Source organism: Somniosus microcephalus, chromosome 8, assembly GCF_052327205.1.
Source record: "Somniosus microcephalus isolate GS21.2 chromosome 8, FLI_Smic_1.0, whole genome shotgun sequence".
In the NCBI taxonomy this organism is placed as follows: Eukaryota; Metazoa; Chordata; class Chondrichthyes; order Squaliformes; family Somniosidae; genus Somniosus; species Somniosus microcephalus.
In genome coordinates this window covers 223,871,599-223,943,687 of record NC_140994.1, presented here as the reverse complement: position 1 = coordinate 223,943,687, position 72,089 = coordinate 223,871,599, and positions in this window count along the sequence as shown.

Sequence of the window (72,089 nt, the reverse complement as noted above, 5' to 3'; positions counted from 1 at the left end):
ACTGGTAAAGGCCTTTGTGAGTGTTTATCGTGAGGTATTTCCTAGATACTTCCACCTCCATTTGTAGATACGCTTGAGCCAAGTCAATCTTTGTAAAACATTTCCCTCCAGATAGTGAGGCGAAAATATCTTCTATCCGCGGAAGCGGATACTGTACTGTGTGCAGGACTGGGTTCACAGTCACCTTGAAGTCCCCACAGATGCGAACCCTCCTTGGCTCCCCAGGCATGCTGCTCAATGCTTTCTTCATTACAGGAACGATGGGTGTGGCCCACTCGCTCCAGTCCACCTTAGACAGCACCCCCGAACGCTCCAGACTCTCCAGTTCAGCTTCCACAGCTGGGCGTATCGCGTATGGCACCGGTCTGGCCTTGAAAAATTTTGGGGTTGCATTATCCTCAATCTTTATGGTTGCCTTTACTTCTTTTAGAGTTCCAAGTCCTTGTTGGAACACCTCTTCCGCGTCAGATAGAATTTGTGACAGATGTCCAGGCGCGACGTCATCATCTTTTTTGTCAGTCACAGTTAGTGCCAGAATGGAATGCCAATCCAATTGTAGTCTTTGGATCCATTCACGTCCCAATAATGGTGGTCCTCCATCTCGTAGTATATACATGTATAGTTTCTGTGTTTCCTTTCCGTTATATTCAACTGGCACCCTTATTTTTCCTCTGGGGTAGAACTTTTGCCCCGTGTATGTCTTCAATACAATGGACGTGTCCTTTAAGGGTATGTGTGAGAATAGCCGCTCATAGTCTCGTCGATTCATGACAGTTAGGGCTGATCCTGTGTCCAATTCCATCTTCACTGGGGACCCTGCTATCATGAGGGTGACCCAAATGATTCGGTGATCTTCTTTTGCGATCACGTTGTGTAACTTTAAACAACTTAGTCACCTGCTCCCGGAGTCCTTATCACTCTCCTGATCTTCGGAACTACTATCTGTCAGTTTCTTTACTTTCCTGTACTGTTCCTTAGTAGTTCTTGTCATGTTGGTCTTCTTTCCCGACCTGCAGACTCTTGCTATATGTCCCATCTTCCCGCATTGCCTGCATATTTTGTCTTTAAACCAGCAGTCCTTCTGCTCATGGGTTATTCTGCCGCAGCGATAGCACTTTTCGGCTCCATACGCCATTTCGTTAGCGCTGTATTTTTGTGGTTTCTGTTGTATTTGCGCAGCTCCCCGTGCTGCTGCTTCGTAGGATACTGCCACGCTGAAAGCCTGTTCTAGCGTCAGGTCCTTTTTTGAAAGTAGTCGTTTCTGGGTTCCTTCACTCTGGAGCCCGCAGACAAACTTATCCCGTAAGGTGTCTGCCAGTCCTGCTCCGAACTGGCAGTGCTTCAATAATTTGCGTAGTTCCGTAAGATAGTCAGCATTGCTCTCATCTTTGTGCTGGTTTCTTTTATGGAACTTGAATCTTTCTGCTATCAGCAGTGGTGTAGGGCTTAGGTGTTCCTGTAAGATATGAACAATCTCCTCAAAACTTTTCTCCATTGGTTTAGCTGGGGTAATTAAATTCTGCAATAGTCCGTACGTATTCGCACCCATCAGATTTAATAATACCGACGCCCTCTTTCCATCGGCCACCTCATTTGCCTTGCAGTACACTTCGATTCTTTCTACATACGTGGTCCAGTCTTCTACCTCGTTGTCGAAAGCAGTGATACTGCCACTTTTCGGCATCTTGGGCAATTTAAAATGGCGCCTCCCGCGCTTTTGCTTCTTCCCCAATGGAATAAAATGGCGCCTCCCGCGCTTTTGCTTCTTCCCCAACGGGATAAAATGGTGCCTCCCGTGCTTTTGCTTCTTCCTCTTACTGCCACGCTGCTCCTAGCGTTCTACGGGGTAATGGCGGTGACCCGCAGCGTTGTCGCGTCTCGCTTTCCTTCCCCCCCGTTTAGTTGCTCTCCGCTGTCCTGTTCTCGAGCACCGAACGCGCCCTGTGTGCTCCACCCTCTCTCTCTTGTTTTCTTTTCCCGGCGACGCTGCGCGGCCCGATTTGTAGAGCCGCTCGATCGAGCTTGAGCCCGCCACAGTCCGGAAGGGTCAGCGCACTACCTGCTACCAGCACGATTCGCTGGAACCACAGTATCTCCCGCAATTCTCCAAACACCGATGGATTCTTTGGGCGATTGCCCTCGGTCGACGCCCGTTGCTCAGACTATGACCTTCCAGGACCTTCCTTTCAGGTGAGGTCCCCGTGAGATGATGCCACACTGCAGGTGAGTTCGAACTTACTCGTCGCCACTGTAAAGTCCGCACCTCAATAATACACGGACTTCAGGAGAACAGTTAACAGGTACTTTACTGAACAAGAGGCAGCTTGAAACTGAAAGTACAGAAGCCTGCTAGGGCCTTTTATACAGAGGTGGTCACTGCCGGTACTGCAGTCTAAGACCAGTTATTCCCTTAAAGGTACATACACAACAGATTTTAACTTTGGGTGGATGGGAGAGGAAAGAAAGAAGGGATCACTGGACGGCCACCAATAAAAAAGTAAATGAATTTTGTTTCTGTGGCGTGCTCCTCCTTGCTCTACAAAAATATTGTGGGCTTCTGTCAGCTCAGGCCCATCCCCTCCAGTTTGCCTCCCCCCAGCCCTAGAATTTACCTGTAGGCCAGATCGGCATCAGAGCTGGACAAATATCCCAAGGCCATGACTGACGAAATGCCTTATTGGCTTCCGTAGCTTGCCACTTTTATGCAGATGAGGCCCAAGGCCTAATTTCGAGAGGGCCTTGGGCGGACGCCTTCAGGTGTGCATTTGCATGGTGACACCCATTTCGTGCCAATTTCTGGCACTACTCGAATTTCTCAGCCGGATTCACAATACGGTCCATTTCAGCGCACATTACTACTGACCTGCATTTTCCTCTCCACGGTGATAATGAGCTGCAAGCTTTTGGGTGAAATATTTGGCACGCACATATCAGCTAATTAAACTTTCGAAGGCCAGAATCAAGGGACTAATTATGACCATGGGCCTAATTTTACTGAGTCGTCTAACATATGTATCGTGTTACATCAATACATTGCAAGAATGCAGGTCTGAACTTTTGTCAGTTTTTAATTATTTTGAGATATTAAGGAATTGTCTCCCTAAGGTGCCATTACTTCTCATCTTGCTGGATCTAATTCTTTAACAGCCGTGTCACTAATTAGAGTAGATGGGCAGCAAATGTTGCTAAAATATTATTACTGTCTCTTTTACTTTTCCTCTTTTAGTTTTGGAAATATTTCTATTTTGCTTCCAATTTATCACAGATTATCACATATATTTGCCATATAATCTATTCTGTGACTCCACCTTCTTTTGCTTCTGGCTTTGTCAATCCACAACAATTAGGCCTAGAAATTCGATAAAGCCCAAAAATGGGCAGTGCCACTGCGCGCCCGTAAAAAAAGCGCAGGCAGCACCATTATTTTGGTGCTGCCTGCTGATTTAAATGATTAGAGCACAGAACCTACCGTGCAACACGCTGTTTCAGGCAGTGCGCTAAGCAGGAGGCCGAAGGTCGGGACTAAACTATCTGTGCTGCGTGATCAGGAAATCGAGAGTGCATGAAACTGAAGTGGAATGTTTCTGGTTACGCTTCTCATGTTTTATAGGTTGACAGAGAATTGAAAACACACGTAGGTTGGCAAGATAAATTAAAGCCTAAAAATACACTAAGCTGTCAGATTTTAAACGATGCAACCTGCAGTTTAGCTGAAATCTATGTTTAATTCAACTGCTGACACTCTCAAATATTTAGCCGGCTAGTTTGCCAAGCACAATCATTAATCAAAAAAGTCCTTATTAACTGATTAAGTGACTGCAATTTGGGTGGAATCATTCTCACAGTTTGAGGTTCCAAGTACTTGAATTTATGAAAAATCATGTTACATGTGTCATACAATTCCTGATTACACCATCTAGTGCAAACAATGTCAAAATTATTTGAAACAGCGGTCAGTTAACAACAACAACAACTTGTATTTATATAGCGCCTTTAATGTAATAAAATGTCCCATGGCACTTTACAAGAGTGTTATAAAAAAAAACAAAGTTTGACACCAAGTCATATAAGGAGACGTTAGGGCAGATGACCAAAAGCTTGGTCGAAGAGGTAGGTTTTAAGAATGCAAACCTGTCACAGAGACTGGGTTCAGTGGGGCTACACATATTCTGCATAGTTATTGAAGAGTGAGAGATCTATACATCTTCTCTGCTTTCTCCAGGGTCAGATATGCGCTGGCAGCAGCTGCATGCACAGGCGTGCTTTGGAGAGGTCATTAAAAGGAACAGCGACTTCTAAAAATTACTCAGCGTGCTTCAATTCAGTGTTGCAGGCCAATTGATGACATGATCTTGATCATTAAAATATTTGAGGCGAGTGCAGACAACGGCAATGCTGCCGATCTGCCCAATTTGGCGGCCATCACATTCTGCACTGGAAGTGGGCGGAAGCGAGGCGACTGTCATTTTTTCTTAATGGCCGGCACTAAAAGTTCCAATTTCTAGACCTTAGACTTTAAACTAAGGCCCTTTCTGTCTCTTCCAGTGCTTCAGTTGGACACTGAAAAACTCCTGGCACTTTTGAAAGGACAGAGAATTCCCCTGGTGTTCTGGTCAATATTCCTCCCTCAACCAATACCACTAAAACCCAAATTAGCTGGTCATTTACTTCATTACCCTTTTGGAATGTTGCTGACACAGAATGGCTGCTACCTCACAACAGTCACTGCACTTGGAAAAGTAATTTGGGTTGGAAAGTAATTCAAGATATTTTGATGTGAGAAGCTGCTGTATAAATGCAAGCATATTCATATTATTTGTCCTCACTTAGTGTTTCTTTTTTCTTCCTTCTTCAGCTTTTTAGAGGCTGTTGCTCCAGACAGTAAGGGCTAGATTTTCAGTTGCTTGCGCCAGCAGTTAGCGCCTTAAGAGAAGTGATTTTCGGGCGCTATGTGTGTAGCGCCCGGGCGCAGCGCAGTTTGCGCCCCGCCCCAAATTAAGTTGCCCGTTAGCGCCGGCGCAAAGTTTAGCGGCCGCCCGGATGCGCGCGCAGAAAATGACGTCGCATCCTCGTGCAACGCCCTTTGGCCGCCCCGAATCCAAACTTCAGTCGGACCGCCCCATTGTGCGGCTGGCGTCCAGAGCGTTTGTAAAATGGAACGCAACACACCCTGGGGAGCGCAAATTAAAGGGCACTCCTCCTGCACTATAAAAGGCAGTCTGCATGTGTTGTGTGGACGGATCCAGTGTGTTGTTGTGCACGGTGTATTTATGTTTCCGGCCACCACCACCACCACCACCACCACCACCACCTCCTCCTCCTCCTCCTCCTCCTCCTCCTCCTCCTCCTCCTCCTCCTCTTTTCCCCCCCAGACTCTGCCTTTGAAAAACAACACATGCACCCTTCCCCTTTAAGAGCTCACTGGCACCAGAGTGTCTGCCGTGCGCTGCGCCCAAGCTCGGGTGTTGCGCTCTGCACCGCCGGCTTAGCGCCTAAAGATAGTAGTGGAACGCCTCTTTTAGCGCTCCACCAACCTCTTAGGGCGAAGCCACTGAATTTCTGGCAACAGGGCGCTACTTTGGGGCGGGCGCTAACTTCGGGCGGGCGCTAAGGTTAGCGCCCCAAAACTGTCTATACTGAAAATCTAGCCCTAAGTTTCTAATGACTCTTCTGCCTGCTGTCTTCAAATGAATGAATCATCTTGTACGAATCAATTCCTTTCATTTCCTGACCTTTCCATTGTCCTTCTGTAGTATGTGGTTAGGTTTACAATCACTTGTTGCATTTTGCAATCTCCACAAAATGATCTTCTTAATCAGAGGCTTTAAACCTTATTCTCAGTCTAGGACATTAATTAAAGGACTTCCTGACATTACAGTCCAATGTAGCTTGGCCAAAATTGGGTGGAAATTTAATTGTTGGGTAGTTTCGATTTGCAGATATAGTCAAATAGAACTTGGAAAACACAAGGATGCATTTATGCACTCCACCCCCGTTCTTTTCCCCACTTGATTGAAAACCCATTCTATTCCTGTACGGATGCTTATAGCATGATATGCTTGGAACATGCTGCCTATCAACCCTAGTTAAACTGTTTACAGCAGAGCTAATACATGGACACTTCCTGTGTCAAAATCTGCATTGCGAAAATTGATGGCTTTAACTGAATTGGAAGGCAATAATTTAATCAAAGGGTTACATGTCTTCATAATACACAGTATGTTAAGCACTGAAACTTGTAAAATTGGTTCACTCCCTGTAATTCTTTACTTTATATTGCTTTAGCTCCTCCACTGATTTGCCATTCTGCCCATTTCTTCACTGCTGCATCACTGGCTGATGTCTCCAAAAGGCTCTGGACCTTGTGGAATAGTAAGCTCTGATGAACTGGAGAAGCTGGGATTGTTCTCCTTAGAGCAGAGAAGGTTAAGGGAGATTTAACAGAGGCGTTCAAAATTACGAGGGGTTTTGATAGAGTAGATAGGGAGAAACTGTTTCCACTGGAAGGAGGATTAGTAACTAGAGGACACAGATTTAAAATAATTGGCAAAAAAGCCAGAGGGGCGATGAAGAGAATTCTTTTAACGTAGTGAGTTGTTATGATCTAAAATGCACTGACTGAAAAGGTAATGGAAGCAGATTCAGTAGTAACTTTCAAAAGGGAATTGGATATATACTTGAAAAGGAAAAATTTGCAGGGCTCTGGGGAAAGAGCAGGGGAGTGGGACTAATTGGATCACTCTTCAATGAGCTGGCACAGACACGATGGGCCGAATGATCTCCTTTTGTGCTGTATGATTCTATTCTATGATTCTATAACTACAAAGGAATTCACCATCCTCCATATATTATGACATTAAGAACAAAGAGACATTAGAATATACTGGAAGAAAGGATTTGTCCCATCAGGCTCATTCTTTCAAAAGACTTTTTTTTCTATGTGACTTTTCTACTCTCCTGATAGAAATAAATATTTACAACAATAACTTCCAAGGAGAGAAAAAAATCTAAGATATTAATCTAACGTGCAATAAATATTATTCAACTCTAACTGATTGTATTCCACAGGCATAATTCCTACAGTTTCAACATAATTAGAATCATGGTGCTCAATACTGGTGCTGAGCTCAGTTCAGTACATGCTTTGTAATTCAAAACACAGAATGATCAAAATACATCAGAGCAAATAATTACAAGAATGCTGATATTAAAATAAAGAATAGCCCATTGTAACCCATTTGATAGGATCCATTGGTGTAAATTTCATATCATAAATCACACAGGCTCTGTTTCTTTATTGTTGACTATTTAGCTTCTAACTATAAAATCAACAATCAATTCAAAGTGAAATGAGCCAGCAAGCATGAGGACAATATCCTCCACAAGAAGTAGAGCAAATAGATCAGTTCAGTTACTGCGGAGATGGCTGTTCTTGAAACCAGACCCCGAGACAGGGGAGGAACTCCTGTTCCTCTTAACCCCAAAGGGAAGTTTTAGACTTCCCTCCCCTCCCCTCCGCTTTCAGCATTCCGTAGGGACCGCTCCCTCCGAGACACCCTAGTCCACTCCTCTATCACCCCCAGCACCCCTTCCCCTTCGCCTGGCACCTTCCCGTGCAAGCGCAGGAGATGTAACACCTGCCGCTATACCTCCCCCCTTCCCACTGTCCAGGGCCCCAAACACCCCTTCCAGGTGAAACAGCGATTTACTTGTACTTCTTGCAATCTAGTATACTGTATTCGCTGCTCACGATGCGGTCTCCTCTACATTTGGGAGACCAAACGCAGATTAGGTGACCCCTTTGTGGAACACCTCCGTTCAGTCCGTAAAGGTGACCCCGAGCTTCCGGTCACCTGTCATTTTAATTCACCACTCCATTCCCACTCGGACCTCACTGTCCTTGGCCTCTTGCATTGTTCCACGGAAGCTCAACGTAAACTCGAGGAACAGCACCTCATTTTCCGATTAGGCACTTTCCAGCCTTCCGGACTCAATATCGAGTTCAACAATTTCAGATCATAACCTCGGCCCCTATTACATTTTTACTTATATTTTTTATCCACCCCTTTGTTTTGTTTTTTCCTTCCCCCCCCTTTCCTTTTTTTTCTCTCTCCCACATGGCAACTGTCTCTCATTCTGCCAGAACATTTCACACCTAATCTGAGCCGTCTTTTGTCTCCACTAGTCCTATCACCATCTCGTCTCATTTTGAATACCTCTTAATGTCTCTTCATACCTTTTGTTCTCTCCCAGCCCTGCCTTTCGATCTATTTCATTTCCTTTCCAGTTTTAAAAAAGGGTTAGACCCGAAACGTCGACTCTAATTTCTCTCCACCGATGTTGCCTGGCCTGCTGAGTTTTTTCAGCATTTTCTGTTGTTATTTTGAAGTTTTAGACTTACCTGACTGTGTCTCTTCTGTCTTCAGGCCTGCTTCTGCTTCAGCAGGAAAGCCACCGTGGCTTCCCGGTTCAGGCCCCGGTTAAAATTGTATCGGGGTCCTATTGACATTCTAGAACTCTGATTTGCATAAATATGTGAGGCTCATCTGCCGACAAAACCCTACAGGTTAAAATCAGAAATAGTCGGGATCTGACGAGTAAGTAAGCTATTCATTTTTAAATACCTACCAGCCCGGTTTCTGTTGGGGAAGTAGGGTTAAAATCGACTCCATAATCTTCAGTGTCCAAGAAGATATCAAACAATCCATTAGTCAATCAAATTATTATACAGGACGATGTCCTCACCAATAAGTCACAGGATAGGTTGCACTAAAATTACTTTTGCAATAACTTAGAAGGTTTGCTGAGAGGCTGTTTCCTCTGGCTGGAGAGTCTAGAACCAGCGGTCATAGTCTCAGGATAAGGGGTCGGCCATTTAGGATTGAGATGAGGATAAATGTCTTCGCTCAAAGGGTTGTGGATCTTTGGAATTCTCTACCCCAGAGGGCTGTGGAAGCTCAGTCGATGTGTTTATTCAAGATTGAGATCGATAGATTTTTGTGCACTAAGGGAATCAAGGGCTATGGCGATAGGGCTGCATTATAAAAGAAATACCAGTGCTCTTGTTATCGACTCGCATGATGTAATCTCTTCTAGATGTAAACTGAAAATAATAAAATTTCACTTACTATTTTTCACTTGGGCCAATAGTATTAACTGTACACCCAGCCCAGAGGGGTTTCTGGGTGATAATGAAATTATGATTGGCAGTGGCAACTGTAGAAGAATTGTTAAAATTAAAGCCACTACATTAATTAGTTCGGTGTACAGTACAAATTACTTGATAACTGGTTACAGGGGAAGATTCTGAAACTGTTTCTTAACTATACTATACCTTGAAGGTAAATGTTGATATATAAACACAAGTGACCTTTCACTTTTGTCAAAGTGTATACTGGGACTAGGGACAGGGTCACTGGGTAAGGCTTGGAAGCTAAGCAGAGCCAGGCCTGGTTAGTATCCTAGAGGGGTGACTATTAGGGAAGGTCACAGACAGAAGCCCCAAGGAGGGGCGGTTGGTGAGATAGGTCACAGAAGGAGCCCTGGGAGGGGCGGCTGGTGAGCAGGCCCGGGCGTTGGGTTGAAGATTGTCAGACAGGAGGAATGATGGAATGGCGGCGCGCACAGACGCAGCGGCTTTGCTTCTCCCAGGACGGTGCTTTTAATGTTATTTGTACTGGACTCATGGGAGCTTGCAAGATCACATTTCGTTGTTCATGTACTTGTGCATTGTACAATGACAATAAAGTTGAATTATTATTATTATTAGATTTTGTCATAAATAGTGTTATGTTGCCTTTGCAAAATATTTGTTCATTGGTGCTTCTTCAACAGACTTTGTCAGACATGTCATCTGTGAAAGCAAATGTTGAAAAATAAGGCAATGAGTTCAGATAGATATTCTGCAATTTTGCCTTTCAGTATCAAAACAAAATATGGGGAGAACTTCCATCAGGACATGACATTATTTGGGTTGAGTCCACAATAGGACAACATATACATTGCTTATGGGAAGTCATGGTTTAATGGAACCAGTAATTATTTTCTCATTGTCTGCTTTTTCTTATATTCATAATGTTATAATATATCATAAGGAACACAAAATTCCTTTTAAAATTACAATCACAAAGAACTCAATATTGATACTGGTTCTTTGCCATGTTGAAATTCTGTGAGAGCCACCATTTTGAACAATAAGGCAAAGTAATAGTGATGACAGTGAAGGAGCAGCGCAAGATTACAAACTGGATAAGACAAACAACTTTTTCTTCTTTCATATTTTATGTCCTTATAATGCAATGGAAACAAATTACAGTAAATAAAATTAAATCAGTATGTACGTTACTTATATTGTAAAAGTTAATAGATGGCCAGGAATAAGTTAATAACAATTTATGAGTCTCTCATTGATTTTAGATTCACATGAAGACATAAAATATTAACAAAGGTACAAGTAGTGCCCAGAAAAAGCCAAGAAATTCGATAATGCCAAAAAACGGGCGCGGGCACCATGATGCGACATATGCCCGCACCCATTCAAAAAGCACAGGCAGCACATTAACTTCATACTGCTTGCTAATTATCATGATTGTAGCCTAGCACTGAATGCGCTGCTAACAAGCTGTGTGCTCAGCAGGGGCCAAAGTTAGCATTGCTCGAGTGAGGCTAGCTTTACTTAAAGCTTTACTTAAAGCTAGCCTGCTCTGCCTAAAGGCAGTCTGCACCTCTTAAAGGTGAGCTGCCTTCTGCACGTAGAAAATGGTAAAAGTGCTCCAGCACTAACACAAATGGCTCAACAGCCAAGGAAAGGGCACCCAGGGTCTCGGACACAGCACTCGAGCTTTGTGCAGGGGGGTCAACACTGGAAGAGTGGTCCTCTACCCGCAGGGAGCCAGGAGGCCCTCCAGAAAGAAGGATGTGGGGCCAGATCACCAAGGCGGTCACTGCCAGCAGTGTTGCCCCCAGGACCTGGCCCAAATGCCCAAAGAAGTTTCAAAGAAGTTTCATGACCTCAGACGAGTAGTCAAGTCAGTAAATGCATATTTAAAAGTCATCTCCTACCTCATACACTGCTCAATGCAGGACTCCCCTCACCCCACCCCCATCAATCACCTACCAACAATCTCTACCAAACACGAGGCACACCTCACATTCCTAACTTCACCTCACCCCCTTGGAGGAGGCGGTGCTGGCCATTCTTGGCAGGGGCATGGCTGAGCCCTTGGCCAGCGGCGGGACTGAAAGAATACAAGCTGCCAGTATCCTCATACGTTATTCTCCTTCTCACATTCACTTCCCCCTCAACCCACAATATCTTCTGATTTACAAGCTGCATATGGTGTAAGCATGCACCTCTTGCTTTACCTCCCCTCACCACAACGCTACCCTTGTTCCTTCCTCATTTCAGGCACCCAAGAAATCCAGCCTGCCCAACCAATGGTTGACCAAGAAGAGGGAGAGAAGAGTGAAGAGTGAAGAAGAAGAAGAAGAAGAAGAAACACGTCACTGGATTACATACAGCCAGCCATCAGCTCTTCGAGGTTGTTCTGCAAGGCCATCTTCAGTCTCACCTATTGAAAGTCCACAGTATCCACCAGCCATGCTGCAGCCACTGGGTTGGCACTGTGTAACAGCACTAGAATAGGCAAAGGTGATGTAAGAAAACTACTAAGCACTTGGTTTGAGTATAAAACAAGGCTTTAATCAACTGTTTCACAACCATGTGTTTCTAATTACATCACTAGTTCCTGGTTATAAAAATGTCCTGAGCAAGCTGGGCCCACGTCCGAGTATTTATACTTTCCTTGGATGGCGCCACCAGCTGGCCACCCAGTGTTATCTCATGAGTCATTTCTACATGAATGGTAAGATTCATGACAAAAGGTATATGCAAGACACTCACTAAGGGAATGCACAAGGATGGTTAGTTGATTTTCTGATGTAATATTGGATGTATATATGGATAAAGTTGGATTGGAAAGTTTGCTTTGTGGTGGCTTTTATTTCATCATTGGGGCCAAGAGGACGCTGTGATGGTCAGTAACAGAGGGAAGGTAAGGTGTGGGACAAATGTTGAAAGGGGAATTGGGGTTGTGTGCATTGGTACCGTAGGTGGATGATTCGATCCTGGATATCCCGGCAAGAAAGGGGCTTTCTGGGTTGCCTCCTTCCTTCCGCTTCCTCCTCTTCTGCTTTTTCCTCTTCTGCTTTCTCCTCTGCTGCTTCTGTTTCTTCCTCTTCCTCCTCCCTCTGTGAACAGCTTGTTTTCTTTGCTGCCTCTGCTCCATCTCCATGTCATGCTGCAGCCCAATGAGGACTGCAACAAGAGCCCCCAGGACTGGGAGAAAATTGTGTTTTCAGAGTCCTTTTAAAAGCCAAAGCCTTGCAAACATCTAGCAGCACTCCTTGCACTCCATGCACACTAATAACTTTTTAATATATATTACACCAAGCCACTACTCCAATAAAATGTAAAGAAACCAGTACAAAAGCAAAAATCTAAACTTAACTGAAAGTTGTGTGTGTCCCTTTAAGAAACACTGGCAGTGGGTCCGTTGTACTGCTGCACACACGTTCAGCCATGCGTGCTTTGAAGAGGGCGTTAGTAAGAGTAGCGTCATCCATAATCCCAGATCGTACGTCAATTCAGCGTTGCACACCAATTGACGTCACAATCTGGATCATTTAAATATTTGAAGCAAGCGCAGGCAATGGCAGCATTGCTGACCTGCACAAAATGGCGGCTGCCATGTTTCGTGTTGGAACGGGCGGAAGCGAAGCGGCCACCATTTTTTTTCCAAACCGGCCTTAATGGCCGGCGTAAACAGCTCCAATTTCCCAGCCAACAACTCAGCACTAGAAATTGGATTGTGCCCGAATTGAGACGGGATCCAGGTACAGCGCACACGCAGCAGTGCCACAGCAAATTGTTACACCAGTCTCATTTGCATGTTGCCATCGAACTGCGAGTGCCAGTCGTGGCCCCAGAAGCAACTTGCTGGTCATGGGGGTAGGAGAGTAAATCAGTTCCATTGCCCATGGAATGATGACTCTACGGGCAATGATGAGCCCTCAACAATGACTTCAGACTCCATGATGTCTCATGACATCAGATCAAACAAGATCAGGGAAAACGCCTGCTGATTGCCAGCTACCAACTGACAAATCAATACGCCTGTACGTTGAACATCACTTTAAGGAAGCTGCATACTTTTCAACTTCAATGGTCAGCACCAAGACTGCTTGGTACCACTATTGACCAAGCTTGCCAATTCCGGAAGGACTTAACTGCCAGACTGGGCCTGGGTCAACTGGTGAGGGAACCAACACAGAGGAACCTACTTGACCTTGTCCTCACCAACCTAGATTTCTTGGTCCAACCATCTCCTGTTGCTTCATTCATCATAAGGTCAAGAGTGGGGCTGTTCATTAATGATTCCACAATATTCATCTCCATTCACAACTCTTCCAATAATGAAGCAGCCCATATCAGCCTATAGCAGGATCTGGATAATATCCAGGTTTGGGCAAATGAGGGATACGTAACATTCGAGCCAGGTAATGACCATCTCAAACAACAGAAAACAAAACCATCTTTCCCTGACAATGGCTCTACCATCACCAGGTCCTCCATCATTAATATCTTAGCAGTCACCATTAACCAGAAGCTTAACTGGACCAACCATATCAACACGGTGTCTACAAGAGTAGGGCAAAGGCTGGGTACTTTGCAACAAGTAGCTCACCTCTTGACCCATCAAAACCTCTCCACCATCTATGTGGCTCGAGGTGGGAGTGTTATGGAATACTCATCAGTCACCTGGATAGGTGCAGCCAAACAACACTCAAGAAAGTTGCTACCATCCAGGACAGAGCAGTTCACTTGACCAAAGCCCCTGCCACTGGACTCAGTATCCATGCGCTCCATCGCTAGCACACTGTAGCTGCAGTATGTACGATCTACAGGATGCACTGCAGCAACTCATGAAGGTTACTTCAACAGCACCTCCCTCCCTTGCAATTGCTACCATGAACAAGGACAAGAGTACCAATGTCACACAAACACCATCATCTCCAAATTCCCCTTCAACTCACAAACCATCCTGATTTCAAAATATATTTTCTTTCTTTCATCATTGCTGGATACAAATTGTGGAATTCCCTACCTAAAACCTGTAGTGTATGTACCTTTAAGAGGAACTATGTTTTTGAAGCCCCTGTATACTGTAGTACCAGTAGTGACCACTTGGGTATATAAGCCTGTGTAGCGTCTTGTATAGTTAGTTCAACTCCAGACTTTGTTCAGTAAACACTTATTAAATCAACTCCTGTATTCCGTGTCTCCATTAACACACGGATCTAACAGTGGCGACGAGTTAGAAACGAACTTACCTGCAATTCGGCAGCACCTCAAGGGGGCCGATTCCTCAGACGGAGGTCGAAGCCAGAAGAAAGAAAATAAATAAATAAATAAATAAATAACTCGAAGAAACTCGAAAACGAGGGCCAGGCTTGGTCTCCAGTCTGTGGTTTCCCCAGCTAAACGGGCTGGTGGCAGGTAGTGCACTGATCCTTCCTGGGCTGCGGCTGGCTAGAGCTCGATCGGGTGGCTCTGCAACGGGGCCGGGCAGCAAGTCGGGAAGCAGAAGCAAAGAGAGAGAGAGAGGGTGGAGCACTCAGGGCGCGTCCGGTGCTGCAAAGCAGGTCGGTGTTTGGACCGAGCAGAGGGAGGGGAAAGTCCCAGAGGGTCCGCTCCACGACGGGAACAGTTCTCCAAGTAACGGAGAAACTATTGAAGCGATATATAAAAAAAAAAATAGAAATACCGCGAAAAACTGCAGGTCGCAACGGGAACCGCGGAGAACAGCGTTGGCAGCAGCGGCAGCGGTGGGAAAGCGCGGGAGGCGCCATCTCAACTCGGCGGGGAAGAAAGAAAAGCACGGGAGGCGCCATTTTGATCCATCGGGGACGGAGGAAAAGCGCGGGAAGCGCCATTTTAGATTTTCAAGATGCCGAAGACTGGCAACATTACTGCTTTCGATAGTGATATAAAAGATTGGACCACATATGTGGAAAGAGTGGAGGTATATTGCAAGGCGAATGAAGTAGCAGATGACAAAAAGGCATCGGTACTTCTAAATCTGATGGGTGCAAGGACATACGGGCTGTTACGAAACTTGATCACTCCAGCCAAACCGATGGACAAGAATTTTAAGGAGATTGTTGATACCTTACAAGAGCACTTAAACCCAACACCGCTGCTGATAGCAGAACGATTCAAATTCTTCAGGAGGAATCAGCATAAGAATGAAAGTAACGCTGATTACCTCACCGAATTACGAAAGCTGTCAAAGCACTGCCAATTCGGGGCAGGACTGGCAGATTCTCTTCGAGACAAATTCGTCTGCGGTCTCCTAAGTGAAGGAACACAGAAAAGGCTACTTTCTGAGAAAGATTTGACACTGGACAAGGCTTTCAGTGTGGCTGTATCATACGAAGCAGCAGCAAGAGGAGCTGCAGAGATACAGCAAAAGCCACAGGACTTCGGCACCCATGAAATGACACGGGGTTTCGAGAGATGTTATCGCTGCGGCAGATCCACCCATGACCAGAAGGACTGCTGGTTCAAGGACAAAGCATGCAGGCAATGCGGAAAGATGGGACACATTACACGTGTATGCAGATCTGGAAAGAAATCCGCTGACAGTAAAAAGGTCAATAAGGAAAAGTACAGAAAGGTGCAAATGATGACGGACATTAGCTCCGAAGACCAGAAGAGCGATAGCGACTCCGGAAACAAGAGACTAAGCTGTCTCAAATTACATAATGTAATTGCCAAAGAAGATTACTAGACCATTTGGGTTACCCTCACGATAGCGGGGTCCCCAGTCAAAATGGAGCTAGATGCAGGATCAGCTCTGACCGTCATGAGTCGACGGGATTACGAGCGGCTATTTCCGCATATACCTTTGAAAGACACATCCATTATCTTGAAGACATATACGGGGCAGAAAGTATACCCCAGAGGGAAAATAAGGGTGCCTGTTGTATACAACGGCAAGGAAATACAGAAGTTGTATTTATACATTCTGCAAGATGGTGGTCCACCGTTGTTGGGACGTGAATGGATCAGAAAGATACGTTTAGAATGGCACTCCATTCAGGCACTGACGGTGACCAGTAAGAAAAAAAACGATGATGACATCATACCTGGATGATTAAAAGAAATCTTGGCTAACGCCAAAGAAGTGTTTCAACAGGAACTAGGAACCCTGAAAGGCGTAACCGCCTCAATAAAAGTGGAAGATGCGGCAATTCCCAAGTTTTTTAAGGCAAGGCCGGTACCATACGCAATTCGTCCAGCCGTCGAGGCAGAGCTGGAGAATTTGGAAAAAGCAGGCGTGTTATCCAAGGTAGATTGGAGCGAGTGAGCAACACCCATCGTCCCGGTCATGAAGAAAACATTGAATAATGATAAATCTGAAGAACAGAGAAAAGTTCGCATCTGTGGGGACTTCAAGGTGACTGTAAACCCGGTTCTTCACATGGTACAGTATCCTCTTCCGAGGATAGAAGATATTTTCGCCTCACTATCCGGAGGGAAACGTTTCACCAAAATTGACTTAGCACAGGCATATCTACAGATGGAGGTTGAGGAGGCCTCTAAAAAGTATCTCACGATAAACACACACAAAGGCCTGTACCAGTACAATCGACTGGTTTTCGGAGTGGCATCAGCTCCGGCTATCTGGCAAAGAGCTATGGAGCAAGTCCTGCAAGGGATTCCGGGGACTCAATGCTACCTAGACGACATCCTTGTAACAGGAGAAAACGACAACGAGCACCTTGCCAACTTGGAGCAGGTGCTCACGAGGCTGAGAGAACGGGGCCTACGAGCAAATCGCCCCAAGTGCGAATTTTTCCAGAAACAAATATCATATTGTGGCCATGTCATTAACGAAGAAGGGTTGCATAAGTCACCTGAAAAAATTGAAGCGGTCGTAAAGGCCCCAGCGCCTGAAAATGTCTCACAATTAAGGTCGTTCCTGGGATTAGTAAATTACTATCATAAATTTTTACCAAACTTGTCGACGGTTCTGCACCCGCTTAACGCACTGCTACAAACGGGAGTAATTTGGAAATGGAGCGAAGACTGTAAACGTGCCTTCCATAAATGCAAATGCTTGATCACGTCCAGGGAAGCGTTGGCTCATTACAACCCATCACTGCCAATCAGACTGGTGTGCGATGCATCCCCTTACAGCGTGGGAGCGGTATTATCGCATAGATTCCCTGATGGCTCGGAGCGGCCGATAGCTTTTGCGTCACGCTCATTGAACTCAGCTGAGCGTAACTATGCCCAGGTCGACAGGGAGGCACTCAGCCTGGTGTGGGGGGTGAAGAAATTCAACCATTACCTACACGGGCAAAAATTTACTTTGTTGACTGACCATCAACCCCTCGTCTCCATATTCAACCCTAAAAAGGGTGTTCCCATTAAGACAGCGCAAAGGCTACAGAGGTGGTCCCTTTTCCTAGGGGCACACCAATATGACATAGAATACAAAGGAACAAAACAGCATGGGAATGCTGACGGGTTATCGCACCTACCATTGCCAACAGTGGAAGGGGCGCCTACAGTGGACCCAGTGGAGATGTTCCACTCGACCATAGTGGAATGTCTACCGGTGACAAATTCTACCATTGAAAAGGAAACGTGAAATGACCCAACTCTCTCACGAGTCTACGATTTAACGGTGAAGGGATGGCCAGCACATGGCGAACCACTGTTGCCAGCATTCTCGCAAAGAAGAGAACAGCTGTCAGTGTGCCGAGGAACCTTGATGTGTGGATCCAGAGTGGTGATTCCACCCAAACTCAAGGATAGAGTGCTAAAGGAGCTTCACGAGGGGCATCTGGGTGGAGTGAAAATGAAGAACTTAGCCAGAGCGTTTGTGTGGTGGCCAGGTATCGATGGAGACATCGAAGAAATGACCAAGAGCTGTCTAGGATGCCAGAAGGTCCAAAACGCCCCACCACAAGCCCCTCTACATCCATGGGAGTGGCCCTCATCTCCATGGCAAAGGGTACATATCGACTTTGCTGGTCCATTTATGGACTCAATGTTCTTAATCGCGGTGGATGCACACTCCAAGTGGCCGGAGGTAATAAAGATGTCCTCCACCACCATGGAAAAAACCATCACATTATTAAGGACCATATTCGCCAGAAATGGGCTGCCTGAACAGATCTGTTCTGATAATGGACCGCAATTTGTATCCGAAGAATTCAGGAAGTTCTTAAAAAACAATGGGGTTAAGCACTACATGTCCGCCCCATACCATCCCGCCACCAATGGATTGGCTGAAAGGTTTGTCCAGACCTTCAAGAAGGCCATAAAGGCCATGGGCAATGAAGACATAAATCTACAACATAAGGTAGATAACTTCTTGTTTGCGTACAGGAATGCAACACATGTGGTTACAAACCAAACCCCCGCCATGATGTTTTTCAATAGAAGACTAAGATGCCGGCTGGATTTGGTCAAGCCAAACATCAGAAGGGACGTAGAGAACCGACAATTTCAAAGCATGAATGAAAGGCCAACTAGAACCTTGCAGATAGGTCAACCAGTTTTGGCCCGGGACTACCGTACCGAGACATGGCAGCCTGGAACTATTTGCACATGACTAGAACCGCTGATGTATACCGTGGACATTGGAGAAAGCATAATAAGGTGCCATGCTGACCAGATCATAGAGTCATCCGAAAAAGGACAACCTACACCACAACTCTATATGCCTAGTGATGAAGCAGAGATACCCATAGTATCTACCTCCGATCCGGTGATACTGGAACCAGATGAACCCGACACTGGCATTGAAGCCGAATCGACCTTGCCAAAAGAACCTACTACACCACCGAAACCTACTACACCACCGAGGCGTTATCCGGACTGAGTCAGGAAGCCTCCAGAGAGACTGAATTTGTAATTGATTAACTTCAGCGAATGTGTATATTATTGTTCTTGTAAAAATGTTATTTAATGATTACTTAAAATGTTATGTACTATTTATCTAAAAGGGGAGGAATTGTAGTGTATGTACCTTTAAGAGGAACTATGTTTTTGAAGCCCCTGTATACTGTGGTACCAGTAGTGACCACTCGGGTATATAAGCCTGTGTAGCGTCTTGTGTAGTTAGTTCACCTCCAGACTTTGTTCAGTAAACACTTGTTAAATCAACTCCTGCATTCCGTGTCTCCATTAACACACGGATCTAACAAAACCATTGTGGAGTACCATCATCACAAGGATTGCTGCAGTTCCAGGAGAAAACCCATCAGTACCTTCTAATACAACTAGGGATGGACAATAAATGTAGCCTTGCCAGCGTTGCTCATAACCTGAGAACAATTTTTTTTAAAAGGTCTAAAATTGATTTGGGCAAAAATGTAGTTTGCAGCTTTAAAGTGTAACTGTGGCACTTATTATGAGTCATCTTGAATTTATTCCTGATGCATCTGTTTTCCTTGCTGCATTGGTGGTTGCACACTGAATTCCTTATTTTCATTATATGGACAGAAAATTGGGCTTGACATGCCCCCCCGCACCCCCCAATTTTCCTCTATGTACTCCACCAAAGAAATCTTTTACATCCTAATTTTTTTTTAGTGGAGTTGGTTGAGAGAAGAATGTTGGCCAGGTTACTGGGAGATCTCCTCTGATCTTCAAATGGCATAAGAACATAAGAAAGAAATAGGAGCAGGAATAGGCCACTTGGCCCCTCAAGCCTACTCTGCCATTCAGTAAGATCATGGCTGATCTTGGGTTCAAAGCCACTTCCCTGCCTGCTCCCCATAACCCTTCACTCCCTTATCTTGCAAAAATGTGTCTATCTCCACCTTAAATATATTTAATGACCCAGCCTCCACAGCTCTCTGGGGCGAAGAATTCAGCAGATTTACGACCTTCTGAGAAGAAATTCCTCCTCATCGCAGTTCTAAAAGGGCGACCGTTTACTCTAAAACTGTGCCCCCGCGTTCTAGATTTCCCTACGAGGGGAAACATCCTCTCTGCATCTACCTTGTCGAGCCCCCTCAGTATCTTATATGTTTCAATAAGATCACCTCTCATTCCTCTAAACTCCAATGAGTATAGGCCCAGTCTGCTCAACCTTTCCTCATAAGTCAACCCCCTCATCGCTGCAATTAACCTAGTGAAACGTCTCTGAACTGCCTCCAATGCAAGTATATCTTTCCTTAAATAAGGAGACCAAAACTGTACGCAGTACTCAAGGTGTGGTCTCACCAATACCCTGTACAGTTGTAGCAGGAATGCCCTGCTTTTATATTCCAACCCCTTTGAAATAAAGGCCAACATTCCATTTGCCTTTTTGATTACTTGCTGTTCCTGCATGCTACCTTTTTGTGTTTCATGCGCAAGGACCTCCCAGGTCCCTCTGAACTGTAGCATTTTGTAGTCTCTCAACATTTTAATAATAATTTGCTTTATTATTTTTCCTGCCAAAGTGTATAACCTCGCACTTTCCCACATTATACTCCATCTGCCAAATGGTTGCCGACTCACTTAGCCTGTCTATATCCCTTTGCAGGTTTTTTGAATCCTCTGCACAACTTGCTTTCCCACCCATCTTTGTATCACCCGCAAACTTGGCTACATTACACTCGGTCCCTTCATCCAAGTCATTAATATAGATTGTAAATAGTTGAGGCCCCAGCACCAATCCCTGTGGCACCCCACTAATTACCATTTGCCAACCGGAAAATGACCCATTTATCCTGACTGTGCTTTCTGTTAGTTAGCCAATTCTCTATCCATGCTAATATATTACCCCCAATTCCATGAGCTCTTATCTTATGCAGTACCCTTTAATGTGGCACCTTATCGAATGCCTTCTGGAAATCCAAATACACCACATCCACTGGTTCACCTTTGTCCACCCTGCTTCTTACCTCCTCAAAGAACTCCAGCAAGTTTGTTAAACATGATTTCTCTTTCATAAAACCATGCTGACTCTACTTGACTGCATTATGATTTTCCAAATGCCCTGCTACTGCTTCCTTAATGAAGGACTCCAGCATTTTCCCAATGACAGATGTTAGGCTAACTGATCTATAGTTTCCTGCTTTCTGTCTCCCTCTTTTCTTAAATAGGGGTGTTACATTTGCGGTTTTCCAATCCGCTGGGTCCTCGCCAGAATCCAGGGAATTTTGGTATATTGCAACCAATGCATCCACTATCTCTGCAGCCACTTATTTTAAGACCCTGGGATGCAGGCCATCTGGTCAAGGGGACTTGTCATCTTTTAGTCCTATTATTTTACCAAGTACTATTTCCTTAGTGATAGTGATTGTCTTTAGTTCCCCCCTCCCTGTGGCCCCTTGATTATCCATTGTTGGGATGTTGTTAGTGTCTTCTACCGTGAAGACAGATACAAAATATTTGTTCAGAGTCTCTGCCATTTCCCCGTTCCCCATTATTAATTCCCCAGTCTCATCCTCTAAGGGGCCAACATTTACTTCAGCTAACCTCTTCCTTTTTATATGCCTGTAGAAGCTCTTACACTATCTGTTTTAATGTTTCTTGCCAGTTTACTCTCATAATTCATCTTCTCACTCTTTAATATTTTTTTAGTCATCCTTGGCTGGTTTTTAAAAATTTCCCAATCCTCTGGTCTCCCACCAATCTTGGCAACATTGTATGTCTTCGTTTTCAATTTGATACCATCCTTTACTTCCTTAGTTAGCCATGGATGGTGCTCCCTTCTCTTAAAATCTTTCTTTCTCACTGGAATATATTTTTGTTGAGAGTTATGAAATATCTGCTTAAATGTCCGCCGTTGCATTTCAACTGTCTTACCCTTTAATTTATTTTTCCAGTCCACTTTAGCCAGTTCTGCCCTCATGCCACTGTACTTGCCTTTGTTTAAGATCAGGACACTAGTTTGAAATACAACTTTCTCACCCTCCAACTGAATTTGAAATTCAACCATGCCATGATCACTCTTTCCTAGAGGATCCTTTACTATGAGATCATTTATTAATTCTGTCTCATTACATAGTACCAGATCCAAGATAGCCTGCTCCCTGGTTGGTTCCATTACATACTGTTCCAGGAAACCATCCCAGAAGCACTCTATGAACTCCTCCTCAAGGCTACCATGGCCAATTTGATTTGTCCAATCAATATGGAGGTTAAAATCACCCATGATTATTACCATACCTTCTTTACAGGCCTCCATTATTTGTTGATTTATACTCTGTCCAACAGTATTGTTACTGTTCGGGGGCCTGTAAACTACACCCACCAGAGACTTTTTCCCTTTATTATTTTTTATCTCCACCCAAACGGATTCTACATCTTGATCTTCTGAGCCGATATCACTTCTCACCACTGCACTGATCCCATCCTTTACCAACAAAGCCATCCCACCTCCCTTTCCTTTCTGTCTATCCTTCAAAATTGTCAAGTACCCTGGAATATTCAGTTCCCAGCCCCGATCACCTTGCAACCACGTTTCTGTAATAGCGATCATGGGATCTTTGACATCCATCTGAGGAATCATGTAGGGTCTGGGTTTAATGGCTCATCCAAAAGATGGCACTTCTGGCAATGGATTATTCCCTCAGTACTACACTGAAGTGTCAGCCTAGATTATGTAGATGGCTGTAGGGAGGTTTCAACGAACAAACCTCTGACTTGAAGGTGAGAGTGCTATCAAAAGAACCAAGCTGATCCAACTGAGTCACGCTGACACTCCATTGTTGTACTGTATTTTTACAGATGCTGTCCCTCAAATGAAATGTTAAAGATATCGTCCTATTTTGGTAGTTCAGGCAGATGTTAAATATCCCTTGGGCACTATTCAAAGAGCAGGGAGTTCTTCCACCTTCCGGGATTTATATGTCATAATTTATCTTGACTGAACTTTGCCATTTTGAATTTACCCCATACACAAAGATCCTCATCCATAGATTCACTAACTGCTAGGGTACTGTATTCTCTGCAATCACCTTTGTGGGTACTTCTGCAGATGGTTCAGCCAATTTTACCATGATAGTCATAAAAGTAGAAACGGCTGAAGTTAATCACAATCCAATACTGTATTAAGTCTATGTCACTTCACTGCCCGTATTAGTAAAATGACGCACCGTCCCCCAACCCCACCACCCCCCCCACCCTCCCCCCGCTCCCCTACCACCACCTCACTCCCTGGGGAGTTGCAACTAAAGAAACTGCTAATCCACATAAAACTGCATCAGCACATTTTGGCATTGGAATACTTCTTAAGTACAAGCTGGTGTATGAAATGCAATTACTTAATGTACAACTTTGTTATCATGTACCATTAACAACACTGCAGAATCGGTGAGCTGTGTATGGCATCACATATATCTTAATTTGTTCAATATTTAGAATTTCTCAGATGCTGAAGTATCAGCCAAATTTAAAATGGTTAAATTATGATTTGGTTTAGAATTTTGATACCCTGCCATCTCCTTCACCTGTCCCTCTTTTCTTTGTCTTTCACCATCACACACTACAAACAGTTGAAGCAAATGAATTACCCGTGGCTCAAAAAACAGGTTTAGGGTTTGCTTTGTAATTATGGTTCATATGTGGCATAATGGATCCCTGGGAGTGAGTTACAGGCTGTGATCTAAATAGTTGGTTTAGAAATAGAAAAATAAGGACATTAAGTGAGAAAGGTTCATTTTAATTTGCCTTTTTCAGAATTAAATCTGATCATATTTTATTAACTCTCCACCCCAAATGCATATCTATACTTAGTTGAATTGTTCCAATTTTGAATACTGTAGTGGAGTCAGTATTTACTGCACAAGGTGCAAAAGTTCAAAAAGTCCACGTACACAGCAAAGGGACAATTTTCCTAATTCACGCCCATGGGGGGAGAAATTGGGCATTGTAGTGCCCACATAATTCTACGGTAGTCCGCTGTGCCGGTTGTATTTGAACCATCATGTCAAGTCAAAGGCTGGCTACTGGGCAACAAGGGTCATCTGCTCATGGCATGACTCATGACTCTGGTCCGGAATGCATATCTATATGCACGCGTGCACAGCAGGCTTAAAATGAGAGCCATGCTGCCACAAGGAGCACACCATCGGCATCCTCAAGCATTGCTTCCACTGCCTGGATCGCTCTGGAGGAGACCCGCAGTACTTAGCTGAGTGGGTCTCAAGATTTGTGGTGGTATGCTGCAAGCTGCACAACTTGCCAGTATGAGGGAACAGCCCTTGCCACCATCTACCAGGTGAGAAGCTGAGGAGCAGGAGCATGAGCAGCCGGTGAAGGAAGAGGAGGAGGAAGTGAAGAAGGAGAGAGAGGAGCAACAGGAAGAGGAGGAACAGGAAGAGGAAGAGAAGCTGCAACATAGGCAGCCCCTTTCTGCCCAGGCTCTACGTGATCAAATAACTCATGACTGATACCAGTAACCTCAACCACACCTCCCCATTCACCAACAGTCCCACACTCCTTGACTTTCCTCTGTCACTGACCATCACACCGTCCTCTTTCCCATTATGCAAAAATAAAAGCCAACACAAAATACACATTCCAATCCAAATTTATAAATTAAATCATGACATAATGCATACAAAAGTAAACGAATCACCCTTGTGCATTCCCTTAGTGCCCCTTCCATGTGCCTTTGCTTCCCCTAGTGCTCCTACGAGGTGCTTCCCCAGTGGCTACAACATGGCTAGTGGAAGGTTGCTGATGTTTAGTTGAGAAGACTGCAGATGCCCTTGGAGGGCAAACTCAAGCAGCTCTGGGCCTAGAGGGCCTGGTTTCAGACTACACCATCTCAGCCTGGACCTCAGCAGTCTGGGCTGACCGGCAGCAACAAGGGCACTGGCGGAGTGGTAGGGGTGGGAGTATGAATGCTAACATCCTGAGAGAGGACAGCAGGTTCGTGCTCCATGGAGCCATTGCCACTTCCTCATGGCAGCACCTCAGCAATCCTAGTAATCAGCTGGAGAACAGATTGCTGTACTGCTGTGACACCCTGGAAGCCCATTTGAACACTGGTATCCAGAGACATCATGGCAGCATTCTGAGCTTGTATAGCACCAAGCTAAGATTGCATGACAGCAGTCTGAGCTTCCACTGCAGCACCCAGACATTTGGCGGAAGTTGTTTGTGCTGCAATGGAAGCTGAGACATCAACCATCAGATGCTACATCACGGAGCATTCCACAGGTGTGCTGATGGAGGTGACCACCCATTCCATGTTGGAAAGGATGGGCTACATGTTCTGCGCAAAGCCCTGTGCCAAGTTGGTGCTGGACTCCTCAATGCTCCTTGGCATTGTATGCAGGCTTTCAGCAGGGTTTCCAGTGCACCAAGCATTTGGGTGTTTAAACCTATGGAGTGACTGCTGCCAACGACCAGAAGCTGCGCAGAAGCATACTGCACATTAATCTGGAAGCCCCTGTAGTGTATGTACCTTTAAGAGGGAGAACTACTTTTTACAGCTCCTGTAACCTGCAGTACCAGCAGTGACCACACCTGTATATAAGCCTGTACAGTCAGTTGCAGTTTGAACTTCATCCAGTAAACACCTGTTGATCAACCCCTGCAGTCTTTGTCTGATTATTGAAAGGACACAACATTAAGATACCCGGATCTAACATTGGCGACAAGAAGATTCAAACCTACCTGCAAATCTGCATAAGGATGTCGAGTCCAGAAGCACGGGCATTGCGGGGGAGACTGTCGAGAGCCAGGCTTGGCCTTCCAGCCACGGTGGTCCAGTGAAACAGGCTGGTAACAGGTACTGCGCAGACCCTTCCTGGACAGCGGCGGCTAGAGCCAACCGAGCGGCACAGAAAGGGCCGAGCAGCGTCGACGGGGGAGAGAGAGAGGGCAGAGCGCATGGGGCGCAGACGGTGTTCAAGGGCCGAGCAGCATCAACGAGAGAGAGCAGAGCGCAGCCGGTGTTCGGGACCGAGCGGCGTCAACGGGGGAGAGAGGCGAGAGAGAGCAGAGCGCAGCCGGTGTTCAGGGGCCAAGCAGCGTCAACGGGGGAGAGAGGCACGCAGGAAAACGCGAGGCGCTGCCATTGCCATGAGTACCGCAGAGAACGGCATTGGCAGCAGCGCAGGAGCAGTGCGCGAGGCCCACAGGGTGTCGCCATTTGCCAGGAGGACCGCCGAGAGCGGCGTTGGCAGCAGCGCGGGAGACGCCATTTTAAGCCGCTGCGGGGAAGAAAGGAAAGCGCGGGAGACGCCATTTTAAGCCCGTCTAACCACACCTAAAAATGCCGAAGAGTGGCAGTATCACAGCGTTCGACAATGAAGTCGAAGATTGGACGACATATGTCGAACGCATAGAAGTATACTGCAAGGCGAATGAAGTGCCAGATGACAAGAAAGCGCTGGTATTGTTGAATTCAATGGGTGCAAAAACGTATGGCTTACAACGAAACCTAGTAAACACAGAGAAGCCAGTAGAAAAGGGTTTTGAAAACATAGTGTCAATCCTACAGGACCACTTAAACCCCACAACGCTGCTGATAGCAGAAAGATTTAAGTTTCACAAAAGGAACCAGCATAAAGATGAAAGTAATGCAGAGTATTTAACGGAACTGTGCAAGCTATCGAAACACTGCCAATTTGGAACGGGACTAGCAGATACTTTAAGGGATAAGTTTGTGTGTGGGCTTCAAAGTGAAGGAACCCAGAAATGGCTTCTATCAGAAAAGGATCTTACGCTGGACAAGGCTTTCAGCATGGCAGTATCACATGAAGCAGCCGCACGGGGCGTTGCAGAGATAAACATAGCTGATAAACATAGAGATAGGAACAGGAGTAGGCCATTCGGCCCTTCGAGCCTGCTCCGCCATTCAATGAGATCATGGCTGATCTTCGTCTGAGATCATAGCTGATCTTACCAGTTCAGTACCCCGTCCCCGCCTTTTCCCCGTAACCCTTAATCCCCTTAGCCTTCAGAAATATATCCAATTCTCTCTTGAAAATATTTATTGAATTAGCCTTCACAGCCCTCTGTGGCAGGGAATTCCACAGGCTCACCACTCTTTGAGTGAAGAAATTTTTCCTCATCTCTGTTTTAAATGATTTGCCCGCTATTTTTAGACTGTGGCCCCTGGTTCTGTGCTCCCCGGCCATTGGAAACATTCTCTCTGAATTCAGCCTGTCCAGGCCTGCCATAATTTTATATGTTTCGATGAGATCCCCTCTCAATCTTCTAAACTCCAGTGAGTACAAGCCCAAACTATTTAATCTCTCTTCGTAGGTCATTCCCGCCATTCCAGGTATCAGCCTGGTGAATCGCCGTTGCACTCTTTCCATGGCAAGAACATCCTTCCGCAGATGGGGCGACCAAAACTGTACACAATACTCCAGATGCGGTCTCACCAGCACCTTGTACAGCTGTAGTAAGGTATCCCTATTCCTATACTCGAACCCCCTTGATATGAAGGCCAACATACCATTTGCCTTCTTAATCGCCTGTTGCACCTGCATGCTCTCCTTCAGTGACTGGTGCACAAGAACACCCAGGTCCCTCTGCACTTCCCCATCTCCCAATCTATTGCCATTTAGATAATAATCTACCCTCCTGTTTTTACCCCCAAAGTGGATAACCTCGCATTTATCCACATTATAGTGCATCTGCCACGTATCCGCCCATTCCCCCAACCTGTCCAAATCGCACTGTAGCCTCCTGACATCCTCATCAGAGCCCACCCCTCCTCCTAGTTTAGTGTCGTCAGCGAATTTGGAAATATTGCATCCAATTCCCTGATCCAGATCATTTATATATATTGTGAACAGCTGGGGTCCCAGGACAGATCCTTGCGGCACCCCGCTGGTCACTGCCTGCCACTCCGAAAACGAGCCGTTTATTCCAACTCTCTGTTTTCTATCCGCCAGCCAGTTCTCTATCCACGTTAATACTTTGCCCCCAATCCCATGAGCCTTAATTTTGCATGATAATCTTTTGTGTGGAACCTTATCGAAGGCTTTCTGGAAGTCAAGGTACACCACATCCACTGGCTCTCCCCCATCTATTTTACCAGTTACTTCCTCAAAAAATTCCAGCAGATTAGTCAAACACGATTTACCCTTTGTAAATCCATGTTGACTCTGTCCGATCCTTTCCCCATTTGTCAAGTGCTCCGCTATTTTATCCTTAATAATGGACTCTAGCATTTTGCCCACAACCGATGTAAGGCTTACTGGTCTATAATTCCCTGCTTTCTCTCTACCCCCCTTTTTAAATATTGGGGTAACATTAGCTACCCTCCAATCCACGGGTACTGTTCCCGAGTCAATGGAGTTCCGGAAGATGATCCTTAGAGCATCTGCTATCTCCAGGGCCACCTCCTTAAGTACCCTAGGATGTAGTTTATCAGGCCCCGGGGATTTGTCGGCCTTCAGTCCCCTCAACTTACCCAACACCATATCCCTAGAGATACTAATTTCTGTCAGCTCCTCCCTCTCATTAGTCCCTATGTTTGCCGATATTCCTGGGAGGTTATTTGTGTCCTCCTTTGTGAATACAGAACCAAAGTATGAGTTTAATTGGTCTGCCATTTCCTTATTCTCCATTATATATTCTCCCGAATCGGACTGCAAGGGACCGACTTGGGATTTTACCAGTCTTTTCCTCCTGATATACTGATAAAAGCTTTTGCAGTCTGTCTTTATGTTTGCTGCAAGTTTACTTTCGTATTCTATTTTCCCCTTCCTGATTAATCCCTTTGTCCTCTTTTGCTGTATCCTGTACTGCCCCCAATCTTCCGGTCTGGTGCTTTTTTTTGCCAGTTGATATGCCCTTTTTTTTGATTTTATGCTGTCCCTAATTTCCCTCGTTATCCACGGTTGAGTCACCTTTTTAGGTTTATTTTTATGCCAAACCGGTATAAACATGTTCTGGAATTCTTCCATTCTATCTTTGAATGCTTGCCATTGTCTATCCACTGTCAATCCCCCCAGAAACACCACCCAATCAATCTTACCCAATTCCCGTCTCATACCCTCGTAATTCCCTTTATTTAAGTTCTGGACCTTAGTCTCTGATTCAATTTCCTCACTCTCCATCTCGACTGAGAGCTCGATCATATTATGATCGCTCTGACCCAAGGGGCCTCGTACAAGAAGATTGCTGATAAGTCCCTTCTCATTGCACAATACCCAGTCTAAAATGGCCTGATCTCGAGTCGGCTCCTCGACATATTGGTCCAGATAACCGTCCCGAAAACATTCCAGGAATTCCTCCTCCTCAGAATTTTTACTAATTTGGTTAGTCCAATCAATATGTAAATTAAAGTCACCCATGATGACAGCTGTGCTCTTATCGCACGCTTCTCTAATTTCCCTTTTTATGCCTTCCCTCACCTCCATATTACTATTTGGAGGCCTATATATCACACCCACTAACGTTTTCCTCCCCTTGCTATTTCTCATTTCTACCCATACAGATTCCGTTTCATCCGAGTTAATATCCTTCCTTTCCATTGCATTAATCCCCTCCTTTACCAGCAATGCTACCCCACCTCCCCTACCTTTTTGCCGATCCTTCCTAAATATTGTATATCCCTGGATGTTAAGTTCCCAGCCTTGCCCACCCTGCAGCCACGTTTCTGTAATCCCAATCAAATCATACTTGTTTACCTCTATTTCCACAACTAATTCATCCACCTTGTTCCTAATGCTTCTAGCATTAAGATACAAAGCCTTCAGGCTTGCTTTTTTCACACTCTCATTGTGAATTAGTTTGGCCCTTTGTGTTTCTCTCCTTTGCTTATTGCTTCTCACCTTTCTACCATCTATTTCTGACTTCATATGACTTCCCTCTTTTCCACTACCTAGGTTCCCATCCCCCTGCCAAATTAGTTTAAATCCTCCCGAACCGCCCTAGAAAATATTACCCCGAGGACATCGGCTCCCTCACAGTTCAGGTGTAGACCGTCCCCTTGGTACAGGTCACTCCTCCCCAAGAACTGGTTCCAATGCCTCAAGAATTTAAATCCCTCTCCCTTGCACCACTGCTCAAGCCACGTATTTAGCTTATCTTTCTTACTCTCTCTAAACTTATTAGCTCGTGGCACTGGTAGCAATCCAGAGATTACTACCTTTGAGGTCCTACTTTTCAATTTAGCTCCTAACTCCCTAAATTCAGCTTGTAGGACCTCCTCCCTCTTTTTACCTACATCGTTGGTACCTACATGTACCACGACAACTGGCTGATCCCCCTCCCCCTTCAGAATGCTCTGCACCCGCTCCGAGACATCCTTGACCCTTGCACCAGGGAGGCAACATACCATCTTGGAGTCTCGGTCTCGGCCACAGAAACTCCTATCTATCCCCCTTACAATTGAATCCCCTATCACTATAGCCCTATCCCTCTTTTTCCCACCCTTCTGTGCAGCAGAGCCAGTCATGGTGCCCTGAACCTGGCTGCTGGTGCCTTCCCCTGATAAGTCATCTCCCCCAACAGTACCCAAAACGGTAAACCTGTTTTGGAGGGAGATGACCGCAGGTGACTCCTGCACTACCTTCCTGCCTTTACCCTGCCTGTTGGTCACCCATTTACTGTCTGAGCTAGCCTTTACCTGCGGTGTGACCAACTCACTGAATGTGCTATCCACAACATCCTCAGCATCGCGTATGCTCCAGAGTGAGTCCATTCGCAGCTCCAGCGCCGCCATGCGGTCCGCTAGGAGCTGCAGCTGGACACACTTCCTGCACACATAGTTGTCAGGGACACTGTCCCTGATTTCCCACATGGCACAGGAGGAGCATGACACAGGTCTGAGCTGCCCTTCCATGACTTAACCCTTACAATACCCTTTTATTTACTACGATTTAGCTTAATTATTGAATTCTACTTAGAATAAGTTTGTGAAAGTACTCACCAACCAGTCACCTACCTGTTTTCTGGTGTTGTATTTTCACTGCCGCCTCCTGTCCTGGAACCTTTTCCACCTAGGTTAGGCTCCTGAAATAAAATAAATTGAACCTACCTTTTCAACTTCCCCTAACCCCTAAAAGGTTAGAGGAGGTGGAAGGGTGGGAGACACTACACTGTAGTGTTTCGGGTTTAGCAACAGCTCCACCTATATAAGAGTTACTGGCCTCCTGCTCGCCCGACTGCACCAGCTCGCAACTGCCGCCGATTTGAATCTGCCGCCGCTTTTAACTGCCGCCGGTCACTGCCCCTTCACAGGTCCGATGCTCTGATCGGGCCTCACCTCGCAACTGCCGCCAATTTGAAACTGCCGCCGCTTTTAACTGCCGCCGGTCACTGCCCCTTCACAGGTCCAATGCTCTGATCGGGCCTCACCTCGCAACTGCCGCCGATTTGAAACTGCCGCCGCTTTTAACTGCCGCCGGTCACTGCCCCTTCACAGGTCCGATGCTCTGATCGGGCCTCACCTCGCAACTGCCGCCGATTTGAAACTGCCGCCGCTTTTAACTGCCGCCGGTCACTGCCCCTTCACAGGTCCGATGCTCTGATCGGGCCTCACCTCGCAACTGCCGCCGATTTGAAACTGCCGCCACTTTTAACTGCCGCCGGTCACTGCCCCTTCACAGGTCCGATGCTCTGATCGGGCCTTACCTCGCAACTGCCGCCGCTTTTAACTGCCGCCGGTCACTGCCCCTTCACAGGTCCGATGCTCTGATCGGGCCTCACCTCGCAACTGCCGCCGATTTGAAACTGCCGCCGCTTTTAACTGCCGCCGGTCACTGCCCCTTCACAGGTCCGATGCTCTGATCGGGCCTCACCTCGCAACTGCCGCCGATTTGAAACTGCCGCCGCTTTTAACTGCCGCCGGTCACTGCCCCTTCACAGGTCCGATGCTCTGATCGGGCCTCACCTCGCAACTGCCGCCGATTTGAAACTGCCGCCGCTTTTAACTGCCGCCGGTCACTGCCCCTTCACAGGTCCGATGCTCTGATCGGGCCTCACCTCGCAACTGCCGCCGATTTGAAACTGCCGCCGCTTTTAACTGCCGCCGGTCACTGCCCCTTCACAGGTCCGATGCTCTGATCGGGCCTCACCTTGCAACGGAGACCGCAAGAATATGGCACAAATGAAATGTCATACGGAACAGTGAAGTGCTATCGCTGCGGCAGAACAACATACGACCATAATGATTGCTGGTTCAAGGACAAAGTGTGCAGACAGTGTGGAAAAGTAGGACACATAGCAAGAGTCTGCAGATCGGGAAAGAAAACCAGCAGCAAGAAATCTCCACAGGAGAAGTACAAGAAGGTACATAAGGTGACGGAGAGTAGTCCAGATGAACAGAAGAGTGATACAGACTCCGGAAGCAAAGAGCTGGGTTGTCTGAAACTACATAATGTGATCAAAACGGAGGATCACCAAACTATCTAGGTCACGCTCAAGATAACAGGAGTCCAAGTGAAAATGGAATTGGACACAGGATCAGCCCTAACAGTCATAAACCGAAGGGACTACAAGCGGCTATTCTCACATATACCCTTGAGAGATACAAAGATTGTCTTGAAGACGTACACGGGGCAAAAAGTCTACCCCAAAGGAAAAATAAGGGTGAACGTTATATATAACGGCAAGGAAACACCAAAAATGGACCTATATGTATTGCCAGATGGAGGACCACCATTACTAGGATGTGAATGGATCCGGAAGATACAGCTAGATTGGCATTCCATACAAGCACTGACTGTAGATGCCAAAAAGGATGACGACGTCACACCTGGACGACTGTCAAAAATGCTAACTGACGCACAAGAAGTGCTCCAGCAGGGACTCGGAACACTAAAAGGCATAACAGCGACGATCAAAATAGAGGAAAATGCAAGCCCAAAGTTTTTTAAGGCCAGACCGGTATCTTATGCGATCCGCCCAGCCGTCGAAGCAGAGCTGGAAGGTTTGGAACGTTCAGGAGTACTGTCCAAAGTGGACTGGAGTGAGTGGGCTACACCCATCGTTCCTGTAATGAAGAGGTCATTGAGTAATACGCCTGGGGAACCAAAGAAGGTTCGCATCTGTGGGGACTTTAAGGTGACAGTGAACGCAGTCCTTCACACTGTACAATATCCGCTTCCGCGGATTGAAGATATTTTCGCCTCGCTATCTGGAGGGAAACGCTTCACTAATATTGATCTGGCCCAGGCGTACCGGCAAATGGAGGTAGAAGAAGCTTCGAAACAGTACCTCACGATTAACATTCATGAAGGTCTCTACCAATACAATCGGCTGGTGTTCGGGGTAGCATCAGCTCCGGCTATTTGGCAAAGGGCAATGGATCAAGTCCTGCAAGGGATTCCAGGGACCCAGTGTTATTTGGATGACATCCTGGTCACGGGCAAAAATGACAGTGATCACCTCGCCAACCTGGAGCAGGTGCTCACTAGATTGAAGGAATATGGGCTCCGAGCTAATTGCCACAAATGCGAGTTTTTCCAGGAGCAGATCTCGTATTGTGGCCACGTTATTGATAAAGAGGGGTTACATAAGTCCCCTGAAAAGATTGAGGCAGTAGTCAAGGCTCCAGCACCGGAAAATGTGTCACAACTGAGGTCGTTCCTCGGGCTGGTGAACTACTACCATAAGTTCTTGCCCAATTTATCTTCCATACTACACCCACTGAACACTCTACTGCAAACGGGGGTACCATGGAAGTGGAGTGACAAATGTAAACGAGCTTTCCAGAAGAGTAAAGCATTGATCACATCGAAAGAGGTGTTGGCTCATTTCAACCCAGCACTACCAATTCGGTTGGCGTGTGATGCATCACCCTATGGCATTGGAGCGCTGCTGTCGCACAAATTCCCGGACGGCTCGGAGAGGCCAGTAGCCTTTGCGTCTCGGTCACTAATCTCAGCCGAGCGTAACTATGCCCAGATTGACAGGGAGGCCCTCAGCCTAGTGTGGGGAGTGAAAAAGTTCAATCACTATCTGCACGGGCAGAAGTTCACCTTGCTGACTGACCACCAACCACTTGCCTCCATCTTTAATCCAAAGAAGGGTGTTCCGGTGATGACTGCGCAACGGCTACAATGATGGTCCCTTTTTCTAGGGGCGCACCAATATGATATCGAGTATAAGGGCACGAAACAGCATGGAAACACTGATGGGCTATCACGCTTGCCACTGCCTACTGCGGAGGAAGCACCAGCAGTGGATCCTGTCGAAATGTTTCATTCGACTAAAATTGAATGCTTGCCAGTAACTAACACTGGTATAGAGAAGGAGACCCGAAATGACCCGACACTGTCTCGGGTATATGATTTGACGGTGAAGGGATGGCCAGCACATGGCGACTCACTGTTGCCAGCATTCTCATCCAGAAGAGAACAGCTGTCAGTATGCCAGGGGACCTTGATGTGTGGATCCCGAGTGGTAATTCCACCCAAGTTAAGGGAGAGAGTGCTCAATGAGCTTCACGAAGGTCATCTGGGAGGGGTGAAAATGAAAAGCCTTGCTAGGGCTTATGTGTGGTGGCCGGGGATCGATCAGCAAATCGAGGACCTGACAAAGAGCTGGTGAGGGTGCCAGAAGGTCCAAAATGCACCACCACATGCCCCTCTACACCCATGGGAGTGGCCCTCCTCTCCATGGCAATGGGTGCATATTGACTTTGCTGGTCCCTTCATGGACTCAATGTTTTTAATAGCCGTGGATGCGCACTCGAAATGGCCTGAGGTGATCAAAATGTCCTCCACCACCACGGAGAAAACTATTGCAGTCCTACGGACCATTTTTGCCAGGAACGGCTTGCCAGAGCAGATTTGCTCTGATAACGGACCACAGTTTGTGTCCGAAGAGTTTCGAAGATTTATGAAAGGGAATGGGGTAAGGCATTAAACATCCGCCCCGTATCATCCAGCCACAAATGGATTGGCTGAGAGGTTCGTACAAACCTTTAAAAAAGCAGTAAAGGCCATGTGCGATGACGACATTCCACTGCAGCATAAGGTGGGCAATTTCCTGTTAGCCTACAGAAATGCGACACATGCAGTCACCAACCAGGCCCCGGCCATGATGTTCTTTAACCGAAGGTTGAGATCTCGTCTGGATTTGCTCAGACCAAATGTACGAAGAGATGTTGAGAATAAACAATTCCAGCACATCAATGAGAAGCCGACAAGGAGCTTCAATGTAGGGCAACCAGTCTTAGCCCGCGACTACCGAACAGAGAAATAGTAACCAGGAACGATATGCACACGGCAGGGGCCACTAATGTACACAGTGGATGTTGGGGAGAACATTGTGAGATGCCATGCTGACCAGATCCTAGAGTCACAGGAACGAGTCAACCCCATGTCTCGGCCATACGTACCTGGTGAGGAACCCGACGTACAGGTCGCATCTACCTCAGAAACAATAGCATTGGAAGCTGATGAATCAACTGACGACAGGGTGTTAGAATCGCCTCCGCATCAAGAGCGAGACACTCGGGAAAGGCGTTATCCAGAAAGAATCAGGAAGCCTCCCCTAAGACTGAATTTATAAATAGACTATTTCCAGTTAATGTTGCATGTTAAAAGTTTTAATTGTAATTAGTTTGATATTTAATTGTTAAATGAGTGTTATGGTACTGTTAATCTAAAAGGGGAGGAATTGTAGTGTATGTACCTTTAAGAGGGAGAACTACTTTTTACAGCTCCTGTATCCTGCAGTACCGGCAGTGACCACACCTGTATAAAAGCCCTGAGTGGCGCTCTGTACAGTCAGTTGCAGTTTGAACTTCATCCAGTAAAGACCTGTTGATCATTCCCTGCAGTCTTTGTCTGATTATTGAAAGGACACAACATTAAGATACCCGGATCTAACAGAAGTGTGTCAGTGAGTGTTCTGCAATATGTTTGTGTGATGTGGCTGTCTTGACCGAATAGCTGCCAGTGTGTGCAAGTTGTGAGATGTGGGTGTGAGGCTTGCAACAGTGCTAACTGTGTGAGAGTGAGCTGAAGCATATGAATGGTAGGGTTGAGTCCTGTTTGATAGAGATTGTTGGTAGGTCGGTAATGGAGGTGCAATGAATTGAGCAGTGGATGAGGCCGGTGGTGCAGTTGGTAGGATATGGCATTTGAAGATAAACTCACTGACCTTGACAACTCATGTCAGATCGTTAAACTTCTTTGTGCACTGCATCCAGGTTCTTGCAGCTATAATCCTGGCATTGACCGCCACCACTATCTCTTCCCACTGCCTCCTGAGTATGTGTCTGGAGGGCTTCCTGCCCTCCTGAGGATACAGGACATCTCTCCTCCATTCCACCTCTTGCACCAAGACCTCCAGTACAGTGTCAGAAAACGTCGGTGCTCTCTACTATGGTCAGCCATTGTTGAATCTTCCACAGCACACTTTTGAAAATATTCTCACCACCTCCAGCAGCCACAATGCACCTCTCCTTTAAGAGGTGCAGGTTAGCTTTTAGTGCTAGGCACTCGCGATATCGGACCCCCTGCTGATGCGTGCAACCAATGACCAGCGCGGCAAGCGCTGGCTGCATGCATTTAAAACAGCAGGCAGCATGAATTTGACATTCCGCCTGTATCACAATGAACGGGCGCGGATAATCGCGCATCGCGATCCCTGCGCCCGTTTTTGGGGGTTATCCAATTTAACCCCCATGGCCTGTTAGGTGCACATTGCTCCCCACAATTTTCCTGATCAGAATAGCAGCCCTTACATTATTTTTTGTGCTGAATATAGCTCAAGACTTCCTCAGCTTATGATAATGAGCTTTTAGAAACTTGCATCATATTGCCCTTATTTTCTATCTCAATGGGAACAGTTTTAGCTTCCTTTAGGTTTTCGTAACTCAATAATCTAAAATTTTGAATTATCCTTCCTACTTCTCTTTGAACCATTCCACTGCCGCCGCTCCTTAGTATGTGGCATAATGTTCCATATGTGAGCTAACTATTATAATTATTAAAGTGGCATTCACACATTCCTGTACATATCTACTATGACTCTAATATGATACACCCCAACATTTTATTTACCTTTACAACTACTGCTCCACATCACAGCTATGTTTTCATCAGAAGTTCCACATTCTCTGTTTCTTTTTCCTGCCTCTCTCTCTTCCTTTAAGACCTTCCTTAAAATCTATCTCTTTGACCAAGCTTTTGGTCATCCATTGTTGTCTGATTATGCCTTTGTGATGTGCCTTGGGACTTACTTCTACAATAAAGGTGTTATATAAATGCAAGTTGTTGATTGCGTGGGTAGGTGGGCAGGGGTGGTGGCCATGATATATATAAGTTGCACCATGATGGAATGGGACAGCTGTTTTTTTCCTGTCCTTTGTTTTTGTATGATTCCAAACAATTTGATATCATCTGCAAACCTGTACAGCTATCAATGTAGTCCAAGACATTGATGTGATGATCACACAAGAGAATTAACTAATGTGACATTATTACTGCAGATTCAGGGAGAAATAATCTGTAATTTAATATGGGGAAGCTCAACTTTATACTCAATTAAGGCACTTCCTTCTCTCTATGGCTATTATGTGCTAAATTCTGCCTTCAAAATGTCATATGTCTTGATGAAGCCTCCTGTCTATTTAAAGAACAAACAAAATCAGCTTTTCTTTGGACTGTGTTTGTTTCCTCCTCGCACATGCAATTATAGGTGATTGGAACCCTGCAGCACTCTATTTTGATCTTTGAGCAGATGTGTCTCAACCACAAGTCTGTAATTTACAAATCGGTGAGAGTGAGGAAAGTAATTCTTCTTGCTGAGGAGGAAGGGGTAGGAGGTTTATCTTATTAAGGTTTGAGCTGCTTGACTGAACATTAGTTGTCTCTCAAAATATATGGCACAGGATTGTAACAGAGTTGAGAAATATGCCAGAGAGAGAAATGTGTTAAAACACACATCCAACAGATCTGCCATTAAAGATTCACTTACTCCTGAATGCACCAGACCTAACTTTTTCTGTCGTGTTTAGTGGGTAACTAGTGGGTTACATTATTGTACCAGAAAACGGTACTGTAAGTGTATAGCACAGTACTGAATAAAAACCAACAGTTCACATAAACCTGGTTTTGTATAACTAATGTATGTCTCAATCCCTAGTGTTATAGTTTGGACTTTCCACCAGCACTTTTCTTTTGCATTCACAGCAAAAGTATGATTTCCATAAACAGACATAGGGCTAGATTTTCAGTATAGACAGTTTTGGGGCGCTAACCTTAGCGCCTGCCCGAAGTTAGCGCCCGCCCCACAGTAGCGCCCCGTTGCCGGAAATTCAGTGGCTTCGCCCTAAGAGATTGGTGGAGCGCTAAAAGAGGCGTTCCACTCCTATCTTTAGGCGCTAAGCCGGCGGTCCAGAGGGATAGCGCCCAGGCGGGGCGCAGCGCGGGTGCGGTCATTTTTGGACTGACAGCAGACCCCGTGGCGCCGACCAGCTCTTAAAGGGGGAAGGGACGAATTGGTCTGCTGCCACGCCCTGCACACTGCAGCCTTGCAAAGAGGCCTCAACACTGCTGCTCAGCCCCAGGGAGTCATGGCAACGCCAGAGAAGGCCCGTCAGCGTGCCCTGCGCTTCTCAGAGGGTGATCTGGACATAATGGTCACAGCTCTGGAGGTGAGGCGCAAGATCTTGTTCCCAGAGAGTGGGAGGAATCCAACCCACCACGACTACACCAAAGCCTGGAAGCAGATCGCCCAGAGGGTGACGTTCACCGGCGGTGCCCCAGGACCCACAAACAATGTCGTAAAAAATACAACGATCTGACCAGGATTGTGAAGGTGAGTAGCCTTTCCAGTCTCCTCCTCATTCTTGCATGTACACCTGACATGATGGGCAAAGGGAGCTGAAAGTCCTATTGGCCAGCCCTCAGCCAGCAGCATTGGGACAGTCATGAGCATCACATGGCCATTCGGCACTCTACACTTTGTCCAAGCTATTCCACCATGGGAGGCAGTGCACACTACATCAGGGCTTCACTCTGTCCACGCTATTCCACCATGGGAGGCAGTGCACACTACATCAGGGCTTCACTCTGTCCACGCTATTCCACCATGGGAGGCAGTGCACACTACATCAGGGCTTCACTCTGTCCACGCTATTCCACCATGGGAGGCAGTGCACACTACATCAGGGCTTCACTCTGTCCACGCTATTCCACCATGGGAGGCAGTGCACACTACATCAGGGCTTCACTCTGTCCAAGCTATTCCACCATGGGAGGCAGTGCACACTACATCAGGGCTTCACTCTGTCCACGCTATTCCACCATGGGAGGCAGTGCACACTACATCAGGGCTTCACTCTGTCCACGCTATTCCACCATGGGAGGCAGTGCACACTACATCAGGGCTTCACTCTGTCCAAGCTATTCCACCATGGGAGGCAGTGCACACTACATCAGGGCTTCACTCTGTCCACGCTATTCCACCATGGGAGGCAGTGCACACTACATCAGGGCTTCACTCTGTCCAAGCTATTCCACCATGGGAGGCAGTGCACACTACATCAGGGCTTCACTCTGTCCACGCTATTCCACCATGGGAGGCAGTGCACACTACATCAGGGCTTCACTCTGTCCAAGCTATTCCACCATGGGAGGCAGTGCACACTACATCAGGGCTTCACTGCGCACTTACAGCCCGTCCTTTCTCTTGCAGGCTAAAGTAGCGTTTAATCGCCAGGCGCGTGCCAGGGGTGGCCGCGCCAAGCTGCAGAAGCTCACTCAGCTGGAAGAGCGCGTGTGTGTGCTCATGGGAGCCCGTGTGATTGTCCCCACAGCGTGCGGAGTATCTGACCCTCCACTGCCCGGCAATGGTAAGGACCTCGCCTTTTGGCCCTCTCGCGTCGCACTGGCCCATCCGAGCTACCTCCTTTGCCACTGTCCCACCAATGCGCTGAATGCCACCAGTCCTAACTCCCTCGCTGACGCCGTCTCCTCACTCTGAAGCTACTCTTGTGCATTCCTGCTTTCATCTGGTGACGACCAGGACCCTGAAGCTGCCAGTGACAGCACCTCCGACCAGGAGGAGGAGGAGGAGCAAGCCGGACCTTCGGGGGAACAGTCACGTCCCGCAGGAGAGGAGGAAATGCTTGACACCTCCTCACTGGACGAGTGCCTGGAGGAACTGTCGCAGGGCAATGCAGCTTCTGGGACCAGTGGCGTCCAGCCACCCAGGAGCCGTGCGCGTGGCCCACGGCCTTCCCCCCAAAGGGGGGAAGGATCAGAGGGGAGTGCTGCTGATCGGCACACTCACCGCCACCAACGCGGCAAGGGTCCCCTAGTTCGGCCCCCTCCTCCCCAGTGGGAGAGTCGCGACTCCAGTCCGGACACCTTCACCTCGGAGGAGGTGCGGAAGCTGGATAAGATGGCCGAGGATTCGGACCGGCGCCACACGGAGCTCATGAGCGTGGTGGGGCGCATGCCTGAGGCCATCGAGTCGCTGGCGACCAGTGTGCGCGAGTTCGGGGCAGCAACTGCCGCGAGTGGCCGCATGCTGACTGATGCCGTCAAGACCCTGGCGGCTGTGATGCGCGCGCACACCAGGACCACAGGGGCACTCACCGCTGCCACACGCGCTGTCTCAGGCAGGCATCGCCAGGGCAGCCGCCGCGCTGGACCATCCCAGCAAGCCGCCCCTCGGCTGATTGTTGCGGATCCTGCAGTGCGGGCCCGGCCGAGTGCCACCGCGCCACAGCACCAGCCAGCGCATCCCAGACGCCAGCTGGCCCACATTGCGCCATCCGTCGCCGCCATTCCCCCACTGGGGCGTCAAGGGCAAGCGGCTGCAGCTGATGGTGGCCAGGCTCAGGTGTGCCACTCAGCAGACGGCCCCTCGAGGCCCAAACGCCGTGTAGGCCGCCCCCCAGTGGCATCTGGCGGAAGGGCATCTGAGCCTCAGGCACCTTCCCCCAGCCTCGCAGCAGCCACTGGGCAGAGCTTGCGAAGGAGCAGCAGGCCGGGCAGGGGAGGCAAAAGGCTGGGCAAGGTCTCGCCCTCGCGGGCCACTCAGTGGAGGGTGTGGGCAGCTTTCCTTTTATATGGCGGTGGCCATCTTTATTTTGCCCATGGTTGTGTTGTTGGAGGGCTTATTTTTTGCGTTAGGCCGACGTTGAGGCCCGGTTTGAAGAAAGGTGGAGTGACTCCTCCCCAGTTTGTGGGAGTGAGTCGTTTGTTGGGCTTTTTGTGGGGCCCGTTTATTGTTTTTGGGGATTCATGTGGGAAGGGCTTTTCATTTTTGTGTAATAAAAAATTATCTTTATTCATGCAGTCTCCATGGTTGTTCTTCTTAGTGTTTGTTGGCTTCGCCGGCTGAGGGCTTGCGGAGCGGCTGCATTCATCTTCCCTCATGGCCCCTGGCCATTCCCTGACAGGGGGCTTAGAAGTACCGTGTAATAAGGTGGCGTCGTGCGGCCCTTGGCCCTGGTCGCTCCCTCCTGGGAACGTACTCCTGCTCCTCCTCCTCCTCCTCCTCATGCTCCTCCTGCTCCTCCTCCTGAGGTGCTGGTCCAACGTCAGGTGGCAGTGCCTGAGTCCTGCGGATAGCCAGGTTGTGTAGCATGCAGCAAACCACCACAAATTGGGAGACCCGGTCCGGCGAATACTGGAGAGCTCCTCCGGAGTGATCAAGGCAGCGGAACCGCTGCTTGAGGACCCCAATAGTTAGCTCGATGATGTTGCGGGTGGTTTGATGGCTCTCGTTGTAGGCCTCTTCAGCAGCGGTCCTGGGCGCGCGGAGCGGGGTCATGAGCCAGGTGCACAAAGGATAGCCTTTGTCCCCGAGTAGCCATCCTCTTGGGGGAGGCTGTGCCTGGAACATGTCATGCACAGTACTCTGCCGCAGGATAAAGGCATCGTGGCTGCTGCCTGGGAAGCTGGCATTGACTGCCATGATGCGCTGCTTGTGGTCACAGACCAGCTGCACATTCAGAGAATGGTAGCCCTTCCTGTTGCGATACTGCTCGCAATGCTCCAGAGGGGCCCGCAAAGCCACATGCGTACAGTCAATGGCGCCCTGCACCAAGGGGAATTCCCCGAGTCTGGAAAATCCCAATGCGCGCTGATGCTGGCTCTCCAGGGCCATGGGGAAGGAGATGAATTGGCTTCTCCTTCTGAACAGTGCTTCGGTCACCTGGCGGATGCAGCGATGCGCGCCGTACTGGGAGATGTTTGCTATGTCCCCAGCAGCGTATTGGAAGGAGCCGGTGGCATAGAAGTTCAATGCCACCGTCACCTTCACTTCCACCGACAGAGACGTCCTGCACCTGAGCTTTGGCCGCAGATCTCGGCGAAGCAGGTGGCAGATCTCTGCAATCACCTCCTTTCGGAATCGGAGCCTTTTAACACATCGCGCGGCACTCATGTTTAGGTAGGAGCGCTGCTGGCGGTATAGCCTGACTGGGTAAGGCCTACGTGGCCGACGCCTGTAGCCCCCTCTGCCTCTAGCCAGGGCTGCCCCTCTCACAATGCGTCTGCGAGCCCTACGGACATGGAGCTGCAGCTCCGCGTTGGCATCCCATGCAACCCCCATCAAATCCTGGCAAACACTCTAATTTCCAAAAGGCCACTTGCAGCGCTCTGGCCTGAGTCCAAAAATACCTGGCTCTTGCTGCTTGAAACCAGTTAGCTATCCTCCTTGTTGTGTCTCCAGAAATGCGTTGCACAAGAGTGTTTTCTGGAAAAAGGCTGGCCTTTATACTGGAGACTACGTCCCCTTTAATTTGCGCCCCCCGGGGCCCGCGCTGGTTGTGTTGCGTTCCTTTTTCCAAACGCTTCGGCCGCCAGCCGCACAATGGGGCGGTCCGACTGAAGTTTGGAATCGGGGCGCACAAAGGGCGTTGCACGAGGATGTGACGTCATTTTCTGCGCGCGCATCCGGGCGGGCGCTAAACTTTGCGCCGGCGCTAACGGGCAACTTAATTTGGGGCGGGGCGCAAACTGCGCTGCGCCCGGGCGCTACACGCATAGCGCCCGAAAATCACTTCTCTTAAGGCGCTAACTGCTGGCGCAAGCGACTGAAAATGTAGCCCTAAGTCTCCTGCGATTAATGCCTAGATTCTTATTGCTGCCATGTTTGGTAGCATGCCCAGGTTTAACAATTAACCCATAATTGTAGAATGTTATTCAATGAAGACTACATGGGATGTCCGTCACATTCTCCTGATAGGTAGAAAATAACCACACTGACAGACTAGTACGCATAGGCTAAAACTACTTGGTCAGATTTCTGTACAAGTGAATAGTTAAGCATAATACTTAAGAGCAGTAATATTACAATTAGTCCACAATGGAATGAATATGCCCTTTTTAGGGCATGGTTCTTGTTATGATTTGCACCGCCCCTTCCAAGTCTCTTTTTTTCTGTTCACGAACAGATTGTATTTTCTATGGTTGAACCAATGTTGCCTATGGCTCAAAACTTTCAAGTATGTGGTGAATAAGAATAGCATGGCTGATGATTAACAATACATCCTTGTACATTTGGAATACGCACCAGATGACAGATCATGTAGTTCAGGTGAAACTTACAAATGAGAACATTCTTCCAAGAAAGAAACACACACAGTAGCAACAAGAAAACTAGAGAACGATGTTAGATTCACACACAACTTATTTCTGAGCTAGAAAATAATGAAGTGTTTGAATTCTTAGGCCTAGAAATTGGGTTGGGGCGCCAAAGTGGCGCAAAAGTCGCCTGAGCGCAGGATTTAGCGCAGCGATCGGAGTGATACCGATCGCCAGAAATTCAGTTTCAGTGCCCCTCGAGGGACACGGGGGGAGGCTCGAGGCGCTCCGCGTCCCTCTTAGGGCGCTGAAACTGATTATCGCAGCGCAACGTGCCGCAGCGCCACACGCTGCGGCACGGCACGCTGCGGTACTGCAGGCCTTCCTCCCACTGTTAAGGGGGAGGTGCCTGCAACAGCACGATCCCCGCTCGCGAGTGCCGGCAAATGAGCCCGGCACCAAGGAGAAGTGCCGGGCTCTCAGGAAACAGCCGGCAATGCCGCGGGGGGGATGCGGGTTAGGAGGCCGGGGACGGAGGTGCTGGCAGGCGGCCGCCGAAAAGGCGGCCGCCCCGCACCTCCACCTTAACTTGCGCCGCTGCCAGCACAGTAAGGCCCCATGAACCGGGCGTGGGTAGCGAACGGCGCAACTGCGGCGGTCGCTACCAAATATCGCGAACGGGACGTGAATGGGGCGCTACGCACACCGATGACATCATCGGTGGCGGCGCAGCGCAACAGGCTAACGCCACCATTAGCGCCCCTCCTGAATATCGCGGGAGGTGCAGCCAGTGGCGCTACAGCCACTGCCTGCCTCTTTAGGCGCTAACAGGTGGCGCTACTCACCCAATTTCTCCCCTGTGGGGGAGAAATTGGGTATAGCCCTGCTTGGGGCGCTAGAATTGGCAGAGCGCAAATTGTATCGCCAGGTGCAACTTAACCTCCAGCGATATTGGGTTTCATCGCCCCTGAAGGAGATTGCGGCGTAAAATCAGGCGCTGCACGGGACTCCTAAGGCGCTAATCTGGCGGCGCTACTCAATATCTGGGCGGACGGGCGCAGCGCAGGTGCTGTCAATAATCGATGACCACAAGACATGCTGGCGCCGGCCAGCTCTTAAAGGGGCGGGTCATTTAGGTTCAGCAGCCACACTCATTGCCCTGTAGGCCTCAAAATCAGCACTGTGCAATCTGAGGCATTACAAACTTTGACCAGATGGAGAGGGTGAGGCAGAGAGCGGAGCGCTTTACCAATGGGGCATTGGATGCTTTGGTTGGCGCAGTGGAGCGCCGGCGAGCAGTGCTGTACCCTGACAATGGCAGGAGGCCTCATCAGAACGAGTACCGCAGAGCTTGGAGGGAAGTTTGGCAAAGAGTCAACTCCAGCAGCGTGGCGCCCAGGACTCCTGTGCAATGCAGGAAGAAGTTCAAGGATCTCACTCGGGTTGTTAGGGTGAGTGGCTTGTTGGCAATCTTCTTCATCCCTCCATCTGCACCTGACTTTATGGCCAGAGGGTGCGCGATGCCCCAATGGCCATCTGTCAGCCAGCATCCATGGCCCTTTCTGGGAACGCACACGCACATTCAACTCAGGGCATAATGTAAGGGCTGATCCACCATGGGGGGGCATGAGATGACAACTCAGGGCATAATGTAAGGGCTGATCCACCATGGGGGGGCATGAGATGACAACTCAGGGCAGCATGTTTCATAACTTCCCGTCCTTTCTCCTGCAGGGCAAGCTGGCCAGGAACCGGAGGGAACAAATTCGTACTGGAGTGGGCCCTCCTCAGCTGCAGGAACTCACGGACTGGAGGAAAGAGTCCACCAGATTGTTGGAGGCCGGATGAGTGGTCCTGTCACCACTGGAGCTGCCGACCCCATTGTGCACAGCGATGGTAAGGTCATCACCTTTTTGAACTCTCTCCTTCCACTTGTTCCCCCCACCAGCATGCTTTTTCAGTCTGGACCCATGTCAGAGCATTGCAGCACTCTTGCATCCCTTGCTGCCACCCTGTCCTTTCGCTAAAGCCACTCTTCAACCTCCCTGCTTTCAGATGCTGCATCACCAGCTCGGGAGCCGGGCCATCAAGCTGCCAGGGACACTGACTCCGGAGGCGACGAGCAGGAGGAAGCCGGACCATCCATCCCACCCTCAGGTGAGCCAGCCCATCTGCAGACTGGGGATAGTGCTTCCCTGGAAGGGAGCAGGGGGGATGGCTCTGAGGAGGAACCAGTTGCAGGAACCAGCGGCCTCCAGCAGCGCAAGGGGGGTAGGGAAGTTCAGGAGCCGTCTCCCCGGAGGGCGCGTCAGGCCACGATGACTGCTGCACAGAGCGCAGAAGAGGTGCATTCCCTCGCAGAAATTAGCGCCCAGGCTCGACTCAGGCACACTGAGCTGATGGCTGCAGTTGCAAGGATGCCTGAATCCATCGAGACACTGGCAAGGAGTGTGCAAGACTTCGGGGCAACACAGGAAAGGAGTGTCCAGGGCTTCGGGGCAGCCCTGGAAAGGAGTGCCCAGGGCTTCGGGCAGCCCTGGAAAGGAGTGCCCAGGGCTTCGGGGCAGCCCTTGAAAAGACTGCCCAGGGCGTCGGTACATCACTGGAAAGGACTGTCCAGGGCGTCGGTACATCACTGGAAAGGACTGTCCAGGGTGTCGCTACATCACTGGAAAGGACTGTCCAGGGTGTCGCTACATCACTGGAAAGGACTGTCCAGGGCTTCACCGAAGCACTGGCACCTGCTACGCAAGTGCTGAGTGCTGCCATGCAGTCTCTCGCTGGCCTCATGCAGAGGCAGATTGAGGCCACACAAGCACTGATTGCTGCCACCCTCGATGGATCAGGCAGGATTACCCGGGGCCCTTGCAGCACCACAGCAGGCCAGCAATCTGTGGACCAGCCGATTGGTCCGCATGCTGCGGTGCTGCCCCGTCAGAGTGCCAGTGTGTCGGCTGACCACGGAGCAGGTGACCGCTCTCAGGATGTCAGCATTCCTGATGCCAACGCTGGCACGTCTCCACTGCAGCTGCCATCACCTGCAGGACAGAGTGCTTCCACCCATGCCCATTTGGAGCAGTCAGCATCCGGCCCCTCCAAGCCCAGAGTCTGTCCAGGCCGTCCCTCAGGGGCATCTGCGCTTTCGGACAGTCAGCAGGTGTCCCCCAGCCTTCATGCAGCCACTGGGGTCCCATTACGGAGGAGCTGCAGGGAGGGAAGGGGCTGTTCTTGCAAGAGAAGTGGATCACCATCAAAGGGGAAAGAGTAGAAGGTGCTGCTGAATCGTCCTATTTCTGGAAATCAAGGCCGTGGATGCTGGTCTGAATGTTAGTCATGTTTTGGATAGTCTCCCGGGTGTGCGAGTCACTTGGTCTGAATGTTAGTCATGTTTTGGATAGTCTCCCGGGTGTGCGAGCCACTTATGCGTTAGTTTGTTAGTTAAGCTTTCTGTTGCCATTGCTTTGTCATGTTGGAAGTGTATTGATTTCTTTGTGGGTTCAATGACGAGACATTTATGAAAGAGTATGGCCTAGAAATTGAGTTTGCGCTGCGCCAGGGCTTTAGCGCCGGAAGTTAGTGCCGGCGCTAAGTCCCCCTGCGCGTGCCAAAAATTCAGCAGGGCCGCGCCCAAACGGCTGCCGGCGCTACTGAAGGGTCTTTGCGGCGGTAAATCGGCGCTAACTGCCGTTTCGCGCCGCAATTCCGGCGCTGCGGCACCCGATGCGGTGCGGCAGGCTCGGGAAGTGCAGGCCTCCTCCTTCCGTTAAGGAGGAGCTGCCTGCACCCGGCCGCGGCCCGCGCAAATCTGTCTAAAAATGAGCCCGGTACCTCGGACAAGTGCCGGGCTTGCATCTGTTCCGGGGGGTGGGGGGGAGAAGTCCGGGGAGGGAGCTGCGGGCAGGCGGCCGGCGGGAAAGCGGCCGGCCGCCGCGGGGCCTTTAATGCGCCGGCGCAAACTCATGCAAGACTCTGTTGCCAGAGTCTTAGTTGCGGCTGCCACGGGCGAGGCGGCCGCAACTGAATTTCGGCGCTAGGGCCCGTCGGCATGGCAACCGGGACGCTGCGCACACCGATGACGTCATCGGTGCCGGCGCAGCGCTACCGGTGCAACGCCGATTTAGGGCCCCAGGGAATTTTTAAACTGGCCATAACTCTGGCGCTAGTCCCTCTAGCGCCTCAAAAGCGGCGCTAAGGCAACTGAATTTCTAGGCCAATGTCTTTTAATCTAAAGCTTGTTCAACTCTTTTAACAGCATTTACAGGAGACATCATGCTAGTGATGCATCTAGAACGAAACTGAAACTAAACTCAACTGCCTTGCTTGTCTCGGTCACATGCCCTCTGCTGGTCAGGCACAAGCAATCAATACATGCAATTATGCTGGTAAGGCATGATAATCAAACAGGCAAATAACATCACTATTTGCTGATATCATTACATCTCCCTTTCTTAAAACAAAAGTATTTTACTTTTAACTAACAACATGTTTTCTTTGTATTAATCTGCAATTTAACTGTAACACTTAATGAACTTACATTAACATTATCATGATCAAGGTTTTTTAACCTTGCTTTGTGTGTTCACATGAAATATGTAAATACACTAGAACTTGAAGAAAGAATAAGATAACATTACTTCCTTCTATAACAATAGTCCTTAAATTTGCTCAATGAGTCTCTCAGGAGGCTTCACGTGTCTTGAGGATTTTCTGATTGATTGTCCTTGAATCTGAGTTGTTGCCTCAGATGATGGTTTCTCAGCTGTGTGATCAGGTTGTTCAACAGTATCAGTCTCTTGACCTGCTGTGGCTGGTCCCATGAGAAGATCTCGATGATTTCTTCTCAGAACAGCACCCTCATCTGTCTGAATGGTGTATGATCTTGGTTGAACTTCACTCAGGACGGTTCCCTTCTGAGTCCATATGTTTGTTTTGTCTTTGAACCTTACTTGGTCACCAGTGTGGAGTTCAGGTAGGTTTTGTGTTCCTCTGTCATAGTAGTACTTTTGCTTTTCTTTCTGTTGTTCTTTGAACTTCCTCACTTTCTCCCCCTCTTTTGTTTTCAGGAGGTTCTCCGGGATGGGTAGGTTTGACCTTAGCCGACGTCCCATCAGGAGTTGGGCTGGTGACTTACCACACTCGAGCGGCGTTGTGCGGTATACAAGCATGCTCTGGTAGAAGTCAGTTCCACTGTCTTTTGCCTTGTACATCAGTCTTTTCACTGTGTTTGCGGGCTCTCCTGGGTTAACAGCTCTGGACAACGTGTCTGCTGTATACATCAGCTTACCCGGTGTGTACGCAACATTCAGTTCATCATAGACTGTCTCTCCTTCGCTTTCCACAACGAGGATTCTCTTTACCAGGTTCAGTCTCTCACAGGCTTTTAAACCTAGTATGGCTTGCACGTCCTTTGGCACCACGATTAATGCTAGCATGTGCTCTTTGTCCTTGTGCGTTACTTTAACAATGCATCTTCCTTTCACTGGTATTTCAGTACCTGAGTATCCTGTCACTTTCACTTTGATTCCATGTATCTTTGGTCTGGGTCTAATTTTCTTAAAATCAGTCTCTGATATCACATTAACTTGTGCTCCAGTATCCAATTTAAATGGAATGTGTATGTCATTCACTTTTAGTGTCAACATCCAGTCTCTTTCTTCTTTTTTGTTTTCAGACACAACATCTACATAGAACTCCTCTATCTCGCCTTCATCTATTGTATGGACCTTGCTTTGTTGCACTTGGTTCTTGCAGCAACGGGCATAATGGTTGTTTTTGTTGCAACTATTGCATGTTTTACCATATGCTGGACACTTTCTTGGTGGATGCTGTGTACCGCATCGACTACATGACTTTCGATTGTCCCTTTCATTTTTGTTCGCTGGCCACGCCTCTTTTTTCACATTGGCGCTCTTTTTGTTAAACGGTTTGTATCCGTTCATTCTCACTGCATCCACGTTGCAGCTACTGTCACTGAACAGCTCCTTTGCCTGCGATTTCACAGTCTCTGTAGCCCTACACAGTGCTATGGCTTTTCCCAGGTCTAGATCTTGCTCTCTTAGCAGTCTTTCCCTTAGACCACTATCTGGAATACCACACACCAGTCTGTCTTTTATCAGCGAGTCTGTCAGTTCCCCAAATTCACACGATTTGCTTCTGTTTCTCAGTTCAGTCACATACTGATCAATAGTCTCACCCGTTTTCTGTACACATGTGAAAAATCTGTGCCTCTCAAACATCACGTTACGTTTAGGTATGTAGTAGGCCTCAAACTGTTGCATTATTTTATCTAGTTTCATTTTGTCTCCATCAGCAGCGAATGTGAAGTTATTATACACCTCCAGCGCTTCATCAGCCACGACATGTAAGAACAGTGACGATTTCTTTTTATTACTTTTCTCGTCAGCTCCGATTGCCGCTAAATACAACTCTAAACGTTGTTTGAATCTCCTCCAATTTTCAGCCACATTACCTGTCAACTGAAGCGTCGCCGGTGGGTGTAAACCTTCCATCTTTTCACTTCATTTGCTATTCTCCAATGGTAAGCAACGATGTTCTCTTTTGGCTTGCTAATTTGTGGAGAGCTGATTTAACTTCAGATTTTTTCTCTTCATCTCTTTCAGCCACTTCTGACACCATGTATTGATTTCTTCGTGGGTTCAATGACGAGACATTTATGAAAGAGAATGTCTTTTAATCTAAAGCTTGTTCAACTCTTTTAACAGCATTTACAGGAGACATCATGTTAGAAATCCCTCTAGAACGAAACTGAAACTGAACTCAACTGCCTTGCTTGTCTGCTGGTCAGGCACAAGCAATCAATACATGCAATTATGCTGGTAAGGCATGATAATCAAACAGGCAAATAACATTTGCTGATATCATTACAGAAAGGAAGCCCAGTTTTCAAAATAAACAAAAAATGTTATTGTCATTGGCCATGTCTGCTATTTACAATCATTGTGGCCTTCATAGGCTTTGGGTTATCCGAATGGTTCCATCCTGGTCTTCGAATGGCACCAAGCAGTCCGTGAGAAGGGCCTAGAACCGACTCCTTATCAGCCTCAGACGGACGGCCCTTCCAGTTTTTCGGACCCTCCCGTCTTGGTCATCCTCCTCCTCCTCCTCCTCCTCCTGCTCCTGCTCCTGCTGCTCCTCCTCCTCTGCTGGTCCTTCAATGTCTGCTGGCATTGGCTGGGTGCACAGGGTGGTGAGGTTATGGAGCATGCAGCAGACAACGACGAAGTGGGAGACTCTCTCTGGTGAGTACTACAAGGCTCCTCCCGACTGGTCCAAACAGCGGAACCGCTGATTCAGCACGCCAATTGTGTGTTCCACAATGTTCCTCATCGCCTGATGGCTGACGTTGTAGTGCTCTTCTGCAGGGGTGCTGGGCGTACAGAGCGGGGTCATCAGCCATGGGCACAGTGGATAGCCCTTGTCGCCGAGAAGCCAGCCTTCTGGGTGACCCGGGGCCTCGAAAAGGTCAGTGACTGAAGTCTGACGCAGGATGAATGCGTCGTGGCTGCTGCCTGGGAACTGTGCATTGACCGCCAAGATCAGCTGCCGTTGGTCACAGACCAACTGCACATTCAAGGAGTGGAACCCCTTGCGGTTGCGGAACTCCTCAGGATTCTGTACAGGCGCCCACAAAGCCACGTGCATGCAGTCAATGGCGCCCTGCACCATGGGGAAATCCGTTATTGCCGCAAAGCCCTCTGCATGCTCCCGCTGCTTCTCCGGTGTCACATTGAAGGATATGTACTGACGCCGCCTTTTAAACAGGGCATCTGTAACCTGCTGGATGCAGCTATGCACCGCAAACTGGGATATGTTGACAATGTCCCCAGTTGCTGACTGGAAGGAGCCGGTCGCATAGAAATTCAATGCCACTGTTATCTTCACAGCCACCGACAGAGAGGTCCTGCACCTTATCTGCGGCTGCAGATCTTCCTGAAGCAGGTGGCACAGCTCAGTCACCACCTCCTTTTGGAATCGCAGCCTCCTAACACACTGCTCCTCCGACATGTTGAGGTAAGAGAACTGCTGCCTGAATACTCTGGCATTGTAAGGTCTGGTGTGGCAACGTCTGTTGGCCCTCCTCCATCTGGCCATTCCTGGCCCTCTCTCCCTCCGTCCCTGTGCCCTTTCGAGATGGTCGAGCAGCAGGATGTTCCCCTCCAAAGCAGCCCCCATAATAATAGGTCAGCAGAAATTAAATAGGGTGTAAATGCTCACCAGCAGCAGGGTGATGGTGTGAAGGCTGAAGGTCCTCTGGCAGCGCTGGGTCACTAGTGAAATGGCTCAGAGTTCAACTTTGCAACTCTGTGTAAATCTCAAATAAGTTGTGCTCTCAAAATGGCTGCCGCTTTTATACCAGTGCAGTCCCGTTTAAAGAGCGCCCCCCTAAGCCCGAGAGCGACTGGGGAACGTTCCAGGAAGCTGTCCTTATTAGCGCCGGTTGGAACAGAGGGGAGTGCCACTGAATTTCCGGTCCGGGGCGCCAAAAAGGCGTTGCACACTGAAATGACGTCATTGTGGTGATTATTCCTTGATTAGTAAAAGTATTGTGATTCGTTGTTTGTTAACTGCCTTGGGATATGTGTTGTAATCTCATTGGTAGTTGATGATCACATGATGTGTTGTGGCTACCTTAAATTCAGTCCTTTTCTAGCTTTAGTTGGGACTGGATGTGGAAAGATATGCTGCTGATTTTAAAGTTAATAAAGCCTAGCTTTGGAAGGCCAATCTATTCTTTATTTCAATTTATTAACTTTATGTTAGAATGGAGCGATATCTTCAACCAGAACGATTCAAGGCTGACCCCAATTCTGCTGGAGTGGATGATAAATGGAAACATTGGTATTGTACATTTAAAAACTTTTTGGGCGTGTTGGATCAAGAGGCTCTAAATAAGCTGAATATGCTGATCAACTACATTGACCCGGATGTATATAAATATATTTTGCACTGTAAAACTTATGAAGAGGCTATTTCTACATTGGAAAAGATTTTTGTTAAACCAAAGAATGAGGTATTTGCACGTCATCTTCTATCTGCCCGTAGGCAGCAGGTGGGAGAATCTTTGGATACTTATTTACAAGCACTTCGGTGCCTTAGTGTTGACTGTAATTATAAGGCTGTGACGGCTGAAGAATATAAGGACGAATCGGTACGGGATGCTTTTATTAATGGATTACTGTCTAGATCAATTCGTCAGCGGTTGTTAGAAAATAAGACTCTGGATCTTAAAAGTGCTTTTGAGCAAGCTTCTACATTGGATGTGGCTCAAAGAAGTTCGGATTCTTGTGCTCTTTTTAATCGGCCTGCGACTATGGTTTCGGCAGTTTCGGATGAAAAGGAATTATGTGGACTTAATGGGAGTGGTTTACTAGATTTTGAAACAGTTTCTACTTCGGCGGCCGTTGCCTCTAGGATTCAGAAGTGTTATTTTTGTTGGAATATCCGGCACCCTCGTCTGAAGTGTTCTGCTCGGGAGGCTGTGTGTAGTAAATGCGGCAAGAGAGGTCATTATGCACGTGTGTGCAAATCATCAGGTTCAATTACCTTCCCTTCTCCTGGTGTGGGAGGGTCTTCCTCCACTACCTCTTCTGTGACTATTCAGCCTTTAGATAGGGCGTTTATTGCATCAATTTCTGCTGCATTTGCTCATGGCCTAAACAAAGCTATAGTTATGGCTCAAGTTAATGGGTTGGAAGTGAAGGCCCTTATAGATACGGGCAGTACTGAGAGTTTTATAAGTCTTCAGTTTGCGAAGGAGAAGCATTTGAAAATTTCGCCTGTTACGTATCAGGTGTGTATGGCTCAGACGACCCTTACTTCACAAATAGCTGGTTGTTGCTTTGTGAAAATGGTTCTTCTAGGTAATACGTATACTGATATACGCCTATCTGCTTTGCCTAATCTCTGTGCGGATATTTTGATTGGACATGACGTGCTTCAGTTACACGAGTCTCTTAGTCTTTCATTTGGAGGGACTAAGCCACCTTTATCTATTTGTGGATTAACCTCTTTATCTATTCCTCCATTATCACTTTTTTCCAATTTGATGTCGGATTGTAAGCCAATTGCTACCAAGTCAAGAAGATATAGTAGTCAGGATAGAGAATTTATTAATTCTGAAGTTCAACGTCTCTTATTGGAAGGAATCATTGAACCTAGTTGTTCGCCTTGGCGAGCACAGGTAGTTGTCACGACTAATGAGAGACACAAGAAAAGAATTGTGATAGACTATTCCCAAACTATTAATAGGTATACTCAATTAGATGCGTACCCTTTGCCTAAGATTGATGAGCTTATCAATAAAGTATCTCAGTATAAAGTTTTTAGCACTATTGATTTAAAGAGTGCTTATCATCAAATTCCTATTGTTAAGAAGGATCAACCATATACGGCCTTTGAGGCTGGTGGAAAGCTGTATCAGTTTTGCCGAATACCATTTGGTGTTACTAATGGTGTTGCTTGTTTTCAACGGGCAATGGATGCTTTTATAAGTGATAACTCCCTCTCTGAGACCTTTTCATACTTAGATGACATCACAGTGTGTGGCAAATCAAGGGTGGAGCATGATTCTAATTTAAAAAGATTCCTTCAAGCTGCGGAAAAAGTTGGTTTAACTTTTAACAAAGAGAAATGTATCTTTTCAACTACTGAGGTAAATCTATTGGGGTATATTATTTCGGGAAATAAGATTAAACCAGATCCAGAACGTCTGCGACCATTGATCGATTTACCTTATCCTACTAATTCTAAGGCTTTGCAACGAGTTGTTGGACTGTTTTCTTATTATTCTAATTGGATTGCAAATTTTTCACGGAAGATCCGGCCTCTTATTCGGGTTACGACATATCCTCTATCATGGGAGGCCAGGACATGTTTTGAGAATTTTAAAAAGGATATTTTAGGAGCAGTTGTGCATTCCATTGATGAGCAGGTTCCCTTTGTGATTGAGACAGATGCTTCGGATTTTGCAATTGGGGCTACTTTGAACCAAAATGGAAGACCTGTGGCCTTTTTCTCACGTACTTTGAATAATAGTGAAAAAAGACATTCCTCAATAGAAAAAGAGGCATACGCAATAGTAGAAGCATTGCGTAAATGGAGACATTATTTATCGGGGCGACATTTCACGTTGGTAACTGATCAAAAATCTGTGTCCTTTATGTTTGATGTTAAACATTTTGGAAAGATTAAAAATGATAAAATAATGAGATGGAGGATTGAGTTGGCATGTTACCATTTTGACATAGTTTATCGTCCGGGGAAGGATAATGTTGCTGCTGATGCACTGTCGAGGGCTTATTGTTCTGTGATTCACGGAGATACGCTTATTAATCTTCACAATGCCTTATGTCATCCTGGGGTTACGAGGATGATACACTTTGTATGCAGTAAGAACTTGCCTTTTTCAGTTGAAGACGTCAAGTGGATGACTTCATCATGTTCTATCTGTGCTCGGTGTAAACCGAATTTCTTTAAGCCTCAACGAGCTCATCTTATAAAGGCTACTTCTCCTTTTGAACGTTTGAGTGTCGATTTTAAGGGACCTCTTCCTTCAACTACTCAAAACCGATATATATTTACTGTTGTGGACGAGTTTTCAAGGTTCCCTTTTGCTTTTCCTTGTGCAGATGTATCAGCTGCTACAGTTATTAAATGTTTGACTCAACTTTTTGTCATCTTTGGGATGCCTGCGTATATCCATTCGGATCAGGGAAGTTCTTTTATGTCTTCCCAGTTGAAGGAATACCTTCAGAGTCGGGGAATTTCTACTAGTAGAACTACCCCGTATAATCCCCAGGGTAATGGACAGTGTGAACGATACAATGGGGTGATCTGGAAGGCAGTTATGTTGGCGTTGACATCCCGGAACCTTAAGAATACAATGTGGGAAATGATGCTGCCTGATGCCCTGCATTCCATTAGATCATTGCTTTCAACGGCTACTAATGTGACCCCCCATGAAAGGCTCTTTAACTATCCGCGGAGATCTACTATGGGATATTCGGTACCTTCATGGCTTACTATGCAGGGACCTGTGTTGCTTCGACGCCATGTTAGATTGTCAAAATATGACCCCTTGGTGGAGGAGGTGGAGCTGTTGGAGGCAAATTCCCAATATGCTCATATTCGATTCCAAGATGGGAAAGAAAGTACTGTTTCAATTAAAGACTTGGCTCCTTGTGGGGGCCAGCCCTCTTCTGAGGATATTAATAATGGTCATGATTCGGATAATGTGGATGCTGTTACAGATACTATGAATATTTCCAATCCGATTGCAGATAGTCATACTTCTATTAGTCAGCCTTTGATAGATGTTTATGACCGTCCCAGTTCATCTTCTGATGGGATTTCTAATCCGGAAACCGTTGAGAATCGGGATATGGATAGCCTTCCTGTTGAAGATACTTCTGTGCCTTCTGGCGTGGGAGGGCAAGGAATTTCACCAAGGTTAAGAAGGTCGACACGAACAAGATATCCAGTCGACCGATTGAAAATGGACTTTTAAATTGATAGTTATGTTTTAAAAATTGTTGAAATATTATAGTATATTGTTTTAGTTGAGAGATACTTAATACTTATGCGTAATGTTATTATTTGTTGTTGTTCATTTAGTATTGTGTTATGTAAATAGTTTTATTCTCGTGCATAGTTTAGTTGTAAATAATTAATTGTAAATTGTAAAAGTTATTAGGTTGGAGTATATTTTAAAAGGAGGGGTGAATGTGGTGATTATTCCTTGATTAGTAAAAGTATTGTGATTCGTTGTTTGTTAACTGCCTTGGGATATGTGTTGTAATCTCATTGGTAGTTGATGATCACATGATGTGTTGTGGCTACCTTAAATTCAGTCCTTTTCTAGCTTTAGTTGGGACTGGATGTGGAAAGATATGCTGCTGATTTTAAAGTTAATAAAGCCTAGCTTTGGAAGGCCAATCTATTCTTTATTTCAGTCATGATCTGCCTGCGCCCGCGAGCGGGCGCTAAGATTTAGCGCCGGCGCTAAAAGCCCACTCAATATGGCAAGAGGCGCTGGGTTCACTGCGCCCGCCCGAAAATTGGGTAACGCCCCAATTCTCGGCCTCTTTAGGCGCTAATCGCTGGCGCTAACAACCGAATTTCTCCCCCTGTGTCTCTCGCCGCCGCCCTCCCCAACCCCCCACCTCCACTCCCCACAACCCCCAAGAGAGAAAATATTAGTTAAACAGTGAACTGAGGGATTGGGAGGATGAGCAGCCAAATACACTTCTCTATTCTACCCTTTATACCTCAGGTCAAAACAGGCCTTTCACAATAGGCAACTATCATTGAAAAAAAAGCAAATTCTTTCCCAACAGACCAGTAATCAATACTAATTACTCCTAGTATCGTAGTGGATGGAACATAGACAACACCCATCTCCTCTCCTTAGCGTTTGGGGAATGTTTGCTAAGTCAGGCTTGAATCCCATTTGGGATCCTAACCTCCAACTATATTTCTGGTCACAGAGTTTTTTTTACATACTAAATGTATGCTCCACTGGCAGGAAGTCCTGCCAATCTAGGAAACTTATTGCAACAGGCCTCAGATGCTTGCTGCAGCAGGAAAAAGAGTTTGCCAGTGAGTTGCTCAATCAATTCTTTTGCCCTGCACAGGTCCATCTTCAGGATTTACCCTGAAGCCCCCTTCCACTGACCTCTGAATGCTGGAGCCTAACAAGCGGGCCCCAAGTACAGTATTCCGAAAGTTCAGATGGTGGGAAACACGTTGAAAGGTCGAACTTCTCTCATTTGCATCTCTTTACCAAGTATCCACCCATGTATGGAAAGGCTGAGTTTTTCCTGACAGATGGGTCAATGGAAAACAGTGGAGAGGCCGGGACACAGCGGAATGCATTCCGAAATTGCTTAAAAATATGATGCAGGATGGGGCTGTCTGTCATCACAGTTCATTGGAGTCTGCGTCTAATCAGCGACAGGACTTTTGGATGGACAGTTATGCGTAATTCTCAGTAGGCCCTGCAGAGGGCGGTAATGGGCACTGATGCAGTAGCACCAGGGCAAGGCGAATCAATTGCCGCACGTCAAACCTGGCCCCCCATTGCGCCGCCGGTACGAGCTACCGCCGGGGACTTCAACGCCAGGCAGATCGTGATGTCAGTGAGCATGCATTCACTGGGCGCCCGATCTGCAAAATTCATTGTCACCTCTTACCTTTGCGCCTCGCCCAGACAGCAACAGGGAGAGCAGGCGCACAGCTGCAGGAAGCCGGCACCAGCGACGTTATTTAAAGGCATCAGCGTTAATCACTCGCAGCTGTCATGGCAGGTTAGTTTCAATGGTTTCTTGTCAGTTTCATCCAGTGGAGCAGTTTGCATGAGTAATTTCAAGCTTCTTTTTTTTTATCAGCAATCTTCTGGCAAGTGCACAGTAGCTACATTTATTGTTCAAAGATTCAAACTGCTACACCTGGCATGCCACCTCGCCCTCCAGGATTGACGGCAGAGGGAGTGTAGGCAGCGAGAAATACGGGAACATGTGCGCAGAGAGATGAGGAGGGACATCAGGGCTCTCACCAGGAGGCCTTACCCTCCGAGAGTATTCCGACAGCACGTCCCCTACCTTCAATTAAGCAAGGAGCAGTGTATTAGATGACTTTTCATCACCAAGGTGGTGGTCACAGAACTCTACCACCTCCTCCAAACAGACCTCCAGCCTCACAGCAGGATGACTTACACCCCAGATCCCTTTTGCTCACTACATGCCCATCATACCATCCCTGTGTCATGCCATATCATTGTGTCCTCTTGGGTGCAAAGTTGAAATGAGCAAGAACACAAAATATTGCAAACTCCATGAAAAATTAATGCATAAACATATCACACATATCACAATCATTCTAATAACTAATGACCCTTGTGCCTACCATAGTTGAATAGCTGTCATTGTGTGCAAGGCGTGAGATATGGGTGTGAGTGTTGGTAGGTAGAGATTGTTGGTGGTTGAGTGCTGGGGTGTGGTGCTTTGGGCAGTGTGTGAAGCTTGTGGTACATATGGTGGTATGTAACATTTGTTGAAGCATTCAATCACCCTGACCACCCGACTGAGGTGGCTCTGCCATGAGCACACCTGCTTCAGCCCTCCAGCTCCTTCTCCTTGTGCTTCTCCTTGCTAAGGCAGCAGCACAGCCAGCAATGCTGAGAATGAGGTGCTGCAGTATCAATGAACCTCCCCTTTAAGTACTGGGAAAAGCCTGTGGCAATGATGAGTTGAGATTAGACTGCACCCGATATTGGTCCACCCTTTGAGTGTAACGCCACTGAGCTAGGCCTTTAAGACTTGACTTAGCGCCCCAAACATTTCTTTGAGCAGTGAGAATGAATTTTGCGTGCAGTATAAACCATTAGCGCCTGGCGCTAATTGTCAAACTTTTCTAAAGATACCGCCCATTCCTGGGCTATACTGAATTTCTAGTGCATTAAATGTAATAACCTACATGGCTAAAAGAAAAAACACTTGCATTTATATAGCACCTTTCACGACCTCAGGACATCCCCAAGTACTTTACACCCAATTAAGTACTTTGAAGTGTAGTCACTGTTGTAATGTAGGAAATGTAATGTAGGCTATGAGAAACCCAGACCATCCCTGTAGTTTGTATCTCCTGCCAAAACTAAGCTGAGTTGTAATTTGTGCCATGGGATGCCTTTCATATTGCAACTATTTCATTGATATGAACAAATAGAGTTTTGCTGAACTCTCACCTTATGAGATAAAGATGTTGTCATTGTTATATTGAAGTGTTAACGGCTGAATGCTCAGCACTTCCACTGTATATTTCCCTTAGTACCTCAGTGATTGGAGAGAATACTTCTATCCATTTCTGCCAATCTTTAAAAATTTATATTTCAGAAAGGTTGGTTTGGCCACAATGTTACTTTTAAACTTTGGCCGTGATTTTATGAACCTCGGCGGATCCGTGGCAGGCGACATGGTGGCAGGTCTCCGCCCCGCTGCTGGCTACATTCCGGCCTCTGAAATGAATTTACCTTGATTGGGCTTGTTAAGCCCGCCCAGCACATTTGCTGGCCAATTGGAGGAAGCGGGTCTGGTGACATCATTTGATGAAGCATCATCAGCCGGTTTCCTGAAAGGGACCATGGCCAAATTTAATTTGGCATTTCTGCTGTCAGTGTTCTACAGCACTGAGGTGCTGCAAACATTGACAAGCACTCCACAGAGGTGCAAGGCTGCACCCAGGTTCTCCCATGACTTCCTTCATATGCTTATGGAGGGAGTCACAGCATGCAGAGAGGTTATCTTCCCTTCCCATGGGTGGAAGAGACCATCTCACGAGATCAACATAGTTGCACATTGCAGAGGAAAGCGCAAGCAGGGATGTCGTCAGGAGGACCTGGGTGCAGTGCCACAAACGTTTCAATGATCTCAGTAGATCACAAAATGTTACTGCAAAGCCACACTCAAACTCATCCTGCTGTGCCACTCATCACATTCCCATCACTCTGCCCTACTCCTGCACATCCTTACTCACACGAACTTACCTTGCACCTCCACCCATCCCTCTCGATCTACATTATCTCATCCCCATCTCACGAGCCACCCCTTACACTCACCCTCATCCTAATCCAATCATAACAACTAACAACACACAAGGGTAGGTGTTGAATCCGTGAATCTTTAGGTAGTGTGTCCTTCAAATAATCGACAGAGACTGCAGAGGAACAATCAACAGGTGTTTACTGGATGAGGGTTGCACTAAAACTAAACAGTACAGATCCCAACTCAGGGTTATATACAGGTGTGGTCACTGCCGGTACTACAGTATACAGGAGCTGTAAAAAGTAGTTCTCCCCTTAAAGGCGCATACACTACAATTCCTCCCCTTTTAGATTAACAGTACCATAACATTCATTTAACAATTAACACTTTTAACATGCAACATTAACTGAAAATAGTCCATTTATAAATTCAGTCTTGGGGCGGCTTCCTGATCCTTTCTGGATAGCGCCTTTCCTGAGCGTCTTGCTCTTGGTGCGGAGGCGATTCTGGCCCCCTGTCGTCGGTTGGTTCATCAGCTTCCGATACTACTGTTTCTGGGGTAGATGCTACCTGTATGTCGGGTTCATTACCAGGTACGCGAGACATGGGGTTGACTCGTTCCTGTGACGCTAGGATCTGGTCAACATGGCGTCTCACAATGTTCTCCCCAACATTCACTGTGTACATTACTGGCCCCTGCCGTGTGCATATCGTTCCTGGTTGCCATTTCTCTGTTCGGTAGTCCGGGGCCAAGACTGGTTGCCCGACATTGAAGCTCCTTGTCGGCTTCTCATTGATGTGCTGGAATTGCTTATTCTCAACATTTCTTCATACATTTGGTCTGAGCAAATCCAGATGAGATCTCAACCTTCGGTTAAAGAACATCATGGCCGGGGTCTGGTTGGTAACTGCATGTGTCACATTTCTGTAGGCTAACAGAAAATTGTCCACCTTATGCTGCAGTGAAATGTCGTCATCGCACATGGCCCTTATGGCCTTTTTAAAGGTTTGTACGAACCTCTCGGCCAATCCATTTGTGGCTGGATGATACGGGGCGGATGTGTAATGCCTTACCCCATTCCTTTTCATAAATTTCCGAAACTCTTCGGACACAAACTGGTCCGTTATCAGAGCAAATCTGCTCTGGCAAGCCGTTCCTGGCAATTATGGTCCGTAGGACTGCAATCGTTTTCTCCGTGGTGGTGGAGGACATTTTGATCACCTCAGGCCATTTCGAGTGCGCATCCACGGCTATTAAGAACATTGGCCGAGAAATTCAGTTGGTTGCGCCAGCCGTTAGCGCCTTAAGAGAAGTGAATTTCGGGCGCTATGCGTGTAGCGTCCGGGTGCAGCGCGATCTGCGCCTCGCCCCAAATTAAGTAGACATTTAGCGCCGGTGCAATGTCTTAGCGCGCGCTCACCTGCGCGCGCAGAAAATGACGTCATATCCTTGTGCAACGCCCTTTGCGCGCCCCGATCCAGAACTTCAGTGGGACCGCCCCATTGTGCGGCCGGCGGCCCGAACGCTTGTTTAGTGGAACGCAACAGAGCCGACGCGGGCCCCGGGGAGCGCAAATTAAAGGGCACTTACCCTGCACTATAAAGGGCAGCCATTTTGCAGCAAACACTCTTGTGCAACGGATTTCTGGAGAGAGACCAAGGAAGAGAGCTTTCTGGTTTGGGCCAACACTAGCTCAGGTATTTTTGGCTTCAGGCCAGAGCGTTGCAAGTGGCCTCTTGGATATTTGACTGTTTGGCAGCATATTATGGGGGCTGCATGGGGTGCCAACGCTGAGTTTCAGCGTCATGTCCGTAGGGCTCGCAGACGCAGGGTGAGAGGGGCAGCCCTGGCTAGACGCAGAGGGGGCAACAGGCGTCGGCAACATAGGCCTTACCCAGTCAGGGCATACCGCCAGCAGCGCTCCTACCTCAACATGAGTGGCGCGCGATGTGTAAAAAGGCTGAGATTCCGAAAGGAGGTGGTTGCAGAGATCTGCCATCTGCTTCGCAGAGATCTGCGTCCAAAGCTCAGGAGCAGGACGTCTCTGTCGGTGGAAGCGAAGGTGACGGTGGCCTTGAACTTCTATGCCACCGGCTCCTTCCAATCCGCTGCTGGGGACATTGCTAACATATCCCAGTTCGCCGTGCATTGCTGCATCCGCCAGGTGACCGATGCCCTTTTCAGAAGGAGACGCCAATTCATCTCCTTCCCCATGGCCCTGGAGAGGCAGCATCAGCGTGCAGTGGGATTTGCAAGATTCGCGGCCTTCCCCTTGGTGCAGGGCGCCATTGACTGTACGCATGTGGCTTTGCGGGCACCTGTGGAGCATGCCGAGGATTACCGCAACCGGAAGGGCTACCATTCCCTCAATGTGCAGCTGGTATGTGACCACAAGCAGCGCATCCTAGCTGTCAATGCCCGCTTTCCAGGCAGCAGCCACGATGCCTTTATCCTGCGGCAGACAACTGTGCGTGACATGTTCCAGGCACAGCCTCTCCCAAGAGGATGGCTTCTCGGGGACAAAGGCTATCCTTTGTGTACCTGGCTCATTACCCCGCTCCGCGCGCCCAGGACCCCTGCTGAAGAGGCATACAACGAGAGTCATCAAGCGAGCAGGAACATAATCGAGCAAACAATTGGCGTCCTCAAGCAGTGGTTCCGCTGCCTGGATCGTTCCGGCGGATCTCTGCAGTATTCGCCGGACCGAGTCTCCCAATTCGTCGTAGTTTGCTGCATGCTGCACAACCTGGCTCTCCGCAGGACTCAGGCACTGCCACCTCACGTTGGACCACCACCTCAGGAGGAGGAGCAGGAGGAGCATAAGGAGGAGGAGCAGGAGGAGGAGGAGTACCATCCCAGGAGGGAGCGAGAAGGTCCAAGGGCCGTCCGTCGGCGGCTTATTGAACGTCACTTCTAAGCCCCCTGTCAGGGAATGCCTTGTGGCCATGAAGGAACATGAATGCAGCCGCTCCGCAAGCCCTCAGCCGGCGAAGGCAACAAACACTTACAACAACAAACATGGACACTCTCTGAATAAAGAGAAATCTTTATTTTAGACAAATGAAACCCCTTCCCATATGAAACCCAGAAACATTCAACGGCCCCAAAAAACAGTACATCAAATGACTCACTCCCACAACCTGGGGAGGAATAACTGAACATTTGGACAAAAATGGCCTTCATCCTCGGCCTTAACCCAAAAAACATCCCCAGAAACAAAACAACCATCCCCAAAAGAAATATAGCCATCGCCATATAAAATAGCACTTGGCCACACCGTCTACTTATTGGGCCGCGAGGGCGAGACCTTGTCGAGCCTTTTGGGGCCCCTGCTCGGCCTGCTGCTCCTCCGCAAGCTCTGCCCAGTGGCTGCTGCGAGGCTGGGGGAAGCCTCCTGAGGGTCAGATGTCTTTCCGGCAGATGCCCTTGGGGGGCGGCCTAGACGGGGTTTGGCCCTCGAGGGGCCGGCTGGTGATTGGCGCAGCTGTGCCTGGCCAACATCATTCGCAGCCGCTTGCCGTTGAGGCTCCACTGGGGGAGTGGCGGTGACGGCTGGAGGAATGTGTGCAAGCTGGCGGATGGGAGGCGCTGGCTGGTGATGTGGCACGCTGGCACTCGCCCGGGCCCGCACTGCAGCATGCGCACCAATCTGCTGAAGGGCAGCCCGCTGTGCTGCTGCAGCGCGGTGGGTGTCCAGGCGATGCCTGGCTGAGGCAGCGCATGTGGCAGCAGTGAGTGCCCCTGTTGCCCTGGTCTGCGACCGCAACAGAGCAGCCACTGTCTGGACGGCATCACTGATCAGCCGGCCACTCGCGGCATGTGAGGCCCCGAACTCGCGCACACTGCTAGCCAGGGACTCGATCGCCTCAGGCATCCGTGCCACTACCCCCATCAGCTCGGTGTGCCGGCGATCCGAATCCTGGGCCATTTGATCGAGGTGGCGCACCTCCTCTGAGTTGAACGTGCCCGGACTGGAGTCCGGACTCGCCCGCTGGGGAGCAGGGGACCGAGCTGCCCGACCCTTGCCACGTTGCCGGCGGCGACTGGGCCCAGCAACTGCACTCCCCTCCGATCCTTCCCCCCTCTGGGGGGAAGGCCGCGGACCAACCGCAGCCCTCTTGGGTTGCTGGACGCCACTGGTCCCAGCAGCTCCACTCCCCTCTGACACTTCCTCCAGGCTCTCCTCCAGGGAAGACGTGTCCACTACTTCGGCATCTGCAGCCGGACCTGAGTGCTGCCCTGATGGTCCGCCTTCCTCTTCCTCCTCCTCCTCCTCCTCCTTCTCCTCCTCCTCTTCGGAGGGGCTGTCACTGGCAGCTTCAGGGAGCTCCTCGTCACCAGCTGAAAGCAGGAAGGCACAAGAGTAGCTTTAGAGTGAGGAGAGGGCGTCAGCGAGGGAGGCATGACTGGTGGCATTCAGCGCATTGGTCGGACAGTGGCAAAGGAGGTAGATCGGATGCGCAAGTGCGACGAGAGAGGTCCAAAAGGTGATGTCCTTACCACTGTGGCCCAGAAGAGGGTCGGCATCTCCACAGGCGACGGGCCCAATCACCCGGGCTCCCATGAGGCGACTCACACGCTCCTCCAGGCGAGTGAGCTCCTGGATCTGGGGGCGACCTCCCCCGGTCTCCTCCTGGTGCCTTCGGTTGTTTGCAAGTTTTGCCTGCAAGAGAAAGGACGGCCTGTAAGTACGGTGTGTAGCCCTGATGTGGTGTGCACTGCCTCCCATGGTGGAATAGCTTGGCCAGTGTGTAGCCCTGATGTGGTGTGCACTGCCTCCCATGGTGTAAAGTGCAGAATGTGCAATTGATGTTCATGACTGTCCCATAGCTGCTGGCTGAAGGCTGGCCATTAGGGCTTTCAGGTCCCTTTGTCCATCATGTCAGGTGTACATGCAAGGATGAGGAGGAGACTGGAAAGGGTACTCACCCTGACAATCCTGGTCAGGTCATTGAACTTCTTCCGGCATTGGACATTGTCCCTGGGGGCATCGCCGGTGGCCAACACCCTGCGGGCGACCTCCCTCCAGGCTTTCCTATAGACGCTGGTGGGAGGCTTCCTGCCAGTGTCCGGGAACAAGATGTGCTGTCTCTTCTCCAAGGCCGTCACCATCACCTTCAAGTCATGGGCTGAGAAGCGCAGGGCACGCTCACGGGCCTTCTGTACCGTTGCCATGGCTCCTTCTGCTCACCAGCAGTGTTCAGGCCTAGCTGGAAGGCTGCAGTGTGCAGGCTGTTGCAGCAGACCAAGTCGACCCTTCCCCCTTTAAGAGCTCCCCGGCGCCACGGTGTCTGCTGTCAATCAAGAAATGACCGCACCTGCGCTGCACCCGGCCTCGGCGCTATCCCTTAGCACCGCCGGCTTAGCGCCTAAAGATAGTCGTGCATCGCCAGTTTTAGCGCTCCAGCAACCTCTTAGGGCGAAGCTACTGAATATCGGCGAAGTGCCCTCGACTTTGCGCCGGGCGCAAACTTTAGCGCCCACCCGACTTTACCGCCCCAAAATAGGCTATACTGAATTTCTAGGCCATTGAGTCCATGAATGGACCAGCAAAATCAATATGCACCCATTGCCATGGAGAGGAGGGCCACTCCCATGGGTGTAGAGGGGCATGTGGTGGTGCATTTTGGACCTTCTGGCATCCTGAGCAGCTCTTTGTCAGGTCCTCGATTTGCTGATCGATCCCCGGCCACCACACATAAGCCCTAGCAAGGCTTTTCATTTTCACCCCTCCCAGATGGCCTTCGTGAAGCTCATTGAGCACTCTCTCCCTTAACTTGGGTGGAATTACCACTCGGGATCCACACATCAAGGTCCCCTGGCATACTGACAGCTGTTCTCTTCTGGATGAGAATGCTGGCAACAGTGAGTCGCCATGTGTTGGCCATCCCTTCACCGTCAAATCATATACCCGAGACAGTGTCAGGCCATTTCGGGTCTCCTTCTCTATATCCGCATTAGTTACTGGCAAGCGTTCAATTATAGTCGAATAAAATATTTCGACAGGGTCCACTGCTGGTGCTTCCTCTGCAGTAGGCAGTGGCAGGCGTGATAGCCCATCAGCGTTTCCATGCTGTTTCGTGCCCTTATACTCTATTTCATATTGGTTCGCCCCTAGAAAAAGGGACCATCTTTGTAGCCGTTGCGCAGTCATCACCGGAACGCCCTTCTTTGGATTAAAGATGGAAACAAGTGGTTGGTGGTCAGTCAGCAAGGTGAACTTCTGCCCGTGCAGATAGTGGTTGAACTTTTTCACTCCTGAGGGCTGAGGGCCCCCCTGTCAATCTGGGCGCAGATACGCTCGGCTGAGGTTAGTGACCGAGACGCAAAGGCTACTGGCCTCGCCAAGCCGTCCGGGAATTGGTGCGACAGCACCACTCCAATACCATAGGGTGATGCATCACACGCCAACCGAATTGGTAGTGCTGGGTTGAAATGAGCCAACACCTCTTTTGATGTGATCAATTCTTTGCACTTCTGGAAAGCTCATTTACATTCGTCATTCCACTTCCAAGGTACCCCTGTTTGAAGTAGGGTGTTCAGTGGGTGTAGTAACGTAGACAAATTCGGCAAGAACTTATGGTAGTCGTTCACCAGCCCGAGGAACGACCTCAGTTGTGACACATTTTCCGGTGCTGGAGCCTTGACTACTGCCTCAATCTTTTCAGGGGACTTATGTAACCCCTCTTCATCAATAACGTGGCCACAATACGAGATCTGCTTCTGGAAAAACTCGCATTTGTGGCGATTAGCTCGGAGCCCATATTCCTTCAATCTAGTGAGCACCTGCTCCAGGTTGGCAAGGTGATCAATGTCATTTTCGCCCGTGACCAGGATGTCGTCCAAATAACACTGGGTCCCTGGAATCCCTTGCAGGACTTGATCCATTGCCCTTTGCCAAATAGCCGGAGCTGATGCTACCCCGAACACCAGCTGGTTGTATTGGTAGAGACCTTTGTGAGTGTTGATCGTGAGGTACTGTTTCGAGGCTTCTTCTACCTCCATTTGCAGGTACGCCTGGGCCAGATCAATCTTAGTGAAGCGTTTTCCTCCAGATTGCGAGGCGAAAATATCTTCAATCCTCGGAAGTGGATATTGTACCGTGTGAAGGACTGGGTTCACTGTCACCTTAAAGTCCCCACAGATGCGAATCTTCTTTGGTTCCCCAGGCGTATTACTCAACGACCTCTTCATTACAGGAACGATGGGTGTAGCCCACTCACTCCAGTCCACTTTGGACAGTACTCCAGAATGTTCCAAACCTTCCAGCTCTGCTTCGACGGCTGGGCGGATCGCATAAGGTACCGGTCTGGCCTTAAAAAACTTTGGGCTTGCATTTTCCTCTATTTTGATCGTCGCTGTTATGCCTTTTAGTGTTCCGAGTCCCTCCTGGAACACTTCTTGTGCGTCAGTTAGCATTTTTGACAGTCGTCCAGGTGTGACGTCATCATCCTTTTTGGCATCTACCGTCAGTGCTTGTATGGCATGCCAATCTAACTGTATCTTCCGGATCCATTCACATCCTAGTAGTGGTGGTCCTCCATCTGGCAATGCATATAAGTCAATTTTTGGTGTTTCCTTGCCGTTGTATATCATGTTCACCCTTATTTTTCCTTTGGGGTAGACTTTTTGCCCCGTGTACGTCTTCAAGATAATCTCTGTATCTCTCAAGGGTATATGTGAGAATAGCCGCTTGTAGTCCCTTTGGTTTATGACTGTTAGGGCTGATCCTGTGTCCAATTCCATTTTCACTTGGACTCCATCTATCTTGAGCGTGACCCAGATAGTTTGGTGATCCTCCATTTTGGTTATATTATGTAGTTTCAGACAACCCAGCTCCTTGCTTCCGGAGTCTGTATCACTTTTCTGTTCATCTGAACTACTCTCCGTCACCTTATGTACGTTTTTGTACTTCTCTTGTGGAGGTTTCTTGCTGCTGGTTTCCTTCCCCGACCTGCAGACTCTTATTATGTGTCCTACTTTTCCACACTGTCTGCACACTTGGTCCTTGAACCAACAATCCTTATGGTCGTGTGTTGTTCTGCCGCAGCGATAATACTTCACTGCTCCATATGACATTTCACTTGTGCCATATTCTTGCGATCTCCATTGTATGTCTGCAGCGCCCCGTGCAGCTGCTTCGTGTGATACTGCCATGTTGAAAGCCTTGTCCAGCGTAAGATCCTTTTCTGATAGAAGCCGTTTCTGGGTTCCTTCACTTTGAAGCCCACACACAAACTTGTCCCTTAAAGTATCTGCTAGTCCCGTTCCAAACTGGCAGTGTTTCGATAGCTTGCGCAGTTCCGTTAAATACTCAGCATTACTTTCGTCTTTATGCTGGTTCCTTTTGTGAAACTTAAATCTTTCTGCTATCAGCAGCGGTGTGGGTTTTAAGTGGTCCTGTAGTATTGCCACGATGCTTTCAAAATCCTTTTCCACTGGCTTCTCTGGGGTGACTAGGTTTCACAGTAAGCCGTATGTTTTTGCACCCATGGAATTCAACAATACCAGTGCTTTTCTGGCATCTGGCACTTCATTCACTTTGCAGTACACCTCTATGCATTCTACATATGTTGCCCAATCTTCGACTTCATTGTCAAACGCTGTGACCCTGCCACTATTCTGCATCCCTGGGTGTGGTTAGACTGGCTAAAAATGGCATCTCCCGCACTCTCCCTTCTTCTCCGCTGGCTCAAAATGGCGTCTCCCGCGCTCTCCCTTCTTCTCCGCTGGCTCAAAATGGCGTCTCCCGCGCTTCCCTTTCTTCTCCGCTGCGGCCCAAATGGCATCTCCCGCGCTTTCTTTTCTTCCCCCGCGGACGATGCTCAGCCCTTGAACACCGGCCGCGCTCTGCGCGTTTTCCTGCGTGCTTCTCTCGTTGACACCACTCGGTCTTTAACCCCAGCTGCGCCCTGCGCGCTTCACCCTCTCTCGTTGACGCCGCTCGGTCTTTAACCCCGGCTGCGCCCTGTGCGCTTTACCCTCTCTCTTACCCGTCGACGCTGCTCGGCCTTTTTCTGTGCCGTCGGTCGGCTCCCGCCACCGCTGTCCGGGAAGGGTCTGCGCCGTACCTGCTGCCAGCCCGCTGCGCTGGATCGTCGCGGCTGGAGAACCAAGCCCAGCTCTCCACAGCCTCCTCTGCCTGCTCAAGTCCTCTCAGGATGGTCGAAGCCTGCACTGATGGAATCGGCCTTCTTCTGTAAAGTTGCAGGTTGGTTCGAATCACCTCGTCGCCAATGTTGAATCCGTTAATCTTTAGGTAGTGTGTTCTTCAAATAATCAACAGAGACTGCAGAGGAACAATCAACAGGTGTTTACTGGATGAGGGTTGCTCTAAAACTAAACAGTACAGATCCCTACTCAGGGTTATATACAGGTGTGGTCACTGCCGGTACTACAGTATACAGGAGCTGTAAAAAGTAGTTCTCCCCTTAAAGGCACATACACTACAGTAGGCACTTGGATGTTTTATGCAATCTTCATGTAAAGTTTCTGTTAATGAGGTGTCAAACATTGAAACCTTTATTTTCAACACTTTGCATTCTTGGACAGATTTGTGTGCACCTTTGGAAGTTGTAGTGAATGGTGAGGCATAACGGTACCCCCTGCAATGGTGGTGAGTGTGAAAGGAATGGCTTTGGCATTGTAGGGATGCTTTATGGTGTGGGATGGTGCCAACCTGGCGCATCATGTGGCAGTCAGGGTGTACAGCATCAAGTGAAGTAAATCTGGCTGTGCTGAAGCCACCTCGCCACCGATTGTGCCTGCTGACCCACTGCAAAATCCAGCCCTTTGTTTCATGAACAAAGCCAATGAAACAAACAAAGTAAATTCATGTGGGACAAATATTTCCTAATTAATACATTGCATGGTCTGACTGTGTAACCAGTTATGTTTGCCATTGAAGAAGAAGGATTTGTATTTATATAGCCCCTTTCATGACCTCAGGACTTCCCAAAGTGCTTTACAGCCAATGAAGTACTTTTGAAGTGTAGTCTCTGTTGTAATGTAGGAAACATGGCAGCAATTTGTGCACAGCAAGCTCCCACAAACAGCAATGTGAAAATGACCAGATAATCTGTTTTTGTGATGTTGATTGAGGGATAAATATTGACCAGGACACCAGGGATAACTCCCCTGCTCTTCTTTGACATAGTGTCACGGGGTCTTTTATTTCTACCTGAGGGAGCAGACGGGGATTTGGTTTAACGTCTCATCTGAAAGACAGCACCTCCAATAGAGCAGCAGTCCCTCAACACTGTCAGCATAGGTTTTTTTGTGCTCAAATCTCTGGAGTGGGACTTGAACCCACAATCTTCTGACTCAGAGGTGAGAATGCTACCTACTGAGCCACAGCTGACACAGCATTGCTGTGACAGAAGAATGAGGTTACAGGACGATGCAGATGGGTTGGCCAGATGGGCAGAACAGTGGCAAATGGAATTTAACCCTGAAAAGTCTGAGGTGATGCATTTTGGGAGGACTAACAAGGCAAGGGAATACACAATGAATGGTAGGACCCTAGGAAGGACAGAGGATCAGAGGGACCTTGGTGTACATGTACATAGATCCCTGAAGGCAGCAGGACAGGTAGATAAGATGGTTAAAAAGGCATATGGGATAATTGCCTTCATTAGCCGAGGCATAGAATATAGGAGCAGGAAGGTTATGATGGAGCTGTACAAAATGCTAGTTAGGCCACAGCTGGAATACTGTGTGCAGTTCTGGTCGCCACACTATAGGAAGGATGTGATTGCATTGGAGAGGGTGCAGAGGAGATTCACCAGGATGTTACTTGGGCTGGAGCACTTCAGCTATGAAGAGAGACTGGACAGGCTGGGGTTGTTTTCCTTAGAGCAGAGAAGGCTGAGGGGGGACCTGATTGAGGTGTACAAAATTATGAGGGGCATAGATAGGGTAGATAGAAAGGAACTTTTCCCCTTAGTAGAGGGATTAATAACCAGGGGGCATAATTTCAAGGTAAGGGGCAGGAGGTTTAGAGGTGATTTGAAGAAGAACTTTTTCACCTAGAGGGTGGTTGGAATCTGGAACTCACTGCCTGAAAGGGTGGTAGAGGCAGGAACCCTCACAACATTCAAGAAGCATTTAGATGAGCACTTGAAATGCCATAGCATACAAGGCTACAGACCAAGTGCTGGAGAATGGGATTAGAATAGATAGGGCTTGATGGCCGGCGTGGACACGATGGGCCAAAGGGCCTCTTTCTGTGCTGTATAACTCTATGACTCTATGAGGTCCTCTCAGAAACATAGCTGGCAGGAGCCATCAGATTTACCCTTAAATGTGTGACAGTCACATAAAATGCAAAATGATACAGAAATCCCCTAATTTCCATATCCATTTCCTCATGCATGTTTTAAATTGGAGGAACACACGGGCAGCAGTGAATGCCACCAAGAATTGATACATTCCCGATAGTGTAAAAACTGATAGTTCACTCCTATTCAGCATTGATCTGATGTATAAAGAAGTTTTCAGCAAGAACTACACATGCATGATGTAAATAGGTTTAAACAGCCAGTGGACCATCAACATTGATATTTGCCTGCAAGACATCGGTGTTGGTAATGAAGGACCAGCATTAAAGGGACAGTATCTTCATAAGACCAAAAGACCCATCTAAACTGGGGATTAAAATAATTATTTTATTTTGGGAGGGGATCAGGGTAAGACATCTGTGGAAGAATTTCCATGGGGGTTCTCCCAATTGTCTGTTGTAATTTCAGTGGAAGAGCCGATGATTGCTTGGGAAAACTGTGTAAGTGCTGTTTATGCTGTTTCTCCAAGGTTCCACAGCTCTTCCACTGAAGTTACAGTGGACAATCAGGAGAACATATTTTTCTTTTTAATGTATTTTTTCCTTTGTCAGTTTTATCGCCCATCACCATGCCCCATTACTTGCTGGGAGGGTAATTACCCTCTGATTTTTTTTCCTCACTCCATGACCCCTGCTTTGCACTACCCCATGTATGTAGTTGAAGATCTGTAACATTGGATCATGGGCATGAACCAGGTTC